The 72,089-nt window shown below is 43.6% G+C and overlaps 2 pseudogenes; one reads left to right on the top strand and one right to left on the bottom strand.

Annotated features, from left to right (window-relative positions):
* Positions 1 to 2,283, bottom strand: part of LOC118981865 (28S ribosomal protein S35, mitochondrial-like) — a 2,414-nt pseudogene extending 131 nt beyond the window's left edge.
* Positions 2,284 to 12,090: 9,807 nt separating this feature from the next.
* LOC118981864 (S100P-binding protein-like) lies at positions 12,091 to 41,688 on the top strand (annotated as a pseudogene).
* The last annotated feature ends 30,401 nt before the right edge of the window (positions 41,689 to 72,089 follow it).

Here is a 72,089-nt window from a genome sequence, read left to right as displayed (position 1 = left end):
TTGATTTACCTCCAGGTTTTTCTCCGCATCTTTAATTTGGAGAAATGTTTCCAGGATGTTTTTTTGAGGAGCTACTTCTCCCTATATTCTCTTCTGTGTCTGCTTCAGTCTTATTTTTCTCCCATTCCTCAGTTTTCTAAGACTCATGGTATAAAACTGTTAGCAGATACATTTTATAATCAAAATTCTATCTTTTCAAAGGGTGCCTATCTGTTTTGATGGTATGCACATCTGTGGTCTTGCAGTATCACTCCTACAAATTCAAGAACTTTCCTCTTTGCAGGATTGTCTCACTTCAAACTGGAAAGTTTAACCCATAAGGTAACTGCTTGGGGTTTGAAACAGTTGGTCTCGATACAACAGAATCAGCTGTGCCAGTTTCAGTTAGAAAAACACTTCTGGCATTTTTCATCGCTGTCCTGTGCGGCTGGCCACTCTGTGTAGGGATCTTTAAGGGCTCCACCATGCTTTTCTTTCCGTTTTATCTTGTATTAGGTTTAGCTGTACAGCACAGTGGCTAGACAATCATATGTATTTTACACCCCGTTCCCCTGGTATTTCCAGAACTCCACCTGGCACTGCACATAGTTATTGCAGTAATATTGACTATATTCTCTATGCATTACTTACATCCCCGTGACCGTTCTGTAACTACCAGTTTATACCTCTTTCACCCAGTCCCTCAACTCCCCTTTGTCAAGTGCAGAAAATCGGGCCTCTTTGCAGTTTCTCGATTTCCCTCCTTGGCCTTGGGTGCCCCCTTTCAGCTGGGCAACCCCTTGAGAGGTGGGACAGCTGCAGAGGGCTTAAATGTTGCTGCGGCCGGGCCAACTCCAGGCCAGTCCTGGTCGGTGGCATTTTCTCTGTCCTGGGAGGTAGTGCTTTTCTTCTTGGTGGCCTTTCAGATTTGGATGTTCTTTCTGTTGTATGTGAACTCTGTCTCTGGGCAAGAATGATGTCACCGCTGTTGTGGAGGAGGAGAAGGCCCTTCAGGGCCCAGGCCCCCTGCTTCACGGCCAACGAGTGTGAGCATGGTCACCTCCATGGCTGTGGAGATGACAAACCACTATTGCCACACTGCAATCTCACATTCAGTGTGTGGAATCCTCCAGTGCTTGGCCTTTTACGACTTGCCCTTAGAGTCATGTCTTCGAGGTTCAATCAGGTTGCAGTGTGTGTTGAAATGGCCTTCGTTGAGAAGGCCATTGTGATAACACATTGCAGGTATTGGAGCAGAGAAGCACAGAGTCAGAAGTCCCTGGAGCCAAGTCACAGGAATGCCACACACAGAGAAACTCTCAGGCATTCCCGCTGCCTGCACTCCTGGGGTGCGTCTTCCCTTCACTTTGGCTCCTTCATTTTTATTTTGGTTCTAGAGTTATTCAGTGTTTCCCAATAAGATTTCCTTTCCCCTCTAAAACGTTAACCAGAATCATTAAGCTCTTGCCATAGAAGAGCTTAACAACTTTGGCTGGAGTGTGTTTCTTCTAGGGACCGTCACCAGGACTGACCATGGCTGAGAGTGGGCTGCTCTCTGGGTTCACATGGGTGACTTGTCCTTGAAACGGCTCTTCAAACTGAACCCACAGCTTAACCAACTGGGGCTTTAAGTGAGTGAGGGAGAGTGTGCTGCGCTGGGAAACTCATCCTGAGATATGAAGTCTTCCTTTTCCTAAGATGAGTGAACACTAAAAATTCAGCAATGATGTAAAAACATTTGGCTCTCTAAAGTTGTGATCTTTTTTTTAGAGACTTCTTTCTCTTCTAAATAATTTTGGGAATCAGAAAAATTGAGCAAAGGGATTTCTGAAAAGACAGAATTGGAGAAGCAAAACTCAGGATGGAAAGACACTGGACTCTTCTGGGTGCAGCGAGTTCACTGACAGGCTGAATGTGTGGGGTTCCAACAGGAGACAGCCTCCCCTCCAAAACTGCTCTGTGATCGGCTTCCTGATCTTTGACAGTATCTCCTACAGAACTGTGGCATTGAGGTTGTTTTCAGTAGTAAGAACTAGTCTCATTTTGAAAGTTACAACCTATAGTCACAGTGAGAATGGCCAGTCCCACGTCCTATACTCACTTCAGCTCCCCGCTCCCTTTCTTCCGGGCTGGCCTGCAGCGTGGGGACTGGATGAGTTGGCTCGGGCTGTCATACCAAGTACTGCACACTGGGCGGCTGAAGCAACAGACATGCATTTTCTCAAAATTCAGGAGGCTGAGAGTCTGAGACCAAGGGGTTCTGGTGCCTCCTGAGGCCCCTTTCCTTGGCTTGCGGACTGCCATCTTCTCCCTTGCTCTCACATGACCTTTGCTCTGTGTCCTCATCTCTTCTTACAGGACACCAGTCAGATCGGATTGAGCCCCACCCCAAGGACCTCGTGCTACCTGAAAGATATCTTTAGAGGTTTTGTCTTCAAGAGTCTCATTCTAAGGTCTTGAGGGTTAGAATTTCAACATGTGAGTTTTGGGGATATAATTAAGCCCACAAAAGGACCCATAGCAGAGGAAGAGGCATGGCCACTTCCTTCTTTATCTCTCCTTTTCCTCCTCCACTTCCTTTTGTGTCTATTATTTGTAGGACCATGAAGTGGGGGGTAGGGGGGAGGAAAGTTAGAGAAGAGGATCAAAATCTATTTTCAAATCCAATTGCTCTAGTTTGCTCGTGGCTAACACTGGCTTACAATAGTGTCAGGCTTTCTCTGGGCAGGCATGCAAATTCTGGCTCTTCTGTGGGGCTCAGGTGGGGCTTCTTTAGTGACTGCACTAGCATGAGGAATACACTGCCTGGCTGGCATCTGGCCCTCCCCCCGCCCTTTTCTTCCGGAGGGCACCCTACAGTCTCTGGGTCTGCATCTCCTCATGCCAGCTGTCTCCTCCTGGACCAGGGACCTGCAAGACAGCCTTAGTCTGGCTACCTTCTGCAGCGTCCGCTGGGCCATAGGAAACTTGCTCACCCTGTGCCCTGCCGCTGTCTACAGCATCCTGCAGCTGGAGACGGCTTAGCCAGCCCCCCACATTGGAGGATCTAGGTGGAAAGCAGGCACCACTCGTGTCCGAAATGCATGTGTTTCATACACCTAGAGGGACACGGGTCGGGTCATCCTGGGAATTCTCTCGCTGGGTGCTGGGGCAGCAGTCAGCAAGCAGATGTAAGAACGGCAAGTGCCCAGGCATGGGCGGGGCAGGCTCTCCCTCCAGGGCTGTGGTCTCGATCTACATGAAGTGGAGGGAAGGGGCATCGTGGGGAAGGAAGGAGATTCACGAGTACCCGCTCCTGGCCAACAGCTCCGGACTCTTGGGAACCCCCACTGTAAGGAGTTGGACTTAGAGCTCTGGCTCTCGTAGGTGTTTGAGGGAGGAGCTGAAACATCCTGGGCTTCCTGTGGACTGGCCCCTCCTGCCCTCGTGTCACACGTCTCTGTTTCTGCCTCTCTCTGCTTGCGCCCACCAGTATTTTCAATGACCTCCCCTCCCCCCGCCGCATGCTGTGGTCAGTAGGTGGCTCAGGCTTGCTCTGACAGAGCCCTGACGTTCATGGCCAGACAGCTTGAGTCCCTTCGGGGCAAGGCGCTGACTCTTGGGACCTGCAGCCTTGCAGTGAGAGCAAGCTGTCCATGTGGCCTTCCATGCTTCCAGGAGTTTAAGCGTGGACGCACAGTCCAGCACTCCTGATGCTTTCAGGTTTGCTGTGCTCTGTCCCTGAGCCTCCCTGCTCTCTCTTCATGAAGACTTTCAAGAAAACAGTTTCTGCAGCTACTTCTGACTTTGCTCTCAGGTCCATCCATGGGACTCGGGGGGGGGGGGGAGCAGAGGCAGTGCTGTGTCCTCCTTTGTCCACAGTTCTCCCCAGGGTGCCCATTCACAGCAACGTCTTCCCTAGTCCTCCCGACTGTTAGAACAGGAAGACCATGACGTGCCTGTCTGAGGCTGTCTGCTGGTGCTCAGCATTGCTGCTGCCCTATGTTGCTCCTCTGTCATGCTGGGGGTTAGAAGTCCCTAACCCGAGTCTCCCAGACTCTCCTGCCAGCCACCTTGCAGGGAGGCCTGGGAGGAGGAGGAGGTGCTGGTGGGGAGGCAGGAGGCCTGAGACTGAGCAGCCTCTCACTGTGGCTCTGGCTCAGGAAGCAGCAGCAGCAGGGGGCCACCTTAGCAACAGTAGCATTGGTCGTGACCGTTCCAGGGACCACAACAGGACCCATTTCCCCAAAGGAGACACACAAAATGGTCAGAGGCACATGAAAGAGTGCCTGATGTCGTGAGTTATTAGGGAAATACACATCAAACCACAATGAGACATCACTTCACACTCACTAGGATGTCTATGGACAAAAGGACAAGGCCAAGTCTTGCTCAGGATGTGGAAAAACTGGAGCCCACTGCTGGTAGGAGTGTAAAACAGTGTGATTACTAAGCAAACAGTGCCCCTCAAACATAAAGGTACCATGTGACAGAGAAATTTTGCTGCTAGGTAAATTGAAAACATATGTCCACAGAAAAACTTGTGAACATGATTCATTCCTAACAGTCCCAAAGTGGAAACAACCCCATTGCTCATCAGCTGATGAGTGGATAAGCAAAATGTGGTATGCTCACACAGTGGAATATTGTTCAGACTCAGAAAGGGTAAGGTTCTGATGATGTGCCACGGCACGGATGAACTCTGAGAATATCGCGCTCCGTGAAAGAGCTAGACACAACAGCCAGCTACGGTAGGGTTCCATCTGTACGAAATGTTCAGGAGAGGCAAATTCACAGGAACAGAGAGTAGTACCCCTCCTTCTGGGATGGGGGAGGGGAGGGCGGGGGTGATGCTCATGGGCACAGAGTTTCTTTTGGGGCTGTTAAAATATTCTGGAACCAGTGGTGGTAGTTGCCCAACTTTGTGAATGTACCCAAACCCACCCAATGGATGTGCACCTCAAATGGATGAATTTTATAATATGTGAGTTATAGCTCAATAAAAAAATATATGAGAAAAAAGGTGAAGTATCAGGGCAGGGGCTAGAATTTTACGAGCACGGGGGTAGCTTGAACCAGTGCTGGGGTCACTTCTCTGAGGAAGAAGGAAAGGCGAGAGCCCAAAGCCTGGGACTGGCCGGTTTGGGGAGGTGTAGGCGCGGGGCTCCATCCCAGCCTAAGAGTCATTTCTGTCTTGAATGGTTACAGTCCCTTTTAGTCTTGACTGGTTGTTAATTTGTAAGTAAAGCTCCCTGACAAGCAGTTGGCTTTTTATCTATTTGATTTAAGAATGCCGTATGTCCCAATAGCCTTACTCATGTACTTTTTATTATTTACTTTTATTATTTGTGTCAGTTTCTGAAGTAGGGATTTTGGTCACTATGGGACTAATCTAAGCAGCATCTTGGCTAATAAAAGGCTTCTGGAGAAGGCAACTTCAAATCAGACATCTGACTTCTCAGCGCCTTTTAAGATCAAAGATTCACATTTATTTAGTGCTAGGCTCTGTTCTAAGCCCTTTGCATGTATTTTCCCATTTAACAATCACAACTATCATAGCAATCACAATAAATAAGAAAATTAAGCATTTTATAGAGTAGAAAACTGAAAGATGAAAAGTTTAAATCATTTGCCTAAGTTTATACCAGCAATTTTCAACCTTTTTCATCTTGTGGCACACACAAACTAAGTACTAAAATTCTGCAACACATCCAAAAATGCATATATTTTGGCTGATCTGACAAAAAGGGTATAATTTTGACTGCTCTACCAAAAAAGTAATAATAATAGTTACCTATCCTTTCAGCTCCAAGTGATTCTTTTAAAAAAACAACAGGTGCCTATACGGGTATAGATAAGGGTTTCTCATACCAAGGATTAATCAATCAGACACAATCTTACTATGGGACATGACCAATAAGATGCATCTTTAGCTCTGGCTGGGTGGTTCACTTAGTTGGAGCATTGTCCCACACACCGAAAGGTGTGGCTTCAGTCCCTGGTCAGTGCACATGTCTAGGTTGTGGGTTCAATCCCAGGTTGGTGCACCTCGGGGAGGCGACTAATAGCTGTTTTTCTCTCACACTGATATTTCTTTCTTTCTCTCTCTCTCTCTCCCTTCCTCTCTTTCTAAAATTAATCAACATATTCTCAGGTGAGAATTAAAAGAGATGCAGGGATCTGCTCATGTGCTGACACGCCTGTGTAGGATTTGGGGAAAGCAGCCAGGAGTTCTGGCCATGATAGAGACGTACGTAGACACACCTCATTTCCTTACAAAAGCTAAAGAAGGACAACAACAAATTTAAAAATAAGATACAACCAGAACTTCCAGATACTCAAACTTCATGGAAGTCTGACAACCAAGAGGTTAAAGAAACATTCATCCAGACTGGTAGGAGGGGTGGAGATGGGCAGCCAGGCAGAGAGAATGCACAGCCAAGGAGGTGCCTGGTGGACCAGTTAGTCTCACATTCTTGGGCCAATAAGCTGGGAGGAACCACTGGGAAGCGAGACAGACCGTGGAACCCAGGGTTTCAGTGTGGGAAACCAAAGACTCAAAACCTCTGGGTGTAAAAATCTGTGGGAGTTGTGGCAGTGGGAGAAACTCTCAGGGTCTCGGGAGAGTCCATGGGGAGGCCCACAGGGTCCTAGAGCATGCACAAACCCACCCATCTGCGAATCAGCATCTGAAAAGCCACAGTCTGCTTGTGGGAAGTGAGGGGAGTGACAGAAAGTAGGGCTAGAGCAGAGCCAGCAATTGGCATGGTTCCCTCTCTGACCCCTCCCCCCCAGACAGTGCTCCAACACAGCAAAGGGGGTTGCCCCGCCCTGGTGAATTTTTAAGGCTTTGCCCCTTACAACATAGCAGGTGTGCCAAGACAAAGAAATATGGCCCAAATGAAAGAATAGATCAAAACTGCAGAAAAAGAACTAAGTGACGAGGAGATAGCTAATTGATCAGATGCAGAGTTCAAAACACTGGTAATCAGGATGCTCACAGAATTGATTGAGCTCAGTCTCAAAATGAAGGAAGAAATGAAGGCTAACAAACTGAAATAAAGGAAAATATATAGGGAACCAAAAGTGAAGAGAAGGAAACCGGGACTCAAGGATTTGAAACAAAATGAAGAAATAAACATCTGACCAGGACTCAATGAAGAAACAAGAATTCAAAAAAATGAGGAGAGGTTGAGAAACATCTGGGACAACTTTAAACACTCCAACATCCAAATAATAGGGGTGCCAGAAGGAGAAGAGGAAGAGCAAGGAAGGGAAAACTTTTTTGAAAAAATAATCAAGGAAAACTTCCCTAATCTGATGAAGGAAATAGACTTCCAGGAAATCCAGGAAGCCCAGAGAGTCCCCCCAAAATTGGACTCAAGCAGGAACACACCAAGACACATCGTAATTAAGTTACCCAGGATTAAAGATAAGGAGAGAATCTTAAAAGCAGCAAGAGAAAACGAGAGAGTTATCTACAAAGAAGTTCCCGTAAGGCTATCAGCTGATTTCTCAAAAGAAACCTTACAGGTAAGAAGGGGCTGGAAAGAAGTATTCTAAGTCATGAAAGATAACCTACATTCAAGATTGCTCTATCCATCAAAGCTATCATTTAGGATGAAAGGGCAGATAAAGTGCTTTCCAGATAAGGTCAAGTTAAAGGAGTTTATCACCAAGACCTTATTACACGAAATGTTAAAGGCACTTATCTAATAAATAGAAGATGATCAAAACTATGAACAGTAAAATGACAACAAAGTCACAACTATCAACAACTGAAACTAAAAAACAAAAACAAAAATTAAGGAAACAACTAGAATAGGAATATAATCACAGAAATGGAGATCACATGGAGGATTATCAGTGGGGAGGAGGAGGGGAGAATGTGGGGAAAAGGAACAGAAAATAAGAAGCACGATAGGCACAAAATGACAGGGAAAGATTAAGAATAGTATAGGAAACAGAGAAGCCAAAGAACTTATATATACAAGCAATGGACACAAACTAAGTGGCAGTGGGGTATGTTGGAGGGTGGAAGGGTGCAGGGAGGGGGAAGGATAAAGGGGATAACAAAACTGGGACAAAAAATATGCAACTCTATCATATGACCTATGTATTTATGGTTCAAGATAGGGCATTCACACCAATGGCTATTCTTGTGTTTGGCTATTCTTGTGTTTTGTCATTTTTTAAATTGGACAATCTATGGCAGGGGTGTTAAACTCATTTTCACTGGGGGCCACATGAGCCTCGTGGTTGCCTTCAAAGAGCCAAAATAATTTTAGGACTGTATAAATGTAACTACTCCTTCACTGTTAAGGAGTTGAAATTACATTCAAATCTTTGAAGGCAACCATGAGGCTGATGTGGCCTCATGTGCAAATGAGTTTGACACACCTGATCTAAGGGAAAAGAAGTTGGTGCAAGTTTTAAAAATTATTGTGACGTGCCTGTTGAAAATTGCTGGTTTATACAGCTGAATAGTGGCTTTGCAAGTAGTCGAACCCAGGCTGTCTTTAAATCCTGCATCCTAGCCGTGTTGTTTCTTCAATAACATTAAATATATTTACCAATCAATTTTGGAAGATAAGACAACACGCTTGACTTTATTAAAGTTATCAAATGGGTTTAATACAAATGTTTTAGCAGTTTTGCAAACACCAACAGGCAGCACTCTCTTTGTCCACCAGAGGGCGCATCCAGCACAATCCCCAAGTTCATGGTTGTCAGCCTGTGGTTCTAACAGACCGGCTCTTAGCAATTACCCACTGACAGCAGTCATCATTCTGACACCGTTGTCCACCTTTGACAGAATTCAAAGGCGTTCAAAGCACACACAAAGGAATTGCCACTTCCAAACAGTTTACAGATCCGAGAGGCACTAAAACTGCAGGAGTTTGGCTCACTTGCAGCATTGTTTGTGGCTTTTCTCCAGGAGAGAGGACCACACAGAGAAGGGTGTGGAAGTCTGGGTCTTGGTGCTGACTCTGTGTCCTGTTAGTGGGACCCCAGAAGAAGAGCCTAAGTCTGATGCCCAGTAGGCACACCCCAGGACAGAGTGACGGGGTGCGGGTGGCCTGGCAGGGGTCTCCCTGCAGGAGGAAGAACATATTGGGACATGTTTGGGGCTGAGATCCTCAGATGCTAAATGACAAAATCACCTGTAACACCCATGCAGGGCCTCAGGTAGGCAAGCAGTTTCCTGTGACAAGCCAAAAAAGGGAGAGGTTTGTTAGGGCTGCCCTACTCTGTTGCTTGTAGTCGAGGAAGTCACAGATGAACTGTTTTGCTGATTGTTCCCTTGTGTGTATGTGTACATGAAAAACTCACTCCATAAATATTAGAGAAACATGAAGGCACACACACACACACACACACACACACACACGGGAGGGTAGCTCAATAAGAACACTCTTTCTGACCATGTTTTATGGCATTGAATATCACTTTCTAGGTTTGAGTTCATATTATTCAGAGAAAATGAATATTCAGGCAGTTTGGAAAAATTTCAAACCTCAGTGAAGCTTTCAAAAGCTCTTGGGTTTGAAAAAGAGCTGAAAAGACGTGCGCTCCAACCACTTTTGGGTGCTTGAGTCATCTCTGTGACTAGGCCCTCCTAGGGCATTTTGGCCCATGCTTGCCTGTCTTCATGGTGGCACAGTTAGAAAATGATGTTGTCTACTAGTCTCGGGTTTTTAATGATCCCCACTGGTATTTATCAAACATTGGGTAAGATGGTTAGTTCTCGTATTTAACCTCTCAAGTGTCTCTGGGAGTGTACTAGTTACCTCGGGCTGCCGCAACAAAAAATATCACATACTGGGTGGCTTGAAAACAGTAGTTCATTTTCTCACACTTCTGGAGGCTGGAAGTCAAGATCAAAGGCCAGCTGGTTTGGTTTCTGGTGTGAGTTCTCTTCCCAGCGTTTAGAAGCTGTCTTCTTGCTGTGACTTCATGTGGTCTTTCCTCAGTGTGTGTGCCTGGGTGGGATGGGGGGAGGGGCGGGGGGAGAGAGAGAGAGAGAGAGAGAGAGAGAGAGATGTCTCTGGTGCCTCCTCTGACAAGAACATGAATCCTATTGGATCAGGGCCTTACCTTTTGGAGCTCTTTTACCCTAATTACTTGCTTAGTGGCCCCATCTCCAAATACAGAGTCACTGGAAGTTATGACTTGACTATATGGATTTGGGGGAGACACAAACACTCAGTCCATTAACAATGGAGTAAAGAACAGTATCTTTATTTTACAGAGAAAGAATCTATAAAGAATCAATTTGCTTTCTCATGCAATGTTGGTATTGAAACCCTCCTGACTCCAAAGCTGGTGCTCTCTCCACTGTGCCACATCCCTTATTCCTGGAAAAGAGAGCCAGTCCACCTTGGAGGTGGACAGCCTGACGATCAGTCCCTGCAGCTCATTGTCCAGCCCAGGCCTCCAGAGTGGGAGACTTGGCAGTGGGAGCCTCAGCCCTATCTAGTAACCAGACATGCTTTTTTTGGGAGTGGAGTCAAAGCGGGGGCACGGTGGGCACGGGAATCCCAGATGCAGTGTCTGAGTTTGCCAGGACTGCCCCAGAAAATCCTGCAGGTTGAGTGGCTTAGACAATAGACGTTTATTTTTTCCCAGCTCTGGAGAGTGAATACCTGATATTGAGATGCCAAGGTTTCTTCTGAGGCCTCTCTCCTTGGCCTGTCTATCTTTTCCCTGTGTCTTTCCCTGTGTGTGCTTGTGTGTGTGTGTGTGTGTGTGTGTGCGTGTGTGTGTGAGAAAGTGACCCCTAATCTCCTCTTCTTACGAGGGACCCAGTCAGATTGGATTAGGGCTCCTTCCTATAATCTTAATTACCTCTTTAAAGGCCGTATCTACAAATATTATCTGAGGTACTGGGTTAGGTGCGGGGGACACAATTCACCCATAGCCTGCTTGTGGGGTCGGTTCATCCTCAGAGTTCTGACCAACAGAGGGCGCTAACACTTCCCGTTCTGCCTGGGAAGGGTCAGGCCTTCAGCAGCAGCCCCCAAACCCCAAGAGAATGCTCTGGAGTTCTTTCTCCTGGGAGTAGCCCAGGTTACGCATGTCCCCCATCCACTTCCAAATGGCAGGGGAGGATAAGGACAAATGAAACTCTGAATGTAACAAAATGCTGTCTTCTCTTTGAATGCTGGGATTGCTTTTGTTATCAGAAACCATTTTTTCCTTCATTAGATAGTATCTCTTCCAGTATTCTATTTGCTTTTCCTCCTAGCAGCTGCCTTCTGTCCCCTCCCATCTGGCAATTACGAGTGAGTGATGCAAATTGATCTCCTTACCTATAATCACATCGAGACGTAGCTTGCTCTGGAATACAGGGTACACGCTGTCCTCTGAACAGGGCTTGGAGTTAGGAAACCGGTCCTCCCCAGGACTTTGGAACTATTTGGAAGCAGATGCAGCAGTATCCATGCACTCACCACACTGAAGCAGCCATTGCACCTTGCGTGTGGCTTGTGGGTTTTTAGCTGCGTGTTTATATTTTGCTCAAGATTTATGAGAATCCAGGTGGGAAAACAGAAACTGTATTAGTTGGTTTTTAAAAAAGATTTTATCTATCGATCTATCTATCTAACATTTTTTCGAGAGGGGAAGGGAGGGAGAAAGAGAGGGAGAGAAACATCAATGTGTAGTTGCCTCTCACATGCCCCCTCCTGGGGACCTGGCCCTGAAACCCAGGCATGTGCCCTTGACTGGGAATTGAACTGATGACCTTTGGGTTTGCAGGCTGGCACTCAATTCACTGAGCCACACCAGCCAGGGCTATACTAGTTGTTTTAACAGAGGCAATTTAATATAGAGAATTAGTGAAACAGGAGTTGGAGAACTGACAAAGCAAAAAGGGGAAACTGAAGTAATGACAAGAGCAGCTACCATGGCGAGGGCTCAGCAAAGATGGGCGGGGGGTGAGACAATCAGAAGACAGGTGCTTGGAAGGGGAGTCTCTTCAGATCTGAGACTCAGATCTCTGAGGGGTGGGTGCCACCCACCGAGCCCCTGAGGCAGCGCTGGAGCTGGTGCTGGAAGTCTGGGAAGAGGCAGGAATCAAGGCATGGCCCTCCCCCTCTGGCCTCCTGGTGTCCCGCCGCTGCCCGCCGAATGGCAGACCCTCACGGGAAGCCCGACGAAATGGAGTTTGCGAAAGCCCAGTGGTGACCTCACAGAGCAGAACCCAGAAAGAAGTGTGGAACTGGAGAGATAAGAGCATGCTAAGGTTTTCCTCTTGCGTGCTCAGGACCGACCACATACACAACCTTGTCACACATGGAACTCCTGAATGATAACACTAGCAGCGACGCGCTCCTGCCTGATCAGATGCAGCCATCTTCACATGAATAAAGTTGCCATGACTTTCTGTTAAGGGAGACACGGAGCCTCAAGAGCAGCCCCTGTGAAAGTCGGCCATGGCACCTGTCTCTGTGCGATGTTTACCACTCCCCCACTTAGTTACAGTCCCCCTGGAACTTTAACCTAAATGATAAATGGACAGTAGGATCAGCTGCCACCAGGCACCAAAAGGCGCAGCGCTGGTCTCTACAGTTGGCAGGTTGTCAGCGGAAGCCACGAGGTGAGCCTTGCTGGAGAGATGCACCGCCCCCCCTCCCCCTTGTGGGTTCCCGTGTTGCCCCTGTTATGGACTGAATGTCTGCGTTCCCCGTTCCAATTGCTAGGTTTACGTCTAATCTGCAACGTGGTGGTGTGGGAGGTGGCCTTTGGCAGATGATTAGGTCCCAAGGCTGGCACTGCCACTGGTGGGATCAGAGCTCGGAGAAGCAAAGGCTGTCTGTCTACCACACAGTAAGGAGGTGACCACCTGCAACTTTAAAGAGGGCGCTTGCCAGACATCGAACATGCTGGCGCTTATGTGTTGGACTTCTGGCCTCCCTACGGTGAGAAATAACTGTCTGTTGTTGACGCCACCTGGCCTATGGTCTCATGTGGCAGCGGCCGGGACTGACTGAGACGGCCTCATATCCAACAGCAGAGATTCTTGCACGTGGAGCAGAGAAAGAGCTAGGGGCTGGGAAGGAGACCACCCCTTCTCACATTAGTAAGAGCCTCCACCACAGCGATGCCCTATAGTTAGCATTCACGTGGAACACATATATCTCCACGTCCCATGCTTATTCTCAGACACCCACCCACCTGCCTCTTTGTCACCAGACTGCCTCGTCACCAACCCTCTAATCTTGTTTTAAGTCCCTGACCAACTCAAGCCATCGGCCCCATTCCATGGCTACCTCTCCAAAGAGGACACCACATGTTCTGATTGGAGCGCCTCCCTCCTTCCTCCAAGGACTCTCCTGAGTGGACTAGAGTGCATGGCGGTCCATGTCAGGCCCACACACTGTGCAAACCCACGGGAAACCGTGGTGGAGCCTTTTCCCTCCTCCGTCAGCGAGTCTTAGGCCAACTCCCATGAGGTCATCTGTGTGGCCTGAATGTGGGCCAATATCAGGGGAGTCTGAGATACTAGCTCATGCAAGTTACCTGTGTCCTCCGAGCCTGCCTGAGCCTCATTCATCACCCCATTTCTACCTGGAAATGTGCATCTGGGACGTTATGACTCAGTGTATCAGATAGCATTGGCTCATGTTGGGGCGCTCAGTTGGGGAGGCAATGCCTTCACTGCTGTCGGGGGCTCCTACTAGACTTCATTTGCTCCCTGGAAATGGACTTGGAAGGTGGAAATGGTGCTTTTTATAGTTGAGACTGAGGGAAGCAGAGTTTGCCACTCCAAATATGCCTTTTGGAGATACTGATTATTTTAAGTTGGTTATTTAAAAATTATTTTTGAATTATAGCTTGCATTGAACACTTTCAGGTGTACAGCCCAGTGAATAGACATTGATAAAGGTTACAAAGTATTTCCTCTGACAAGTCAAGTGCCCGCCTGGCACCACAGACAGCACAATATTGTTGGTTATATTCCCGATGCTTTGTCTCACATCCCCGTGCCTATTTCTAACTACCAACTAGCCTTTCTTCATCCCATCATCTTTTTCGACTTTGTCTCCCAACACCCGTTCCCTCCAGCCTCCATCAGTTTGCTTTCTATGTCTAGGAGTCTGTTTGCTAGAAGGCATTATGTTAAGTGACACAAGTCAGACAGAGAAAGACAAATACCAGATGATATCACTCATATGTGCAATCTAAATAACAAAATAAATGAACAAATAAAATTAAGCTGGTTATTTTTAAGAAACAAGAGACTCAGAAGAAAGCTTTGACTGCCTAAAAGGGTCTGGATGCAGGGGCCTGCTCCAGGACGGGGACTGACATCACGGACGACGACAGTTTACCACGAACCGAGTGGGGCAGACAGGGAGGACCTTGGCCAGGCCCCTCTCATGTCTCATCTTTTTCTGGGTGACCCGGCGAGTGTTTGTTTACCAAGTGTCTGCTCCTTCCCATGCACCTGTGCATTGCCGGTGTCTCCTTTGAAATCCAAACTACCACCTGCATTTCTCCTTAGCTCAGGTGCCATGTAAGCCTCATCTGCCTGACAGGTGCCCTGGCCTCATGTTCTAACAGAGTGCCCATATGCATGTATATAATTAAATTTAGTTATTTTCTCCTGTGGATCTGTCTTATGTCGATGTGACTGTTAGACCAGCAAGAAGAACTAAGAGGGAAAAAGAGAAGGTGAAGTTCTCCCCACCCCCACAGGACAGAATAATTTCATGAAATTCCTGTGTTTGTATCTGTCCCTCCTCGACAGTCTGCTCCCTGGCCCTTTCCAATTCCCCATAATGTTTGTTTCTCATACCACCCTGTTCATACCTTTTATGGAACATCACAATTTATAGTGATATCTATTTTACGAATGCCAGTGATTCCGTTTGTCCAGAGTGGGAACTAGTAGAGGTTCTTGAAAAAGTGAAGCCCCTGGATGAGAGAAACAACTGAGCTTTGCCCTGGTAACGACGCTGCAGTGTCTCATCCTCTGCCTGTTAGGCTGATGACCGGCTAGGAAGCAGGCCAGTATAGTCGTCTCCTGTCCCAAACATGTTTGCCTTTGCTAATGCAATTTCCAGGGAAGCAGCCTTCCGGGAAGGTGCTGGGCCAATGCCCCGGGGGTTCCCGAGACCAGAGCAATCAGCTTCTTCCACCTGTGCCCTCTACCTCACAGTGACCACAGTGTCTACAGGCTTCTTCGAAGGATCACCATTGTTAGGACTGTTGGGCAAAAAATATATCAATGTCTTCATTTGAGCAGTTACAAAACTTTGAAAACAATTTTTTTTGGAAGAAGACTTAACCTGGTGTGCCCTTCAAACTCGGCAGATGTTACAGAGCTTTGAAGCTGGCTCCAAACTACCCAGGCCAACCCGCGGACCTCTTTTTGAATGCTGGTTAGTGTCTTCCTTGTACCTGCAATGAGGCTAAAATAAAAACAAAAAATACCCTCTCACTCACGGAAAGCAAAATGGCAGGAATCAAGTAGGGCCGATCCTTTGACGTTTAAGGGTCTAACAATCACACGGTGGTGCCAAACTTTTAGTCCTAGGGACAGTAAGTAATGTTTGCATATTCTTGTCTACACTTGGTAAAGCCCTATTGCAGTCCGTTTTATCTTGCTGACGGCTCACAGCCCAGAGTGCTGCTACCAGTGTGTTAGCAGTGAATGAACTCACCATGGGCGACCGTGGGAATCTTTACAGTTGCGGAGAGAGGGGCTGCTGTGCTGCCACAGCACTGCTTGTAGTTTGAAACCTTGGAGCTCCTGTTGCAAACCTCAGTTTGCTTAGAAGAATCAAAACTTTAGTGAGTATCTGATCTCCATTTCTTGGAGATTCAGGGAAAAGCAAGTCATACAAGCTCAAGTGCTTAGTTCACACCCTAGGCAATTAAAGCAAAATTTCTAAGCATCTGTCAGAAAGCAAAACAGTTTAGAAAATGCAGTTACACATTCGGTTAACGCCGTATCACCCAATAAGTCATATTATTAGCACAGGTGTGTGTATAGGAAACACAGAGAATGTTGGTCTGGATTGAATGCAGTCTCAAGTAGACATTTTTGATGCTGCATAGGCTTACTTATCATTTTCCCTGTTAGAATACTCATAGTCCTGTGACTAATTTCACAGAAGGATATAATACAAGGAACTGTTGTTGGTGTGGATTCCGTGACATTTCAGGAAGGATCACACAGGACCCAGAGTTTTGATTCTAGTCTTTGATAATATGAACTTATTAAGAAGCTTCTCTGAGGACTCCTCATAGCCAAGTTTTAAGTGCAATGAATTAGTGTGCTATTGTTTTAGTGTTTAAAAGGTCAAACAGCTAGTGAGGACTATTTACTCCTGTAGATCTCTAGAGCTTACAAATGAACTTAAATTCCAGTTCTAGACATTCAGATCAACGCTGGGAACTTCTGTGAGTACTTAACACAAGTCAGGGGCTGGGTCAAGTTGGAGTGTGAGAAGGAGCCCCTCCTTCCCATCAGCCATGACCCCTGGCCTTACTCATAGGAAGAATATTCTCACAGGGTCCCCAGAACAGATTCCTTACAACTTAAGTTAGATCCAAGAAGTCAATGTCTGGAAATTCCTCTCCTTGGTGGCTGTGGTAGTGGCTGAAGTGCCATACAACATTATGCTAACTGCTTTATGGGCAGCACTTATTTGGTAAGAACAGGGGTTGGGGGGTCATTGCCAGGCACTACTATTCAGGAAGGGTCTCTCTGTGTCCTCTCCAACTGCCAGAGGAACGATCGGATCAAGGCTATGGACCGAGTCACTTTGGCTCTTTGGCAGATTCATCAGGTATTGAAGGAGCATCTAGTATGAACCTCATGATCTTTCCATGAGAACCAGCTGAAAGCACAAGAGATCCTGGTTCTAGACAGTGAGAACAATGTCAGCAACATCCTCTGTCAATGTTATCTGGCCTGGGTTGAAATTCTGCCAAGCTTTATGCTCACCATGCGTGTCACTACTCATTTCGATTTCCTTTCCTATTTTCAGCAGTTGCGAGGAGTGAGTGCCACACGAACTGCGTTCAGTCCTGGTCTTAGGCAGCATGCGGTGGCGCTTCTGCTTCCTTGAATTAGAATCAAGGCACCGGAGGCTGAGTCATTCAGTTCTTCTCTCAAGAATTGATTCTAATCGCTGCAAGATCACTTCCTGCAAGTCTGCTTCTGGTGAACAAAGGAGTGACCTGGTCAGGAAGTTTGCACCAGCTTCAATGAAGTACTTGTCATCCCAGGGAAAGCAAGTGAACATCGGTCACGTCCAGTGCTCACAGAAACCCCCACAGCTGCAATGGCTCTAAGACTTCATGGAATCTATTACTAAAGGACGCAAAGATGAGCTTTTGGCTGCTCTCTTCAAAACGTCAACAAAGCTACTTGCTAGCTACTTGCTACACCAGCTATTTGCTCTAGGTTTCATTTTTGAGAGCAAAATAGAATAACACCATAAATCCCTGAACTCAGGGAAAAAGACGAATCGAGAGAGTCAGTAGAAGAACATTTCCTGGCTTTCCCCCCAAATAATGGCCTTTGCTCAGAGCATCCATCGTTTCCAATGCCTGGGACACAAATTTAAGCACAGGAGTGGGGTGGGTCAGTTCTCCTTGAAACTTGAGGGAATCCTCGCCAGCATCTCACTCCTTGTGTGTTTGCTGTGATTGGTGTGGTAGCAGCACAGGAGCCTTAGGGAAGGGACATGAAGGTTTGTCATGCCATACACAGTCAGTCCCAGCGAGAGCCAGCGTCAGCACAGGGACCGCACATGTTTCCACTGGCCTCTCAAGAAGAGTATTTCTTTCTCTTCCAAATACCATAGCACGGACTGCAGCTACTCGGTGGGAGCCCAGTTCTTGCCAACGTTGTGGGAGGGGCCACCCTAACGTTACTGTGTGTGAAGTTAAGGGTTGAGGTATGTAGTAAACTAAGTGGACTATTGTTGCAGGAGTCACAGATATTAGTAGAAATCTCTAGTTGGCTAACTCTGTTTGCCACCAGACTCTACATATTAAGACTGACTGAGCTTGTATGACTTCAGCTTTCTGTATCTTTATAGAAGCAACACCAGCTATTCACTGGGAATTTGAAAACAAACTTGCATTTGTGCTTATAGTTCGTGGCAAGTGAAATAAAAGAGGAATCCAGTCTCACATAATCTTGGGACTAGTATACTTACCTTGGTCTGTCTCTATTTTTCATGGTGTAAATTTTCCTCAAAGTTTTGAGAGCTTGGATTGCTGGTTCATATAGAAATATGAGGCGATAGCCCTGACCAGTGTGGCTCACTGGGTTGGGCATTGTACTGCAAAGTAAGAGGTTACCAGTTTGATTCCCAGTCAGGGCACATGCCTGGATTGCAGGCTCAGTCCCCAGTTGGTGGTGTGCAAGAAGCAACCAATTGATGTTTCTCTCACATACTGATGTTTTTCTCACCCATCGATGTTTTTCTCCCTCCCTTACAGGAGTATAATCACATCTAAAAATAAATAAATAAAATCTTAAAAAAAAAAGAAATATGAGGCAATAAAAAGACTGACGAGTAGGTGATCTGCTTCCCAGGCGGAGGCAGGGGTGAGTCATTTCGTTAAGTGCCCTTCAAATAGTATCATTATACTTACTTGGCTGATGGCAAGACAGCTGGCTCATTTTGAACAAGAGCATCCCTAATTTATGTTTTGTTTTTCCTCCTGTCTTTTCTGGTAATATGTTGGGAGAAGACTGCAGACACTTACTTTCTCTGCTTACTTTGTGGTGGTTGCAGGAATGGGTGAACTTTTACATTCAGAGACCTTCCATTGAGGACCTATGTCCAGCCCTTTCCTGTCGGCTGGGTAGGCAGAGTTTAAAGCCATGACCACCCAGCTCTGCTTCTTTGGCTACCTGCCTCCACGTACCGCATATCTTTCAGAGGTTAGGCTTAGGTTTACGGTTAGTGTTAGGGTTAAAGGGGTATAGAGATCTCTTATCTACTAGTGAACTTCCTCCCATTCTCTTCCTAAAATGTTAAGGATTTGATGGTAAGCCTGCTAGTAGCAGGATGGTGAACTTCAAAAGAAAGTAGAATGGAAGTTTATCATTCTGCTGCATGCTGGGTAATGATTCTAAGACTCCAAGGAACCCAGGCCAGCTACTCAGAGCAAACCCAGTTCATTCAAATCAATCAGCACAAGCCCACCATGGCACGGGTGAGTGGAAAGTTCGGTGGGTAGAAGTAGTCTTTTTGTTTGGGGCATTTCCTTTGTTTCTATTGTCTTTCTCTAAATTGATTCTACTAGATGTGCTGTGAAACAAAATCTTATTTAAAAATTTCCAACTAATACTGAGATGCTTAATAGGTGCTATGCTTCTTTAAAAATCAGTAGTCACTAACAAGAATCGGAAATGATAAATCTACAAATCTTTGAAGAAATTGAATTAGTCATCTGCTTCTTTTACCTAAAAGCATTTAGAAGTATAGTGGTTTTTTTCCTTGTAAATAAAACTCTGTCTCTAGCCAACATTTCCTTTAATATGTTAATTAATTTAAAAATAGCTTTCAGTAAAATCATAAGGAATTCTAGATGGCCAAGAACATAAAATGTAAATTAAAACTAATAATAATGAAGTATCTTTTTGTCTATGGAATTAGCATTGATTTACATAATGATGATATTCAGTGTTGATGAGGGAACAGATTGATGGGAGTAGAAACTGGGAAGTTTCCGGAGAGAAATTTTGCAATAAATATGGAAAGCCTTAACTATGCATATGACTTTATCAACAATTCTTCTCTGAAGAGCTTAACCTCACCAAAGAATCACCTATGTTTGAATGGATGTAATTGAAAGTATGCTGTCATGGTGCTATGTATTTACCAGTTGTTGAGACCAATCTAAATATCTAAAATAAAAAATTGACATTGCCACCTATTGTTTATACAAATGGGTACCAATGAGAAAAAATAATATTGTGGAATATTTAGTACCTTGGAAATATCCTCATAATATACAGTTACCAAAAAGAAAAGATAAAGTCTAAGGGAGATTATTAATAATATAATCTCATTCTTGTCCATTTTACTTTTATGCCAGAAAAAATCTGGAAGGGTATGCAGGCAAAATGCTAGAAAAAACAGAGACTTTGTAAAATGGGCGGACTATTTTGTAGAGAAGTTTTAGTTTCTGGACGAGTGAGCAGGAAGCATAGAGAACTCCCACAGGCTGACGCACCCCACTGCCCAGTGCCCCGGTTATTGTTATTAACATTTGCTTTGGTGTGTGGTGCGTTTGTTAAAACGAATGAGCCAGTTTTAATACATTATTATTGAAGTCCATAGTTTATACTGGGATTTACTCTTTGTGTTTATATTCTACTAGCTTTGAAGAGTGGATAGTGACCTACTCCCACCAGTACAGTTTCATACAGAATAGTTTCATTGCACCCCAATCCTCTGTGCTCAGCTTACTTCTTCCTTCCTCCCTCTCCCCAGCCTTTGCCAACCACTGATATTTTCACTGTCTTCATAAACTTTGCCTTTTCCAGAATGCCACATAGTTGACATCATACAGTGTGCAGGCTTTTTTAAGCTGGCTTCTTTCATGTAGTGACATGCTTTTAATGTTTCTCCAGATTTTTTCAGAATTGATTGCTCATTTTTTTTTAGTGTGAAATAATGTTCCATTGTCTGGATGCACCAGTTGATCTGCCCATTCACTAACTGAAGGACACCTTGGTTGTTTCCAAGTTTTAGCAATTCTGAATAAAGCTGCTATAAACATTCATGTACATATTTTTGTGTGAACATAAACTTTCAGTTCCTTTGGGTAAATATCAAGGAGTGTGATTACTGACTGAATCATATGGTGAAAGTATTTTAGTTTTGTAACAAACAGCCAAAGTGTCTTCCAGAGTGGCTGTACTATTTTGATTCTCACAAGCAATGAATGAAATGTCCTGTTACTGTACATCTTTGCTGCTGTTTGGTATTTTAGTGTCTTGGATTTTGGCCATTCTAATAGGTGTGCTAGTGCTACCTCATTGTTTTAGCTTGAATTTCCCTGATGACATATGATGCTATCATACTTTTCATTTTAAATTTCAGTAGTTCATTTCTGATAAGAAATTATTTCTAATACATTACAAGCATACAGGAAGTGGGACCAGACAGCTCTTCTCTCTCCTATCAAGTAAAAATATTTTCTGGCAGTTTAGTTAAGAACGTGTGTCAAAGTTTTATTTTAATCTTGATGCAAAGAAAAAAAGACTTTAATATATTCTAAAAATTTCACATTTGGAAGACAGATTTAAAGAAAAAATTAGATAATTGTTACACTGTACACAAAATGTTATACTACATAAAAAATAAAGGAACACTCATCCAAGGAATTCACCATCCCACTGGCACCTGTCCGAGAGGTCAGGGGAGCCCGGCAGCCATGGTATTGCAGCGCGCCTGGGGCTCTGCTCTGCACCCAGGACTGTGTGACTGGTGGACCGACTGTCCAAGCAGAGCCAGGTTTCCCAGAACAAGTCTTAATCCCATTAAAGCTTATTAGAAAATTGCTCAAGCATTTGATTGGAAGTGCTAATTTCTTTTCAAAATGAATTGTGAATTACATCATACCTACAGTTCTGTCCCAGGCTAGACTTTGGACGATTTTTTTTTCATCCCTTTTTAGTCCATATGGAGGTGGGTAGCTTGGCACATACCCTTCCCTTTCTGGTTGCACTTCCTCTTCTCTCCCTCATGTTTCCCTCTGTCTTCCTGATCTCTTCCTTGAGTTTCGGCTCTGGGCTATTGGTTTTCCATCTGAGAAGTCTGAAGTAGAAACAGAAATAATAGCAGCAGCCAAATCTTACACTGATTACTGTATAATAGATGTTGTTCTAAACACTATGCATATATTTACCAATTTGATCCCTACAAGCCCTTGGATGTAGATATTGCACATGTCCTATTTCAGCTGAGGCAACTGAGGCACAGAGAGGTTAAGTAGCTTGCTTAATGTCACACAGCTAACAAGTGGTAGATTTGAACACAAATCTACTTTTAACCACTGCTTCTAACCACTCTGATATAGAGACGAACATCTATCAGACAAACCTTTCTCTCTTTATATTTATTTTCACCTGGGCAAAATGAAAAAGAAAGACAGGAGTGAGAGAGATGGAAAACCATTGGCCCACAATAAAAAAGTTTACCTGTCTTAGTCTGTTCAGATGCTATAAGAAAACACCACAGACTGGGTGGCTTAAACAACAGACATTTCTTTCTCACACTTTGAAGGCTGGAAGTCCAAGATCAAGGTGCAGCTGATTTGGTTCCAGGTGAGTCCTGCCTCCTAGTTTGTAGTCAGCTGTCTTCTTGTGGGACTCTCTCACCACCGATTTTTGTGTGCATGGACGAATGGAAGAAAGTTCTAGTCTCTTCCTCTTCTTATGAGGACCCTAATTGCTTTATAGGGAATCCATCCTCTTGACTTCATCTAACTTAATTTTATCCCAAAGGAGCCACCTCCTAATACTGTCACATGGAGAATTAAAGCTTTAAGGTATGAATTTGAGGGTGGGGGCAGGAGGGAGTGGGTGGTAAGACACAAGCATTCAGTCCACAACAACACTTTAACCTATAATGTGTTGGAAATACCTGTGAACAAGTCAGCAGTGGTATCTCTGTGTAGTGGGAAAAGAGGGAATGTACTTCTGCATATTTATAATTTGATTTTCAGAAGAAATTTGATTTTTAAATAGGGGAACACATGCTATTAAAACATCTTACTATTGAATAATGACCTCCAAAGGTGTTTTTCCACCAGTTTTGCATGGAGGTGGGAAATGTTCTCTGTGAATTCCAGGGCAAAGAATTCACAGCACACACCTTTCCTTAAAATAGGTGAAGTGGCACCGTGGCACTAAGGCCATCCTGAGTGTGGGCTCTAGCCTTTGGGGAAATTACAGACCCACTGAACTAAGGTTCCTGCCCAAGCAGGGGAAGCTTCCTTCCACTCACAGAGCCTCCTGGCTGGCTGCTCAATCCACCCCACCTCTGGTGTCTCTCACGTGGAGCTCGCGGCAGGGGGTGTGGGGGTAGGGGTGGGTAGGCACAGATGGTCCCCTTCCTGTTGGACAGTGAGCAGAAAAGACCCCTTGGAATGGGCAATTTAGTGCAGCATAAAGCAAGCTGGAAAACTGCCCACCATTTCAACCATTTGTTCAGACACTTTCCCATCTCCCATTTTCTCTGCCTTTTCTTAATTTCACTTCTTTTTCTTAACATAGGATTCAATTATGGAAGAGTGCTTTATTTTTCTTTTATAAACATAGTAAACTAAAATTAAAAAAACTATAGAATGAAGGAAGCTGCATTAGGGGTTCGTGTACATCTAGAGGAAAAAGAAAAGCAATGGCGGGGGGCTTTTTTAGAGGACACTGGGCACAGAGAGGACTGAACAGGTTGTGGGCAACCTGTTCCCCAAATGTTGGCTCTGTCTCCACCATGTCACTGGCATGATCGTAAAGGTTAACTTTTTCTAGACATTTAATGCTTGAACTCAGAGCACAAAAAATGGAAGTTTAATTTATTACTGGTTAAGTCTACATAATGTCAAAATAACCACTTAAGTAATTAAAGAATATTACTCTGTGGACAAAACTCCATCTCACCAATTTTAGGGTCTTAACCTTTTGTATCCTGTGTCCAATAATTCAATGTAAGAACTTGGGTCCCATGCTTATGTGCTGGAAACCAGAGGCCATTTTTCTGAGAGGATCATTCCTGTGTTTGAAAGTCACCTGTTACTGCTTTGGTTATAATTATGTTTTTCCCTGGCCAAAAACCAAAGTAAAAGAGGAAACCTTAGGGTCGCAATACTGTGACCAGTAGCCTGGGAACTGCATTAACATAGAAATCAGGTTGCCTGTCACATGGAGAACTGGAGTTGGCAGGTTCCCCTTCCTGAAAGTGGGGTCTTTGTGCAAAGTAAAAAAATAAGAAACTAATCATTGGTTCTTGTTTCCTACAGAATCAGGCCCTCTCTCCCCTCTTAGTTTCATTTATGTGACCAACTTTGCTCCACTTCTTAGTTCCTATGTTCTGTCCATTCCTCCAGACACCCCCATTGTACTGTCAGCCTTGCATGCTGAACTCTGCCTTTGAAAGTTCTCTGTGCTAGGAAGAGAATGTCCTAGGCTTTCCCACCTACACTCTACTATTGTTCAGAATCCAGCATGAGACCCAGCTTTTACATAACATGTTTGATCATTCTGGTCCAGCTATTTTCAACTGGTGTACCGCAAGAATTTTTAAAACATGCAATATCTCACTATTTAGTCAGGAGTACTGCCTCTTTTCCCTTAGATTGTCAAATTAAAAAAAAAATGACAACAGCCAACACAACAACAGACGTTGGATGTGAATGCCCTGTCTTGAACCTTAAATATATAGGCCACATAACAGAGTTGCATCTTATTGGGCAAGGTTGCATAATAAGCTTGCTTCTGATTGGTTAATTCTTGGCACCAGAAAGCCTTTGTACAAAGGCATCTGATTTTTAAAAAAGTCAGTTTGAAGCAAAAAGGGTAGGGAATTGCCCTGGCTGGGGGGCTCGGGTGGTAGGTGTACCAAAAGGTTGCAGATTTAATCTCTGGTTGGGGGGCATCCGGGAGGCAATGGGCTGGTATTTCTCTCTCACACTGATGTTTCTGTACCCATGGATGAGGATAAAAAAGCATAGGTAATTACTATTATTATTTTTGTAAATCAATCAAAATTATACCTATTTTTGTCATATTGACAAGAAATATATATTTTGGTGTGCTGTAGAATTTTAGTAATTAATTTATGTGTGTCATGAGATGAAAAAGGTTGAAAAATGACTGTTCTAGTCTACACCATTCCCTTCTGCTTCAGAACCATGACAAATAATATTTGGGGGGCATTATTGAGAAAAGTGCTATTTACTTATTAATGAACTGACTCATGAGTACATCTAAAAATCTTTATTGAGTTCCTACTGTATGCTGTTCCTACTGTACCTAAGTGAAAAAAATGAGATGTAAATCTTTTCTTTACAGTGCTTAGAGTCTAACTGAAGAGACATGGAAAGGTATAAAGAAGTATACATAAAGTATTGTGGGGTTCACAAGAAGGAGACTTGAATTTTTCAGAGAATGGGAGGAGTCAAAGATAAATTACTGTAAAGAATATAATTTAAATGACTTTGGATATTTTATCATGACTTCCCAACTATCTAGCTACAAGGCGTGTCATGTGATGCTAGACACAATTTTTTTTATTTGTGAGCTTCTCAATGTTCGTTAGAAAGTAATACTTTTGCAAACCCTTTTTAAGACTATTTATTTATTTATTTTTATAAAGAGGGGAAGGGAGGGAGAAAAAGAAGGACAGAAACATCAGCATGTGGTTGCCTCTTAGGCATCCCCTACTGGGGACCTGGCCCAGGACTGCCCACAACCCAGGCATGTGTCTTGACTGGGAATTGAACCTGTTACCCTTTGGTTCACAGGACAGCACTCAATCCACTGTGCCACACCAGCCAGGGTCATAACCCTTTTTTAAGTTGTAAAATATAATATATGTATAGCAGAGTACATAAAACATAAATATACAGCTTAATGGATTATTGAGGAGTGAACATCTTCATCACTACCAACCAGGACAAGAAATAGAATATTTCTAGCAACCCAAAGGCCATTCTAGATTGTATAACCGTTCTCCAGAGAAGCAGAATCAATAGGACATATGAATACAAATATACATATATGGAGACAGAGAGACAGACAGATGCAGCAGGGGGTGGGAGAGGAAGAGAAGGAGAGAGAAAGAGAGAGAGAAGGAGGGAGAGGGAGATAGTTAGGATTTGGTCATGAAGTTGTGGGTGCTGGCAAGAAACTTGCAGGACAAGCCCCAGGTTGGAGACCCAGGGACCCACTATATTGCAGCTTGAGTTTGAAGGCTGTCTTCAGGCAGAATTTTTTCTTCCTTGGGGGACCTCAGTGTTTTTCTCTTAAGGCCTTCCACTGACTGGATAACCCACCTTCTGGAGCATAATCTGCTTTTCTCAGGGTCTACTAATTAAAGGTTAATCTCATTTAAGAAAGGCTTTCACAGCAATAGGTAGACCTGTGTCTGACTGTATGTCTTAGTACCACAGTCTAACAAGGTTAACACGTAAGATTAACCATTACATGGGCCAAATCTTTTTCCTTCCTTCTTTGTTTCCCTTTATGATTTTACTACCTATAAAATCCATGGATTTTATACCCATGGGACATGGATATAAAATCATCATCCATGGATATAAGTCCTGAGACTTATTTAGTTTTTCCTGATTTTTTGAACTTTACAAATTGGATTGTACAGAATGAATATTTTTGTTTCTGGCTTGTTTTGTTTAACATGTTTTTAAGATTTGTCCACGTCATCATTGCAGTATGTAGCAGTAGTACCTTCATTTTCATTGCCGTACAGTGTTTTATTGGATGATCATACCCCAACTTAACTATTCTTCCTTCATGGGCATTTTGTTCCCAGTTTGAGGTCACTACCAACTATAATGCTACTATAATCACATTCTGGAGCACATGAGCACGCATTTCTGTAGAGCAATTACTTATGAGTGGAATTTTGGGGTTGTAGAGTGTATGCACCTTAAACTTTATTAGGTAAGGACAAGATTACTCTCGAAAGTGAATAAGTCAATTTCTTCTCTCACCAGCAGTACCTGAGAATCCCTTCCTCTCCCACTTCTTCCTCCTCTCATCTTCTTCCTCCTTCCTCTCCTGTTTGCTGTCATGGCTGCCATGAGTCTGACACTGTATTCTCTTCCTCTTTTCATCTAGTTGAACCCTGATATTTCACAGTAGATACTCAGTAAACACATGCACAGCTGATCAAGAGACTGAATCAGTGAGTGAAGCATTTCTCATGCCATTGTGCCCTTATCTAGTCTTGTTGAGAACATGCACTTCTTTGGGTAGATTTCATTCTGCTTGAGAGCTGTTATGTGTGAGAGCTTGCGTGAGTGTATGTTCAGGTCTTGTCAAATGTTTACATTTTTTTCTCATCGAATTGGTGTAAAATGGCATCTCATAATCAAGATTTATATTTCCCTGAACAAGATGATGCTGACCATCTCCACGTGTTTCTTGGCCATGTGTGTTTTATCTTATGTAAAATATCTCTTTACTCCCATTTGACTGGTAAGAAAACTTAGGCTCAAAAGTTTACGTATCTTGCCCATATTTATGTATCATGTGGGAAGTCTGGGCTTCAAACTCAGGTCTGTCTGAACACAAAGCATTTGTTTTTTCTACCACCTGGGACTATTTATTTAAACAATGGTGCTGGTTTTAAATAACTATATCAGAAGTCATTCACTCAAATAACTCATTTCTTTCAAAGGACTCACTTGAGAAGTCTGTCCCTTTATTCCAACATGAGTCCATTGCTTGAACAACTTGTAGATTTCTTCCCACAATTGTTACCAACCGAAACTGCCTGTGTATAAGCCTGTAGGAAAAATAGACCTACTAACATGAAAATTTTCTCACTTTTTTGGAATCCAAATGACATTCCCCACATTTTCATCCATCCAGTGTAGGAGCCAGCTCCATTTGGAATGTCTATCGGTTATTTCAAAAATGAAAAGTAGCATTGCAGCCCTGGATGGTGTGGCTTGGTGGATTTAGTGCCAACCTGCATACCAAAGGGTCGTTGGCACAATTCCTAGTCAGGGCACGTGCCTAGGTTGCAGGCCAGGCTTCCAGTAGGGGGCATGAGAGAGACAACAACACATTGATGTTTCTCTCCATTTCTTTCTCCCTCCCTTCCTTTCTCTCTCTCAAAATAAATAAATAAAATCTTTTTAATAATGTATTTTATTTTATTTATTTTTAAAAGATTTTATTTATTTATTTATCTTTAGAGGGGAAGGAGAGAGGGAGAGAAACATCAATGTATGGCTGCCTTTTGTGCGTCCCCTGCTGGGAGTTGGCCTGCAGGGAACTGGCCTGCAACCCAGGCATGTGCCCTGACTGGGAATTGAACTGTGATCCTCTGGTTCCCAGGCCTGTACTCAAGCCACTGAGCCACACCAGCCAGGGAAATAATGTATTTTATTGATTATGCCATTACAGTTGTCCCACTCCCCTCTTTCATTCCCCTCCAACCTGCACACCCCCTCCCACCCACATTCCCCTCCCTTTAGTTCATGTCCATGTGTCATAAGTTCTTTAGCTTCTACATTTCCCACACTACTCTTGCCCTCCCCCTGTCTATTTTCTCCTCACCATCTATGCTACTTATTCTCTGTAACTTCTCCCCTCTTCTCCTGCTCCCACTCCCCTGTTGCTAACCCTCCATGTGATCTCCATTTCTGTGGCTCTACTCCTGATCTAGCTGTCCACTTAGTTTGCTTTTGTTTTAGGTGTGGTTGTTAATAACTGTGAGTTTGCTGTCCTTTCACTGTCCGTATTTTTTATCTTCTGTTTCTTAGATAAGTCCCTTTAGCATTTTATATAATAAGGGTTTGGTGATGATGAACTCCTTTGACTTGACCTTATCTGCCCTTCCATTCTAAATGAAAGCTTTGCTGGATAGAGCAATCTTGGATGTAGGTCCTTGCAGTTAATGGACTTGGAATACTTCTTTCCAACCCCTTCTTGCCTGTAAGGTCTCTCTTGAGAAATCAGCTGACAGTCAGATGGGAACTGCTTTGTAGATGACTGTCATCCCCTTATCTCTTGCTGCTTCTAGAATTCTCTCCTTCATTTTAATCTTGGTGAATGTAATCATGATGTGCCTTGGTGTGTTCCTCCTTCGGTCCAACTTCTTTGGGACTCTCTGAGCTTCCTGGACTTCCTGGAAATCTATTTCCTTTGCCAGACTGGGGAAGTTCTCCTTTATTATTTGTTCAAATAAATTTTCTACTTGTTGCTCTTCCTCTTCCTCTTCTGGTAGCCCTATACTTTGGATGTTGGGACATTTAAAGATTTCCCAGAGGCTCCTAAGCTTCTCCTCATATTTCTGAATTCTTGTTTCTTCCTTCTTTTCTGTTTGGTTGTTTCTTTCTTCCTTCTGGTCCACTCCACTGATTTGAGCCCCAGTTTCCTTTCCATCACTATTGGTTCCCTGTGCATTCTCCTTCATTTCACTTCGTGTAGCCTTCGTTTGTTCATCTAATTTGCAACCAAAATCAACCAGTTCTGTGAACATCCTGATCACCAGTATTTTGAACTGTGCATCTGATAGGTTGGCTATCTCTTGGTCACTTAAAAGTGTTGGTTCTGGGGCTTTGATTTGTTCTTATTTGAGCCATAATATTTTGGTCAGGTTGCGCTTGTTATGTTTGAGGGGCAGAGCCTTAGGTGTTCACCAGGGTTGGGAAACTCAGTTGCTAGGTTGTGATCCTGTATGTGGGGGCGGGGTCAGAGAGGGAGCAATGGTACTTGCTTTGCTCTCTCAGATTTCAGTTCCCTCTGCCATTTCCCACAAGCAAATTAGGCCCTTCTGATGCTGGTTCCTGGGTAGGTGGGCTTGTGTACGTTCAAATTAGGCCCTTCTGATGCTGGTTCCTAGGTAGGTGGGCTTGTGTACATTCTGGGACCCTGTGGGTCTCTCCAATGAACTCTCCAGTGAGGCTAGGAGTCTCTTGAGGCACTTTTCAATTGGTACTTTTAGGCTTTATTTCCTGGTGCTGGAGCCCTGGGTTGTGCGGTCTGTCTCGCTGCCCGTTTTTGCCTAGTTTATCTGAGTACAAATGTGTGACTGAGGTCAGCCCCGTGCTGCCTGAGCTCCTGGGTTTGGCAGCTACCACCTTTTCCTGCCTTCACCCCTCTCTGCCAGCCACCGACTCTGCCCCTCTTACTGGTCTGGATGAATGGTTGTTGGACTTCTGTACAGTTCAGTTTTCTGTCTGTTCTGGTTGTGTTTTTGTTTCTAAATCTTTGTTGTTCTTAATTTTGGTTGTGCAAGGAGGCACAGTGTTTCTACCTATGCCTCCATCTTGGCCGGAAGTCAATAAAATCTTTTTTTAAAAAGTAGCAGTACAATATTTGAAAATGTGCCTCTTGGACTCATTTCGGTGTTTTTCCAGCTGTGTATATTGATGTTCTGTGGACATACCTGAGGACCCCTGGTGGTGGCAGAAGGAAGCTGAGTGAACATTTTAACTGGACTTTTATGTTTTCTCTATTGAGATTCTATTTAATTTATTTTGGAAAAGAAAACCTGGTAAAAATCCATTTACAAAATGCCTTTTCTACATTTGTAGGCTCCTTCACTACTTTCCCCTTTTTTGCCCCGCTAATTCTGGGCATAACACTGACATACATGATACAGTCTTTGGCTGGACATCAACTCTGTACCAGCTACAATGTAACCTCCATGAGGGCAGAACTTTGCTCTGCTGTTGCACCCTCACTATCTACAAGAGTGTCTAAATCAGAGTGGATATTTACTAACTATCTAGTGAGAGAAAGAGTAAAAATGTTACAACGAGTGGCTACTTATTGCTGGGCACACTCAGCCCACCTGCTGTTCCACGTCCACTCACCGACTACATAAAGAAGGGGGAAGGAGATAGCAAGGGTGCAATTGCCTCATGGGAAGCTCAATACCCCCTTACTTGCTCCCCACAGTTAAGCATTCTGTGGGGGAGTCAGAGGATAAAAGAACTCCGTAGTAGTTCATTTTGGTGATTATAGTTTTATACATGCTTCATCTGTTCACAGTACCAGAGAGTCAGGTACAGGGTATAAAATTTAATTACATTTTTGCTTAACAGAATCACATTAGATGAAAGCTTCCTAGATGTGAAAATTGATTCAGAAGCTGTGTATATATCAATTCCTTTCCAGCTGCATATTTGAGAACTAAATTCAGTCAGAGTTCAGGGCCAAGGACAGTCCACACACCTTGGATTTTAGTAAACATTGAGTCCAAGTAGATAACTTCTCTTTAATGAGTAAGTCAACAGGAAACATTTTGTCATGGGGCTTATGAAATCTTCCGGCATAAGAAAGGAAAGGGAACATTTTTCTGAACATTCTAATGGAAAGTGAAGTCTGAAACAACTTCCTGTGGAAGCAGAGGAGCATTTTAGGGAATCGTTTGCATAATAGGATGCAGAAAGCCAAGGCTTCCCTGAGAAAGGCATAGAAATTTATACCTGGAGAACACACAGCTATGGATATAGAAGAGGATGAGACGAGAAGGGAGTTGGGCAAATTCAGGAACCATTGCAAAGCAATTAAAAATGCAACAGCTGAATTACTATCTGCATCGAAGGCAATAAACTGCGGGGTGGACAGAAAACCGCAGGACCACTGAGGTGGGGAACAAATGCTCTGTTCCCTTCTGGAGCACAGAGGAAAAGTGGGAGGGCTTTTAACCAAGAGGGCATGGGACTGGATAATGGCTACTGAAGGCAACAGAGAGCAAACCCCAGAGTTTCGGATACTTCCAGGGAGGAAACTGAACCCCTGAAATGGAAGCAATAATCAAACATCTGCTTGAACCAACATTCCTGAGTTTGTCCACAGGGGGCGCACTCACTATGATCTAGGCCAGTGATTTGCAACCTTTCTCATCTCCTGTCACACATAAAGTAATTACTAAAATTCCGCAGCATGCACAAAAATATATTTTTTGCCAATCTGACAAAAAAATAAGTATAATTTGGATTGATTTACAAAAATAATAATAGTAATTACCTACTCTTTTTGTTCCAAAATGACTTTTAAAAAAATCAGGTGCCTATACTTGCTTATGAGGATTTCTGGTACCAAGATTTAACCAATCAGATACAACCATACTGTGTAATTGTGACTAGTAAGATGCAGTGTTGTTATATGACCTATGACCTATATATTTATGGTTCAAGATGGACATTTACACCAGAGGGCTGTTGTCATTTTTTAAATTTGACCATCTAAGGGAAAAGAGGTCAGTGCCCCTGACTAAATGGACAGGTATTGTGTGTTTTAAGAAATCTTGTGGCACAAGGGATTCAAAATTGCTGCTGCAGGTAAGAGAGGGAAAGGTCTCTCTACTTTTCCCTTCTGCTCTTAACTTTGGAGTGGTGATCTGTAAGGCTGTATGAGGAAGTGAGGTCCATATTTCAAGGGTCTGGGGTGGTGTCTAGGAACAAAAGTGCATACTAGGGTGTGTAAGTCTTCTGTAGTATTTCTAGAAAGACCCACATCAGTACCTACTTGTTCCCTTTAATCTGGTGCTGCTTACTTTTAACCTGGGCAGCAGCTGTGAACTTGATGGGATGAGTAGCAGTCCAAATTCTCCACAGAAGCAGAACAAGTGAAATGTGATGTATACTTATGTATACAGATACATAGACATACCCACAGCAGACCCCCATCTTATTCAGGGGTGCGCTTTTTGTAGTTTCAGAACACAAAGCATTTATTCCAAAGATACTGAATGGAAATTTATTCCTCAGAAATAAACACTTAATAGGTCTTAACTTGAGCACCATTCTGAGCGTGTGATGAAATCTCATGAGGCCCCACTGTGGTCCTTCCTGGACACGCGCCCCTACCCTTTAGTCACTCAGTTTCCTCTCAGTTATCACAGTGACTTCTATGGTGTTGCAGTGCCTGTGCTCGAGTGATGCTGGTTTTACTTCATGATGGCCCCACAGTGCCAGAGCAGCGGTGCTGGTGGCTCTGACAAGCCACAGAGAAGACCTGAGTGCTTCCTGTAGGTGGAAAGGCGAGTACACTGCATTTAGATATTTTGAGAGGGAGATTGTATTTATATACCTGTTATTACAGTATGATGTTATGGTTGTTCTATTTCATTATTACTTGTTGTTAATCCTTCCTGTGCCTAATTTATAAATTAAACTTTATCATATATATATATGAAAAAACAGTATATGTGGAATTTGATACTATCTGTGGTTTCAGGCATCCACAGACAGTCTTGGAACATACCCCCCCACAGATAAGGAGGGACTACTGTATACACACATATGTACATATGTATACAGGCATTAATATACATCTATCTACCTATCTTTCATCTATGCAATTGGCTCATGCAATTGTGGAGGCTGATGGGTTCCAAGATCTGCAGAGTGAGCCAGCAGGATAGCTGATGGGTAATTCTGGCCCAAGTCCAAAGATCTGAGAACCAAAAGAGCTGATGGTCTAGATATAGTCCAACAGGACAACAGGCTGGCAGGCTCCAGATCCAGGAAAAGCTCAGGTTTCCATTGCAGTCTGAAGAGGGAAAAAGCTGATGTCCCAATTTGAAGACAGCAGGCAGGACAAAGTCTCTCTTACTTGTGTTAGGGGTCCTGTCTTTGTGTTTTATTCAGACCTTCATCTCATTGGATGAGACCCAAATGCATTAAGGAAGGAAACCTGCTTTACTCAGTCTATTGATTTAAATGTTAATTTCTGACATATTTCATAGATATAGGACAATATTTCAAGAAATTTTCTGGAACCATAAATGATCCCAAATAGCTGAAGCAATTTTGAGAAAGAAGATCAAAGTAGGAGGGATCACAATACCTGATATCAAACTATATTACAAGTCCCCAATAATCAAAACAGTCTGGTACTGGCATAAAAACAGATACAAAGATCAATGAAACAGAAGAGAAAGCCAGAAATAAACTCAAGTCTATGTGGTCAATTAATATTCAACAATGGAGTAAATAAAAATAGCCTCTTCAACAAATGGTGTTGGGAGATCTGGACAGCTACATGAAAGAAAAAAAAGAAAGAAACCCAATCACCAACTTACACCATATACAAAAATAAATTCCAGGTGGATAAAAGACTTAAATATAAGTTGTGACACCATAAAAGTCCTAGAGGAGAACATACACAGGAAAATTTCGGATATGCCATGCACCAATATATCCCCTGGAGCAAGGGACATAAAGGAAAGAATAATATGGGATAAATGGGACTTAAGATAAATGGGACTTTATCAAAATAAAAAGCTCTGCATGGCTAAAGAAAGCATCAGCAAAATGAAAATGGAAGCAATCATATGGAAACATATATCTGCATGTGATATCTCAGACAAGGTTCTGATCTCCAAAATGTATAAAGAACTCACATGGCTCCATTCCAAGAAGACAAACAACCCAATTAAGAAATGGGCAAAGGACCTGAACAGACACCTCTCTAAGGAGGACATACAGAGAGCCCAGAGGCATATGAAAAGATGCTCAGCATCACTAGCATCAGAGAGATGCAAATTAAAAGCACAATGAGATACCACTTCACACCAGTCAGAATGGCCACAATAACCAAATCAACAAACAAGTGCTGGTGAGGTTGTGGAGAAAAGAGAACCCTAGTACACTGTTGATGGGAATGCAGACTAGTGCAGCCACTAGTGGAAAACAGTATGAAATATCCTCAGAAAACTAAAAATGGAACTGCCTTTTGACCTGGCAATTCCACTGCTGTGACTATACCCTAAGCATCCTGAAACACCAATTCAAAAGAACCTATGCACCCTGATGTTTATAGCAATTTACAATAGCCAAGTCCTGGAAGCAACCTAAGTGTCCATCAGTAAATGAGTGGATCAAAATATACCGTACATTTACACAATGAAATTCTATGCAGCAGAAAGAAAGAAGGAGTTCCTACCTTTGTGAAAGCATGGATGGAACTGGAAAGCATTATGCTGAGTGAAATAAGCCAGGCAATGAAAGACAAGTACCAAATGATCTCACCTGTAAGTAGAAACTAATCAACAACAATTTTTTTAAAAAGCAAGAAAAATAAAGCCAGAGACATTGAAATAAAGAACAAACTGACAGTAATCAGAGGGGAGAGGGGAGGGATAATGGGGCAGGGAAACAGGAAGAGTTGTCAAGGAGCATGTATAAAGGACACACGGACAAAGCCAAAGGGGGATAGATCAAGGGTGGGAGGTGGGGGTTGGTGGGGCAGAGGGAGTGGTGGGGAGAAAATGGAGACAACTGTACTTGAACAGCAATAAAAAAAAAGATAACATTAAAAAATGTTAATTTCATTCCAAAACCCCATTCACAGAAACACCTAGAATAATATTTGGTCATCTGTGTCCCAGTCAAGTTGCCATCACATCTAATCAACCATTGCAGATCTCTTGCTGGCCTCCAATCATATATTTCAAGTTCATTGTCTGTGCCTAGGGGAGCCTGGAACAAGAAACGGAGGACCCCTGGCTTAGCTATGTCTACAAGGACTGCTTCTGGGCACTGGGCAGGGATCTCAGAGACAGAAACCTCACTGTTTATAAAGAAAAACATCTCTTTGGGAATTGAATCACAAAAACCTACTTCCCCCCAAGCCTGTGGCAGGTGGGTGTGGGCTGCTAGCAAAGCAACGACTTCCCTGGTCAGATACATGAGTCACACAGATCTGTGCTTCTTAACCTTAACTGCATCCTGGAAAACCCTGGGGGAGGACTTAAAAATATGGATGTCTGAATCCCATGCAGAAATTCTGAATTAATTAGTCTGGAAATAGCCTGGTCATTGGGATTTAAAATAAAATATATATAGTAGTATTCACCTTTTGGGATGTAAAGATCTATGAGTTTTTTAAAATTTTCACCTGAGGACATGCTTATTGACCCTAGAGAAAGGGTAATGGAGAGATAAAGAAGGGGAGAAACATCACTCAGCTGCCTCCTGTAGGTGCCTCAACTGGGGACCGAACTGTAACAGGGCGCAGCCAAAAGGGGGGCGCCCAGAAAAGGGATTTGGAATGGAGTCCAGAACTCAAGGTGTCCAGGAAATATTAGAAAGATTTTTAAGTTGTCTTCACCCCTTACCCACCTCCCCACAGGTGTCAGTTGGGGAAAGGGAAAAATGGAACAGGGCCATTGAGAGTTGTTTTGCATAGCAATGATTTTGCAGATAACCTCTAGAATGGTCATTTAACATATCTATACCCTTTAACTGGTTTCATAGATATGTTAAATAGCTGTGGCCATGCTTTGAGCCAGGGAGAAGGGAGTAACTTCCATACAGGATATAATTGGGAGGCAACACCCCCTGGTTACATTGCCTGTGTGAGAGCTTGGAGATGACTGGCTCCATGCCATGGGGTTGTGCCTGCCCAGACTCACTATGGCAGAGCAGTAAAGCTGGGAGGATATGGGAGTCCTGGCAGGTGTAGCCAATTGTGGGAGGAGTCGGAAATGGGGCTGCAAAGGAGGACTGGCACAGGGATTTAAATGTAGACGCAGCAGCCATTGGGAGAAAACCATGCAGCTGTGGCAAGTTGAGAGGGGAGAGCCACGAAGTTTTGGTAGAGCGAGGACCTCCTGTTGGCCATGTAAGGGAGAACCATGTGGTTTCTGCCAGAGTGGCGATCCTACCCTCTCTGCAGTTCTGGTGGAGAAAAGAACCACGTGGTTTTGGCCAGAGTTCAGACCGCCGCAGCTCTGGTAGAAGAGGACCACATGGCTTTGGGGTGCTCCCTTTGGCCGAATGGCCTGGGAAGCAGGAGAGACTTTGCCTGGAAGAAGGGCAAAAGAACTCTTTGCCATTAAGCCATGAGAAGGTGCCACATGGCTTTGGAGTAATTAGAGATCCTGCCTGGATGGCGACACAGCTGACAGTGCCAGCGGCCTGAAACACGGATGTGTGCTTCTTTTCCTGAGATACGGTACCCCAAATTAGGGCAGGGGGGAAGGAAGCACTGTGGGCGTCTGTGGTTATCCTAAAGGACTTTGATATATTAATGGGGACATTGGGTCATTACTATAAGTCTGTATAGCTTTATTTTTTTTAAGATTTTATTTATTTATCTTTAGAGGGGAAGGGAAGGAGAGAAGGAGAGAAATATCAATGTATGGTTGCCTCTCGTGGGTCCCCCGCTGGGAGCTGGCCTACAACCCAGGCATGCGCCCTGACTGGGAATCGAACCGTGATTCACTGTTTCGCAGGCCCATACTCAATCCGCCAAGCCACACCAGCCAGGGCTGTATAGCTTTAAATAAACCTTTCCTTTCCTTTTCACGAATTTCCAACATTGAGAGACGTCTTTCCTCTGGTGGCAGACAGATAGCCCAGTAGGTATTAGTATACCGTCCTTGGGAGGGGCCCCTGTTGTTCTGTAACAGTCTTTGGCATTCTTGGGAAGGCCAAATATTACCCACCCTTGGACCTCTGTTCTGTAACAGAACCTGCAACCTAGGCATGTGCCCTGACAAGGAATTGAACCTATGGCCTTTTGGTGTATGGTTTGACACTCCAATTAACTGAACCACACTAGTCAGGGACAACTCTATGAGTTTTAACACAGACTCATGTAACACCCACCACAATCAGGATACAGAACAATCTAACAGTTTCCAAGTGTCTGTGATTTGCCCTTTGAATTTTCCTCATTTTCTTTCTTTTTATCCTCAGCCAAGAACATTCTTATTAATTTTAGAGAGAGGAGAAAGAAGGGAGAGAGGGAGAGAAATTTTGATGTGAGGGACAAACATTGATTAGTTGTCTCTCATACTCAACCTGACTGGGGACAGAACCCACAACCTAGGCAGGTACCCTGACCAAAAATTGAACCCACAACCTTTTGGTGTACGGGACCAACTGAGCTACACTGGCCAGGGCAATATTCCTTCATTTTCTGCTTCCCTCTTAACTGAATGAGCAGGAACATTGGAGACTCAGCAACATTCCAACAAGAGATTCAGAAAGGTGACCCAATGTGGAAAGAAGGTCAATCCTCCTTAAAGGAAAACAGGTGATACCAATTACCAAAAACCTAGTCCAAATAAAAAAAAATATCCTAAAATGGGATTGTTCTAAAAGCTTAAAAATAGGGAATGAGACTTTCTTGGCAAAGATCGGCATTGGATGGCATGTGAGAGTTCACTTCCTCTAATGGCCAGGCATGCGGGTTTGCACAGAGGGGTGGAAATAGGACGCCGTCTACTCAGTCCAAATGAGTAAATTGTAACTGCTGCCAGATGTTCCTCGGCAGAAACAGAATTTCAAGCAAATGATGAAATCCGTCTCTTTCTATGGCACATCTTTGTAAGATCATTACTGAGCTTGGGTGATTACAGCAGCAAGATTCTAATTCAGGCATCATCTACCATGGAGCCAAGTCATCACTGGGAAATCTCAGGAGCTTTGGGGACAAAATTGTGCATCTTTACTGCATTTCTCTGTGTCCAGGCCTTATGGAGGAGTCACCATGGAGACAACAGGGCTCATTGCCTCCTGTACAAGCTGGCTGTGAAGGAAGTACTGCTGGCCTCCCTCAGACCACATCCTCTCCCCTCCATCCCATCAGTGGACTTTCCCCTTTGGGCATCAAACCCTGTCCTCAGGCAGCCAGAAGAGCACTGGAATTCAGATACAAGTGGGGTATAATTTTGAAGGAGCCCCTAGTGTCCACAGAGACATATGCAAATATATTTAGGGCCAGATTCAGCATCGAATATTCTCTAATGAAAGAAGCCACACAAGGTAATGTGAGAAGGCTAGGGACAAGAAAATTAAGGTTCATAATTTAATTTCACTGCCTCTTTTGGTTTTGTGAAAGCATCAAGGGAGTTGGTGATGTTACACTTTTGGGTTCACCTAAAAATAGACAGACCGCAGATCTGAGACTGTGGGGGGAGTTCTTCCAGCAACAGGAATACTAGTGTTTCAGTAATAAGCATAAGCTGTGCATGCTGTTGCATTGAAAATATGGGATACTGACTGGTTTTTACCATGAGGTTGCAGGTTGGACCCTTACTCTCTCTGTAAAGGTCCTGACTTCTTATCCCAAGCCTCTACAGTGGAGGTCAAAGGGCTGTTAGTGTATTATTGCTGCTGCATTAGGAAATAAAATTTCTTCTTTTCTCTGTGTGAGTCATTGAGCAGAAATGCAGGCTAAATGATTTTTAATTCTTTACTTTCAATCATAATGGGCAAGTGCTGTGGGGGCAACTTTGCCCACAAAGTCCCCTGGTCCGCTACGGATGAAAGCAAAACTACCAAGACATGATCTGCTGGAGAGGAATGGTGGCTGATTTCTCAAAGGGGAAGGGCCAAGAGCTCCTTCCTCAAGGGGCTTTTATTGGGTTTGTTTGCACAAGAATACAGGTAAGGATCAAACAATAGACAGCATTCAAAGAACTATGAGGGGTTATTCTCAGTCAGGGTCAGATAGTGAAAGAGCCATAAAACTTTGAGGAACAAACTTCTTGCTTGGACCCTAATCATTTAAATGAGAACATTCTAAACAAAGCAGCTTTCACAGGATTTTTGCATATTCTTTCTTAGGCCTGATCACCCGGGGAACCCACCCTTTCCTGCAGAGAACTGCACTGCCTTCTCCGTGATACGTTTTTAGGCTTAAGTGGATTAGAGCCAGGAAGCACTTCTCCCAGATGGAACTGGGGACTCAGGCTGTTATAATAGCTGGGGGGCGAGGGTTCATCGCTCCTGCTTGTCACAGCCCCCCCTCCTCAAGTCCTTCCATGATGGCCTCCCAAGTGATCGTGTCTCGCTTTGGTTGCCCCTCCTCTGAGGGGTAGTACTCATCATAGACTAACTGACCACACATTGGGAGCAGGGGACAAGCTTTGTCTCTTGTGGCTCGAATTCTGAAGGTCCCTCATTCAGCCTTATCCATGGGGGGGCGGTTACAATTCCTGAAACCAGGCAGAGCAGTCCCCAACAGTGCTGGGCAATAAATCAATAACTAAAATGGTTGCATCCATTGGATTGCTTTAACCAGAGCCAACCTCATGCCACAGGGGCCAGAAATTTTCCCGGCTACTTAGCTGTCACATTGTGAGTGGTGGTTTGGGCAGATACACATTCAGATCAACAACTGGATCACTGGTGCTTTCCTGTTCTCTGAAATCTGTGTACTTGTGAATCAAGAAACACGTGATGGTACAGCCCTGTACATCCATGGCTAATAATGGTAAAGGGCTGAAAAAAAATTCCAGAGCAGAAGAAAATGGATCTGATGTTCTAAAACAAATCTGGAGTTTCTTAGGACAGACACTTTTGTACAGAACTCTCCCACTCGATTGCAAAATATTAGCATACCCACTCATGGAATGCCAGTAGAAGCACCCATCCAGTCGTTTTGACAGCTCAAACCAAACAATCATACAACCAACCAACCAAGTAACCAACCATGCAAATCCTGCTCCCATACACTCCCAAAACTCCTGGGTTAAGAAGTACTGGAGAGAGGAGGATTTCTGGGAAGGAGGGCTTATAGGGAATAGCCTGTATTCGAAGAGTTTTGCAACCATATCTTCTTTTTAAAATGTTAAATATCTTTATTTATTATGAAAATATGCTCTTTACAACAATGTAAGCACTACAGGAGTGCATTGATTGCATTTCTATGGAGAGAGAAAGAAAGAACCCTATTATGAAGAACTGTCTCTTGGATTTTGGAGGCAGAGAAATCCCATGATTGGCCACCTCCAAGCTGGAGACTCAGGAGAGCCAGTGATGAGCTTCAGCCTGAGATTGGAGGCCTGAGAACCCAGTCTGAGCCCAAGAGACCAATTTTCCAGTTCATATAGTGTCAGAAGGAGCCAGTTTGCCCTTCCTCCACATCTTGACTTAGGCCCTCAGTGGATAGAATGAGATGTCACTGGCGAGGGCATCTGCCCATGCTGCCTCCGGGTGTGGGAAGTTGGTGAGAAGGCAATGAAATGGTGCAGGGGGTACAGAGAGGATTTAGCCCTGCTTCCAGAGATGAAATGATGTAATGCTTGAAATTTGCTTCAAAATAATCTAGTAAGGGGGAAGGTGGAGGGGGGAGGTGGGAGCCAATCATTTTGAAAGTTTTCCTGAAAGGAACAGCTAGGAGGAGCTGAACTCTTTCCATTTGGTCTTGGGACAAAAGCAGGTACCACACCAGCAGCTCCACACAATATGATGTGCTCACGAAGGAACCCAGTAGGGGTTCCTTGGATGAGTAGTGTTGGATGACTCCTTGCTGAACCTCAGGGAAGAAGTGATGGCCTTACTAGTTTCACAGAGGAAGAGGAGGAGGAGTTATTGCAGCCAGAAGAGGATGAGGAAAGTTTATTGGACAGCTGTGGACCAGTCGCTAAGACTTCTGTCCTCTCCAAATTGTCTCAACTCAGTACATCAGTTGGTCAGGAACCAACTCCTATGAAACCATTAAACGTACCCTTTTCACTAGAAAAGAATCTTGTAAAATTAACAGTTGTCCCACATTTAATCCAATAGTTTGTGATGCTGTGCTTGATAAGGAGAAGACCAATACCTCCAAGATGTTGAAAAACCTCCCTTGGAGAAGAGATGAGAAAAGATGGTCTTAGCCTAAAACGTTGCTCTGATTCTGAAGGGATCATTCCCAGTGATTCTGCCTGAGATGGGCCCTTGCTTCCTTGTCCTTCAAATAGTTACTTTCACCAAACTGTCCCTGATAGAAGTATGCTTGGTAGTAAGAAATCTGCACCTGTCTGCTCTCAGGTCTTAGGCCGTTCAGACACCCCTCAGGCAGGGTCACCCTAGAGAAATGGATCACGTGAATCAAGTCATGAAATGAGGTTTCCAGTAGTCTCCAGTTCATCAAACAAAGATGTTTTTGATAAGGATTCTGGGAGCCTGAAAGTCCCTGAGAGAGCAGACCAAGTCCTTCCTGTTCTGCAAGCCAAAACAAGGACTAGTGGGTCTACCAGTTCAAATGCTAAATTCTTCCAGGAAATAATAGTTAGCCAAATATCTGGGCACCTTTAGTCCAGTTAAGTTGACACATAAAATTAACCATCATAAGACCTACTGCCTCACAAACCCAGAAAGTCTGAGCCCCATCCCATATGGGGAGAGGGCTGCAAACAAAATGGCTCAAGGAGGACTTCCACCAAGATGGAGGCATAGGTGGAAACACTGTGCCTTCTCCCACAGCCAAGTTTGAATACAACAAAGGTTTGGAGAACAAGGACACACCCAAAGACCAGAAAATTGAATTATACGGAAGTCCGACAACTACGAACCGTTCAACAGGGATGGTAAGAGAGGCAGAGCCAGCAGCGGAGCTGGGTCGGGCAGGACAGATCCCCCAACCTAGGCGTGCAGGCAGCCCGGAACCAGTTGGGGTGTGGGGCAGACTGACCGCGGTCGCACATTTGCGCACAGTGAGACGGACCATGCAGGCCCCAGGGGGCGAAGGCTGACGGCAGTGGCACACTCGTGTGCAGTGGGACGAAACGTGTAGGCCTGGTGATGGTGGTGGCTGCAGCGCCGGTGGGAGCTGCGGCGACAGGTGGCAGATGGGACACAATTGTTCCTCTTTGACCCCGCCCCCACATACAACGTCACAACCCAGTGACTTAGTTGCCCTGCTCTAGTGAACACTTTAGGGCTCCAATCCTGCTACATAACAGGCACAAACAGCCCAAAAAATGGCGCAAGAAGAACTCAAAGTCCCAGAGCCGATAACTCTCAGTGACTGAGAAATTGCCAGCCTCTCAGAAGAACAATTCAAGACACTATTTATCAGGATGCTCACAGAACTGGTTGATTATAGTCACAAATTAGAGGAACATATGAAGGCTAAACTAATGGAAATGAAGGGAGATGCACAGGAAACCAATAGTGATGGAAAGGAAACTGGGACTCAAATCCATGGAATGGACCAGAAGGAAGAACAAAACATCCCACCAGAAAGGAATGAAGAAATGAGAATTCAAAAAAATGAGGAGAGGCTTAGGATCCTCCAGGACATCTTTAAACGTTCCAACATCCGGATTATAGGGGTACCAGAAGGGGGAAAGAAACAGCCACGAGTGGAAAACTCATTTGAACAAATAATAAAGGAGAACTTCCCCAAGCTGGCAAAGGAAATAGACTTCCAGGAAATCCAGGAAGCTCAGAGAGTCCCAAAGAAGTTGGACCCAAGAAGGAACACACCAAGGCACATCATAATTACATTAGCCAAGAGGAAAATGAAGGAGAGAATCCTAGAAGCAGCAAGAGATAAAGGGACAGTCACCTACAAAGGAGTACCCATCAGACTGTCAGCGGATTTCTCAAAAGAGACCTTACAGGCAAGAAGGGGCTGGAAAGAAGTATTCCAAGTCATGAAATCCAAAGACCTACAGCCAAGATTGCTTTATCCAGCAAAACTTTCATTTAGAATGGAAGGACAGATAAAGTGCTTCTCAGATAAGGTCAAGTTCAAGGAGTTCATCATCACCAAGCCCTTATTATATGAAATGCTAAAGGGACTTATCTAAGAAAAAGAAGATGAAAAATATGAACAGTGAAAGGACAGCAAACACACAGTTATTAACAACCACACCTAAAACAAAAGCAAACCAAGAGGATAGCTAGATCAGGAGGGAACCATAGAAATGAAGAACACATGGAGGGTTAGAAACAGGGGGGTGGGAGGGGGAGAAGGGAGGAGAAGGCACAGAAAATAGCATAGATGGTAGGTAGAAAATAGATAGGGGGGAGGGTGAGAATAGTGGGGGAAATATAGAATCTAAAGAACTCGAGACACGTGGTTATAAACTAAGGGGGGAGAATGGTGGGGGAGGGAGTGTGTGGGTGGAGGGGAATGAAAGGGGGGAATAGAACAACTGTAATGGTATAATCAATAAAATACATTTTTAAAAAAATGGTCAAGGAAATTGCTGGGCTAAATGGCCCAGCACTGCTCCACGCTTGCTCTTGTCTCTGGTTGTGAGCTCCAACAACCCCATTCCCAGCCCTCGTTTCATAGGATTGGTGTCTGAGGTGTTTCTCTTGAGCTATGATGACCTGTTCCAAATTCCCCCTCTGACTTAACTGGACTAAAGTCCTTGGCCAGAGGTCTGCTTTGCATGTTTGCCTGATTTCTGTTTCCCTGGAGCCTTCGAGGAGAGACCCACCCCAGCATGCAGCTGAGTGTAGTCTCAGGAGCACAGGCTTAGGTGTAAGACATGGCTGAATCTAAGTCTCAGCCATCTCTTTAGCAGGTGTGGGACCTTGTGCAAGTTATTTCATATCTTTAAGGTTCAGTTGTCTCAGCTTTAAAATGAGAATAGTAATATGATTTCATAGCACTGTTGTAAGGATCAAATTATTAAATAATATAAATAAGTGTTAAATGCATAGTACAGTGTTTCATATACCTTTCTAGTCTCACCATCTTGAGCCTATGAAATTATATAAACTTAAAAAAAGATTTTATTTATTTATTTTTAGACAGAGGGGAGGGAGAAAGAGATGGAGAGAAACATCAATCTGTGGTTGCCTCTCATAAGCCCCCTACTGGGGACCTGGCTTGCAACCCAGGCAGATGCCCTGATTGGGAATTGAACTGACAACCCTTTGGTTTGCAGGCCGGCACTCAGTCCACTGAGCTACACCAGCTGGGGCACATATAAACTTTGCATACACTGACTTACTTTCTAGAAACTTTATCCCCTGAAAGTGTCAACCCCCTTCTCTCTGACCTGTTTCTGAGGCACTGACATGGGCACATCTAGAACCAGCGGTGCCTTGGTTTCCCTGCTATTCACTTCCATGCCACTGCCTCCCTGGCCCCACTTTGCTGGGACCTGTTCTCTTTGTGGTCACCAAGAATGCTGGTTTTGAAAGGAAGAATGCTCTTCTTCTTCCCCTTCAGCACATCTGTGGCCAAACTACGCCTTCATGTGTGGTGGTGAAAGGTTCTGGGCTAACAGAAGCACTGAGACTAACTTACAAGAGTAAACAGAATCCCCAACACAGATGACAGAAAACTGTACTTGAACAGTAATTAAATAAAAATTTAAAAAAAATGAATAAGCAAAACAAAAACACACCCATAGATGTAGAGAACAAGCTGAGAATTGCCAAAGGGGAGGGCTGGGAAGATGGAAATTTAAAAATAAATTTAAAAAAATGAAAAAAGGAAGAGTAAACAGAGGGACTGCTCTTGGAAGGAACAGGCCCAGGCCCGCCCCGCCTGATCCCAGCAGGCCTGATCATAGTGAATGTATATTTGAGTCCAAGCTGAGTCACCTCCCCTGGCCAAGCCCTGTAGAGGCCCTAGATTAACTGCTCTCCAGAACGACTGACCCCTGGAGCCCCAGTCCCTCAGGAGCACCCCTTAGCTCTCACCTTCCCCTCCTGGCCCAGATAAGGCAATCACAATAGAGATTTCTTAAACTGAGGGATATTTTCTTCTCAATAATTACCTGTGCACCATAACAACAGTCTAGTTCAGTATGCTTTGCACCAATTTTCATTCAGGCCTTTTCATCATCTTTCCTCCAAAAACACCAAGTTCCCATTCCTCCCATTGCCTTCAGGGTCTCAAATTCCAGGACAAAATGCCACACACCTGTTCCTTAAGGGCAAATGATAATTTTCAAGGATTGAAAAGTCAAGATAAACTTAAGGCAAACCTTTTTTGGGCTTCACAGGTGCAAGCCTGGTTGTGCTCCAAAATTACCAAGCGACCTTGCTGAGTACTAAGCTTGTGGGCCTGAAGCGCCTGCTATGAGCAAACATCCTCCAGAGCTCAGAGCAGCTACAGAACTATGTCACAAAGTTGACTTGTCCAGAAAAAGAGGAGCTCTGTCTTGAAGAAAATTTCGTTCCTTTACTGCAAAATGCAGAAATTACTTACAACATTCCAAGGGCCAGCTCGGGGCTTTAATAATTTAGAGGGCCATTGTGGGGACCCTGTGTTGGCCTGTGTTGGCCAAGTTCTGGCTGCATCAGGGGCAGGGAGACTCAGACACTGAGTGATGTGAACTACTCTTTGCTGCCTGACCTTCATATTAATCCTGAGAGATGGAGGTCAGGAGTTAGCCATGTTTTGCAGGTGACCAGCCTGAGGTTCAGGGAAATTAAGTGAAGACTGCACAGCCATCTTTGAAGTTGAGCTCCCACCAGATTCCAGATGTTTTGGGGTCTGATTTCAAATCCACCTCCTAAATTCTCTGATCCAAGTTGTCCTTCTATTCTTCCTGCATTAATACATTGTCCTCCAACATGCTGTTTCCGGGTTCAGTAGATGTCACCTCCTTTGGCCTGAGTTCTGGGTCAGATAAGAGACGGGACCAGGAAAAAGGTTTGGGCTTGAGAACCAAATAGGTTGGCTCCTAGGTCAGTCCTGAATGAGCCAGACAGTCACAAGTAACAGTGACAATAGCAGGTCTCCTTGTAGGAACCTATCTTTGTGAAACTTAGGGCGTGGAGGGGCCAAGAACACCAAGAGAAGGCTAGAGAAAGGGGCAGAGCCTCAGATGCTCATCTTCTGGATCCAAATGAACTGAGTGCTTGCTCCTGCAGCTGGGGCAGGGTGGAGGCGGGGGTGGGAGTGGGAGAGGGGTGGAGGGAGGCCAGAGTATTACTTTCATGGGTATCTTCACGTAAACTTAGGCAAGAAGTCTGCATCCTCATGACATAGACTTTAATGTCAGTGTTTTCTTTGTCCTACCGACTCTGCCCATTAATGACAAATAAATCTTCTTGAAGCATCATCATTTTGAGTGTAAGGTTCTCTGAGACTGCCTCCCTGGCCCTCTGACCTACGTACCCATGATTTCCAAGGGAAGCTCTCTGCTCCAGCCAGGCCATGTGTTCCACTGTCCCCACAGGGGCCCCACTCGTCCACGTTCACATTTTTGCTTGTTTCCTTTACCCCACTCGAAGTGCCTTCTTCCCGCCTTCTCTTCTGTCTGGCAGTCTTCCTCTCTCTCTAACCCTGGATAATGCCTGAGCTCCGCCGTGGGACGTCCCTGGCTGCCCTGCTCACACTGATCTCTCCCTTTTCGTATAGTTCTTTCAGTCTTGCTACCTCTTTCTCTAGGGGTAAGATCACAATCAATCCATTTTGTTTTGTTTTGTTATGGACGCTAAAGCAATTTAACTACTTTAGAGCAGGATCCACATCATACTTTTGGTATCCTCCTAAGTGACCAACTTTCATATTTTTCTACCCAGTAATTGAATAATTCTTTTCTTATTATGGGGAAAACCAAATTTCATGTGGCTCTTGGTGGAGGACAAGCTGCTTCCAATGGAAGCCAAGGGGGCCAGGAGCTTGTCAGTCCCCCTCCCATGCCAGGCAGGTAGATGCAGATGCATGACTGGATTTTAGCTACCCGGAGCTTTGAATTTTCAGAGCACTATAAAGATTGCCAGTAAAGAAAGAAGCTGACCAATTGTGCCAGGTGACCGTGGTCACATCAGCAGGCCAGCACAGGGGAGTCACCCACTGAAAACTGCTCTTGGGGGTTGCAGAGAGCCAGGACTGGGGTCCTTATCTGATGAGTTCTGGGCTGTGACCCAGTTCCTGCTGGGACTCTCTGGATGGAGGTTACTCACTTTCCTACCTGGTTCTTCAGCCTCCTGCCAGTTCTCTGAGCTTTGTGATGAACTTTTCACGAATTTCAAATTTGTCAGAATTGACTTCTGTTGCTTGTAGTTAGGACTTCTGTCTGCTATACTCAATATGGTCCAACCCATGCTGAGCTGACTGTACTGGGCCCTGTGTCAAATGCCCCAGCCTTCTGTTGAAAGGTTGAGGTCAGGCTGCAGGGGCACCAACATCAGACTAAAGAGTCAGAGAACTAAGGTGGTTTGGAGCTCAGAATAGCAATCACTGGGAAAATGGAAGCCTCAACCAACTAATTCACTAGAGTTTTCAATTCGTGTGAAGTAGGTTTCTTCTGGAGTTGATGGCATGTCGGGGATGTCACTGTGCCACGGGCTTTCTCACCAGAGTCCCCTCCACAAGAGAACTGGGTCACTGAGATGGGAGGGTGCTGACTGTTTAGCACCAGAAATTTAGGTTGCATGTGTGAATATGGGGATCAGACTTGCAGATCTGGAGGGCTTGCATGTGGGGGCTGCTCACAGTCGGGTCTGAGACTTGATTTTATCCTCCTCTCAAGTTAAGAAATTGGTCTGTTTCTTTTTCATGGAATCTGGCAGAAGACACAAGTCTCCTGAGTCAGACGGAGGACTCCATTTGTCCCGGCACACACTTAGACCAAAGAGTTGTATGTTGTTTATCTGAAACCAAAATTTAACTGGGCATCCTGTACTTTTATTTGCTAACTCGGACAAATCCAGGCACATAGGAGTATTTATTATTTGGCAGTCAAAGCCGCGTATCCTCCGCATCCCTGGCGAGGCTCACAGAGACCTGAGAAACACGTGGGGACAGCGGCACAGGCTTGGCAGGGGACTGAGGGACTGCAGGCATCTGTGGGCCCCGGCAGTGGAGGAGCATTTCAGCTGTCGCTGTGGGTAGGTGGGCTCCTGGTGACTGAGCCAGCAGCGTGGTCCCTCAGCAGCCCTGGCCACGCCTCCAGCTGCTCAGCACCTGTTGTGGGTGTGGGTTTTCCAGGCCAGGTCTCTGACATTTGGGTGACAATTTTTTTCTTTTGTTCTCCTAGCTTCCCTTTTCACACCCATATTTTTTTTTGTCATTTCAGCCAGTATAACACATTTCAAACTAATTTCTTGCCTTATATTGTTCTTTGGGTTATTTAGAGGAATGCTAAGTTCCTGGCTGGACCAGAACAGATACAGCTGTGGGGCATCTTCTGCATGAACAGGCTCATGAGGATGCCCAGTGCTCAGCATGGAAGGAATGAGTAAGAAATGCTTACTTAACATGAATTCAGTTACTGCTGGAGAATCATTGACACAGACATAAGACAGTATTATTCTAAAATGAATGGGGGTCAAAGGCACTGGGGCTTGTTACAGGAGAATGTTTTCAAGCTGAGTATAAAAAAGGTGATGTTAGGTAGGACATTATGTGTAGCTCAGAAGTGGAGTCAGGGGAGATGGATTATTGGATAGAAAGAGCTTATTTTATTTTCATTCATAGAATAATCACAGTATCAAAGTGTCATTCTTTTCTAGAAATCTCCCCAAATGATGAAATGAAATACAACCCTGCATTTGTTTTAGCAGTGTAAGCATAAAAGTAAAAAGGGATATTTAGCAGTCACAGACTCAACAATACTTATTCCGTGCGAGACACAAACTGCAGAGTCTTATGCATGTTTTACTAGAGTTAAGGTGACCCTTCAGATACAGCACATCAGCGTCAGTGTAATGATTCTCCAAGGGGTCTTAAAACATTTCTCTTGGAACCCATGAGCTGGCTCTGTTGGTCTCTCTCAAGCAGAAATGCTCAGAGCTAACTGCATGTGAGCTATGGGTTGGGAACACAAGGGGCCAATTGTCATTTGGTTTGCTAATCAATATTGCTTTATTCCATTGCTTCTGTTTCAAGTGCCTCTAGACAAAGAGGACCTGCCTCCCTCGACAAAGGGGAGCTTCCATAAAAACATTTCCCTTAAACCGTAGCTAGGGACAGGCTGCAGGTAGATGTAGTGGTTTCAAGTTGCCAAGTCTTTGATGTTAGGGTCCTGTGGTGCATTATTCATTAGTAAAGTTGGGGCCAATTGCTAGCCCTACATATTTCTCTGTGATGATGAACTTTGTGTGTCAACCTTACTGGGTCATGGGGTGTCCAGGTATTTGGTCAAACATGATCTAGGTGTGTCTGTGAGGATGTTTCTGGATGGGATCAATATTTGAGTAGGTAGACTGAGTAAAGCAGGGGACTCAGTCAATGTGGGTGGGCCTCATCCAATTAGTTGAAGGCATGAATAGACCAAAAACGCTGAGTAAGAGGGAACTCCTCCTGACTATGTGTCTGGGTTCAGACTTTGGTCTTTTCCGGCCTTTGGACTCAGACTGATATATCAGCTTTCTTGGGTCCCCAGCTTTCCCACTGAAGATCTTGGAACTTCTTAGCCTCTATAATCACATGAGCTAATTCCTTATAATAATTTCTTTCATATCTATCTATTTATCTCCTGGTTCAGTTTCCTTAAAGAACCCTGGCTGATACATCCTCCAAACCAAAGTACAAAAAGGTTCTTGTGGTAGAGGAATACAAGGAATTTAAGTAAAGATTGTCTTATCTCAAAGAATTTGAAATATGGGGAGGCAAAACAGAAACAAAAAACAGTTAAGTAACAATATAATTTAAATAAATGCTCAAACACTAACACAAAACGTGTCAAAAGGTGGTACAAGAATCCCTCAGGTGGAAAGTGCTGACAATAAATACTTCTGCTTCATGCAGACATCATCACCCAAGCCTTTTTGAAGAAGTTGGAATTTAAGATGTATCACAAAGGATGAGAAAAACAAGAAAAGGCTTTCTAAGTGTGGAGGCAGAAAGGACGCTGTAGCTTGCCAGTGAGGAGAAAATTCTGGCAGAAGTGCTTACTCAAAAAAGAGAAGAGATAAGGAAAAGAGAGAGAGAGGAGGTTGAGATGCAGGCTGAGTAAAGATTGTGGAGGGGACCAAAAAGCAGGCTAAAGAGTCTCAATGAATTTTATGGCCTGTGTGTTGCTAATAAAGATTTGTTTTCCAAGTGACGCTGCAGAAATATTACTTTGGTGGCTATAGTAGGTTGCATAGTTTAGGATCTTGAGATCATCTTGGATTAAGTTGAACCCTTAATGCAATGACAAATGTCCTCCTAAGAGACAGGAAAGGAGAAGATGCACAGACACACAGAGGCTGTGTGACCATGGAGGTGGGGGCCGGAGTGATGCAGCTGGAAACCAGGCAGCACTGAGCAGTTCCAGCAAGGCCAAGAATCTAGGAAGGAGCCATAGAGGAGAATCTTTCTTGGGGCCTCTAGAAGGGGTTAACCCTGCCTACCTCTTGATTTCGGACTTCTGGCCTTCACAACTGTGAGGGAAAAAAGCCCCATTGTTCTCATTCACCCAGGTGGTGGTTGTTGGTGACAGCAACCCTACGAAACAAACACAGTGGGGTGTGTAGGCAGATTATATACAACAGGTCTAGAGACAGAGCAGCTAGCTGGTAGTGGGATATTTTGAAAATCCAAGTTATTTCTACAAGCTCTACTTTATCAAGAACCATACTTTGCCATGTGTTGATTTCTCATAAACTTTTGTCTACAAGACCTAAATACTACTGATTAAAAAATAAAAAAGAATAGTCAGAATTTTAGGTTTTCATAAAATCTAAATCCCAACTGAAAACTTCAAAACTACAGCTTAAGGTTTGCAGTTGTTGTTGCGATGATTAATTTTATGTGTCAACTTGAGTGGGACATGGGTGCCCAGAAGTCTGTTCATAGATTGTTTCTGGGGGTGTCTATGAAGGTATTTCTGGAAGAGATTAGCATTTGCCTTGGTGAACTGAGTAAAGCACAAGGTCCTTCCGATGTAGGTAAGACTCATCTGATCTGGTGAGTGCCCAAGTAGAAGGAAAAGATGGAGGCAGGATGAATGCACTCTCTCTGCCTGACTGCTTGGTCTGGGATATTGATCCTCTGTGTTTTGCTTTCCTGATTCTGGGCTGCAATCTACAAACTACAGTCTCTGGCTCTCAGGCCTCAGAACTACACCCAGCCTTCCTGAGTCTCTCACTTGCAGACAGCGCATTGTAGGACTTCTCAGACTCCATACTTGTGCAAGTGAATACCTCATAACAAATCCCTTTATAGTAAATAGAGCAAATCTTTTATATATGTCCTGGCTGGTGTAGCTCAGTGGATTGAGCACGGGTCTGTGAAGCAGGGGGTCTCTAGTTCGATTTTCAGTCAGGGCACAAGCCTGGGTTGCAGGCCAGGTCCCCAGTGGGGGACACATGAGGGGCAACCATAATTTGATGTTTCTCTTCCACTCTTTCTCCTTCCCTTCTCCTCTCTCTAAAAATAAATAAATAAATAATTTTATATGTGTATGTCATGTTGGTCTTTTCATCTGGAGAACCCTAATTAATACAGTTGTGTCTAATTAAATGTAGTGAGGTAATTTCTGTGGATGGATAAATCCTTAAGGACCAGCTTCTACAAACTGGCCTTTTTTGTTCCCTCCTCCCTTTCAGTCATTCTGGAAGCATCTACTAAGGCCCCTGTAGGAGTTAGAAGGGAGGCATTGTGCCCTGGGATGAGGGGATCCAACCCCATAAATGAAGATGGCCCAGGACAGTGGTATTGATGACATTTGCAGTAACTACCTTTCTGAGGACCAGGGACTGTTCTAAACACTCACAAACACCATTTCATTTTATTCCCCCAGTGACCTTGTGAAGGGTATTATTTACTCTCCTCTTATTACAGGAGGAGACTCCCAGGCTTTGAGAGATTTAGGGACCAGACAGGGTCACACTGCTGGTGCATGACTGCCGGAATTACAATCTGAATTTGTTCAACACCAAAGGCTTATCTAACTGCTAACCAGTTCCTCTGTGAGTGATAATCTAATTGTGGAATTGCAGAGGTCAATGTTGGAGATGCTGTTGGAGATTGTCCAGTCTGTGGGTGAGGTCTGCTCACACACCATGACCTCAGAGTGGTTCCATCTGATCTAAGCCCAGGATCCAGGGCTCACTGGGAAACATGTATTCTGTACACTTTAGTTTGCAAAGGCAAAGATAGCATTTCATGGGAGGATTTAATGACATTCATTTTTCTTTTCAGAGCAAAGAGCTTTCTAGGAAAAATAGCAGTCATTCAAAGGTCAAGGCTGATGCCTTGTGGGACAAGCAGGACAGATTGATTTATGGGGCAAGGAACAGAAAATGTGGCTTAAGAATGACAATGCGGAATTAAATAATATGGTTGGATGACTGGATTTCAGTGCCTGCTTGTGCAAGTCTGGGAAGGGAGGCCTTAAGAGAATGTTCATGCCATCCAGGGAGGTTGAGACTGCCATTTTCAAGAGGTATTTAAAGCCAGATGGAAAACAGTTAGGAACACTTTAGTTAGTATTGCAACTAGAACCCCATTTAATTTATTCACCCAGTCTACAGACATTTCTGAGCATTGCTACCTGCCAGGCGCTCTGATAGACACAGAGCTGCCCCAGGGACTCTGACACGTGCATTTCCCAGTCTGCATGGGGCTCACCGCCTATGAATTACAAATCAGATATGTCATTAGGATTTACTAAGTGCTACCAAGAAGCACAGGCTGCATACAAAGAGGATCTGATCTCATCTGGTGGGGGGGGGGGGGGTGCGGGCAGCTAATTACCCTGAAGCTGAGAGCTGGTGGATGAGAAGAAAGAGGCTGCATGGATGAGGGAGAGCTTCTTAATAAGGGCCAGAGGGAGCAGGCAAGGTCAATCAGTGAGACAGAGGAACTGGAGAGTGGAGCAGAAAGGCGAGAGGCTGGCTCTGCTAGGCCCTCATTCAGGATTTCGGATCTTATCCTAGGGGCCAGAAGAAGTCATCGCAGGGTTTTCAGCGGGGCAGAAATGACTGAATTGGCAGGAGACCACAGAAGGATTTGGGCCAAATACTCACTAGTAGCAATTAGTTGTCACTTGCCTGGCCTTGTCCTTTTTGCCTAAGTGGCTTAAAAGCCCAGCAGGAATAGCTGTGGACAAAATAGGGTGCTGGGTTTTTGGAGCCTGATGACTTCCTCATCAGAATCGAAGCCTTCCTCTAGTCTGCTGGGCCCAGGGAGCTGCAATACGCTCAGTGCTCTTCTTCCAGGTCCTGTCAGTGTGGGATCAGTGTGGGGTGCTCTTGACTTTGACAAACTCCTGTGTTGTGAGGGCAGGCACTTGTGATCAGGGATGTTCTCAAAGGGATGAGGAACGTTACTGGAGACAAGTCATCAGTTACAGAGCCAGGAAGAGTCAACCTGCACGATCACTTCTTGTGGAACGTTTCCTTTAGGAAGCAGGTGAGACCTGGCCCTGGGCAAACAGTAATGCAGTTTGAAAGCCAGAACGACACAGCTCAGCTAGATCTCCTGGTGCAGGCTTCGAGGCTGGCCACGGCTGGGAATTCACCTCCCTTATCACTTTATTCCTTTTTATCTCACCCCTTAAGCAGGCTGACAGTTCCTCTGACTGGCACTCCAGGAAGAAAAAGTTTAGCTGGGTATTATCGTATAGTGTGGAAACTTTAAAGAAAATAGATATATATTTTTTTCTAATAAGGTAGTGATGTCTATTTGAACTCAATGCAACATGGCTTTGTAGAAAGGCTCAGGATTGGTGGCCCCTGAGACAGAAGAGGACAGAAGCAGCATAGAGACTAGATAGTATTGGGGTTGGTCATTTATGTGGAAACTGACCTAGACTGGCAGCCCACACTCGTCCAATGCTTCTTGTGCATCAGGTCACCTATGATTCTGAGCCCTTCCCATGGATTATCTCACTTAATTCCCACAAGAACCCTGCTAACTTGGTGCTATTATTATCAAACCCACTTTACAGATGAGGAAACTAAGGTATAGAGTGGACATTTCATGGCTGGTAAGAGGCAGAGCTGGGATTTGAACACAGGCAGTCTAACACCAAAGGCCAGAAGGGCAACCACCCTACCACATGCCTCTCTGGAATGAGGGGCAAAGATAGAGCTGTAGCTGTCTGTTTTGTAGAGCTCTTTTTATGAATGGTAGGCACTTTATACCTTAGTTGACTTGGGCTGCTGTAACAAGATACTGCAGACTGGGTGGCTTATAAGCAGCAGAAATTCGTTTCTCATGGTTCTGAAGGCTGCAAATCCAAAATCAAGGTGCCAGCATGGTTGGGGTCTGGGGAGGGCTGTCTTCCCAGCCATCGCCCATTGACTTGTTGCTGTGCCCTCATATGCCGGAAGGGGGAGGGAGCTCTCTGGAGTCTGTTTCCTAAGGGCACTAATCCCACTGGGGGGGCACTCCACCCTCATAGCCTAACCATGCCCTGAAGGCCCACCTCCTAATACCACCACCCTGGGTGTTGTTAAGCTTTCAACTCGAGAACTGGGGGCATACAACAGTCAGAGTGGAGACTGTGTCATTGGAGTGAGCATTCACGGAAGTTGGCTTAGAGCTGCCAGGGACCAAAAGGAGTATGGAGAGAATTTCTGAAATACTGAAAATAAAGTTTGACTGGAATGACACTGAAGGGAATAAGGGGTGCTGAGAAATGGCTCAGGAAGGAGAAAGGCCACAGTTCATGTCACTAAACATGCATTCACAGCTATTTCTTTTTTTGTAATGGGTGGAATGCTAAAATGCCTGGGATTTTTCTCTCTTTTTATTTTTTTTATTTAATTCTTGTTCAAGTACAGTTTTCCATCCCCCACTCCCATCCCAGCCCATCCCCTCCCCCATGCTCCCCACCTCCCTCCCATTTCCACCCCCCTTAGTTGTTCTCCATGTGTCCTTTATACTAGTTTCCATTCACAGCTATTTCTAATGCTCCTTTATGATTGAGGAGTTAGTTTCTCTTCCTTCCCCTGACCAAAAACCAACCAACCAAACAAACTAACAAACAAATCCAAAACCCTGAGTACAAATTAACCCTTTATTGGACAATAGCTCCCAAGTGAGTTTCAGTTCCTACACTTTTAAATTTGCAGAAAGCCTGGAAAAAGAGAAGCTGTGAATTCTTCCCTTTTTCCTCTCTCTGTTTTCTGTCTATTTCTTTCTCTGAGAAATGCCACGTGCAGGTTATGATCCATGACCTATACTAGAAATGCGCAGTCTCGAGCCCCACATATGTGTGTGGTAGACAACCAGCTAAAGGAAGGTGTGCTTGTTTTGGAAGCTGCTTCAAGGAGTCACATCTGGTTCTCAGATTGCTTCTGTTTTTCTAATTCCACGGCTAAAAGTAAACTTAGAGCTTTGGAAAAGTGTGAGTCATGGGTGGCCAGGTTTGGTCCACCCAGTGTTGCGGCTTTTGCAGGGCAGCCTGGCCTGGGACCCCGGGAGAGCAGAAGAAGATGGGAACAGGCCTGTTCTGGCTCTTGACTACTGACTCACACTGGAAGCATATAGGAAGATTCATTTTGTAGGGCCACAGTTTCTCTGTGGGAATAGGGCATGGAACTGAAAGAAAAGTAAGCTTAGAATGCTTACTTTTTACATACAATTTTGATACATACAATTGCATACAATGCATACAATTTTTATGTGGCAGTAAGAGATTTTAAATATCTGGAGCACAATGAAACAGCTTGTTAATTGACTTTGGGTGATGAGACGATGGAGTATAATTGGATATGGAAAATAAATGAAGTGGCTTCTTGATGCATATTTATTGTGACATTGGGATCAATCAAGTTAAAAGATTTGTGGGTGGAACAGGAGAGACACAGCTGCCACGGTTCTGAGGTGCTGCGTGATTACCCCCTGTATCCCACCTGTGTTTAAGGAATGGCAAGAACTGCAATCTGCCCCTGCAGTGTGTTGGAATAATTAGGTAACTATCAGCAACACATACGTTCAGAACCTGACCTTACATCTAAAACCAAAACAAATTACAAATGGCAAGAGTTACATATAATTCACAAATACTTAAAAGAATGAGAAGAAAATGAAGTTAAAAATCATGTGGTGGCAAAGGCCTCTCTGAATATAACTAAAACAAAAATTGTACAGGAAAATATAAACAGATTTGACTGCCTAAAGTTTGAAAAAGTGAAGCAACTAGAAGCCCAATACACAAAAACAGTACATAAACAAGGTTTAAAGGCAAGTAAAACATAGAAAATATTTGCAGTAGATGTAACAAAGAGATTAATTTCTTAGTATGAAAAGCATTCTGAAAATTTAATAAGAAAAGGCAAACAGTACAGTGGAAAAGGAGACAAAAAAGAAAGATCGTACGGATGGTCAATAAATTTACGGAGTAATTTTTACCTCCCCAGGAATTGAATACCTGTACAGGGTGAAATGTCATCTTGGTCTGCTAGACTGGAAAAGAGGAAGATGGCAGATAATGCTGGGACGAGTGGCATGAGAATGCGGGGAGAGTTGTGCCTGGGACGCTGCTGGCAGCCAGGCAAAACCGACACGCTTTCCTGGAGAGCAACTTGGTCACTTGCGTCAAAATTTAAAAATAAGCTTATGTTTTCAGCCAGAAATTATATTTCCCTTTTACTTGTTAACTTAAGTGAGAGTAGATATGTGCAAAGATTTAGCCGTAAGATTGATTGTGAAGTGTTTTGTAACAGGCAAAATTGGAAATAACCTAAATATCCAACACTGGGCCTAGGTTAACGAACTCATGCTATGAACATATAACGTAAAACTCTGTGGCTGTTAAGAATTAGTTCTGTATCCTATTTACTGACTTCATAATTTATGGGTAGGGTTAAGAGGGCAGGCTCTGGAGTCAGACTACCAAGGGTTGAACCTAAGCTTTATTTCTTGCTTTATGATCTTCAGCAAGTTACTTAACCTGTCTGTGTCTTTATTTCCTAATCCGTATATTGGAGAGATGTAGTAGTGTGTATATATCATAGGTTGGTTGTAAATATTTATTGTACTAAAGCACTTAGAATAATACAAGCGTATAATGCTAGCCCCAGAATGTTAGCTTTTTAATGCTATTGCTAAGTAAATAAAGGAAGGTATTGTTTTGCCTTGACCTGTGTGGCTCAGTGGATTAAGTAACATCCTGCAAAGCAAAAACGCTGCTGATTTTAATTCTGGTCCTGAGTTGCAGGCTGGTCCTCTAATGTGCTGTGTGCAAGAGGCAATCGAGTGATGTTTCTCTCTTTCTCCCTCCCCTTCCCTCTCTAAGAATAAATAAATGAAGTGATTTATTCAGGAGTCTATTCATTGGACAAATTTAAAAATGTCATTGTTCTAACAGTGTTTTTACATGTTCATCATGTAAAGAAATCGCATTCTTACAGAGCATGGAGAAGAAGCATCTGGTGGGTGTGTGACTGGCTGTTCGACGTGCTACCTGGGTTCAGGGAAAGGCCCAGTTCACAGTTGTTCTTGGAGGTCACACACACACACACACACACACACACACACACACAATGGGGGCCCATTACCTGTTGAAATCACTGCACTGTTTTTGTGATAGGATATCTAGAGTCCAAATATATAAATTTGGAATAGTTGGGTTTGGGGTAATTGACCTTTTATTAATGCATAATATATAAAGAATAATATATAAATCCTTATATACAAGTACTGTGAGATATATAGTAATATATAGTACAGTATATAGTATATATGGAACATGTAATATATATTATATGTAAATTATATAGAGAGTATATATAGTTATATATAGTAAGGAAATATACAGGGCATACATCTAAATATTAGCAGTGATTGCTCATGGTGATTTTTGCAACAGCATGGATGAAACTTGAGGGCAGTAGGCAGGTGAAATAAGTGAGGAGAGAAAGACAAATACTGTATGATCTCACATATATGTGGAATCTAAAAATTTTTTAAATTCTCAATAAGCATATGTTCACTTATTTGAGAGAGAGAGAGGAATCAATGTGAGAGAAACACTGACTAACCATCCATTTCCTCTCACTGGGAATTGGACCCGCAACCTTTTGGTGAATGGAACAGCACTCCCATCAAGTGAGCCCCTGCCAGGTCTATGAGAGCCAGTCTCACAGAAACGGAGGGCAAAATGATGGTTGGCGAGGCTGGGGAGTTGGGGAAATGGGGAGACATTGGTCCACATGTATAAACTTGCAGTTATAAGATGAATGCATTCTGGGCCTCTAACGTACAGCATAGTGGATGATACTCTTTTCTCTCTTCTTTTTCCTTATATCTGTATGTGATATCAGCTAGACTTACTGTTGTAATAATTTTGTAATACATGTAAGTCAAGTCATTAGGCTGTACAACATAAACTTATATGGTTCCATATGTCATTATATCTCAATAAAACTGAAAAAAAACCCCACTGTATGTATGTTTGAAATTTGCTAAGAGGTTAGATCTTAATGCCAAAAAGTGGTAACTATGTGAGGTGATGTAAAATCAATTTTACAACAAATTTGTACATCAAATAATCACATTTTACACCTGAAATGTATAGAGTTATCTGTCAATTAAACAGCAAGAAAGCTGGTAAAGGGAAAAAAACCCAGGAACATTCCTGTGTTTGGCTGGTTGTTCTAGGGGCTGAAGGATGCTGTTAATACCTTTAACATCTATCCCTCACTCCCTTTCTGGCTCCACCCGCTGCGGGAGAAGTGCTGCTGCAGGTTGTGGGCTGTGTGCCTCTAGGATGGGGTGGAGGTGGCTGAGTGCACTCATGTGTGTGTGCCTAGGGACCATAAAGAAAGCTGAGCTGGACTGAGAGCTTTGCTGGCTCTGGTCCCTGTGTCAGGTGTGTGAGCTGCTCTTCTCTCCCTCGGTGAAGCTGGTGTGGTCCAGCATTTGGAAGGATGTTCCCTACCTATCAAATTCCTTCAGAAAGAGATGCGCACACCTTTGCCCAGCCTTGCTCCCACACCAGCTTGGGCTGGGATTAGGGGCCCCCCTTCCAAGGTGGAAAGGCCCATCATAGAGATACAAATTCCCCTAAATTAATTTATGAGTTTAATGCAATTTTAATAAAAATCCCTCTGATTTTTTTCTTGGAACATGGCAAACAAATTTTATGTTGCTAAAATTTATCTGGTGGGTTTTGATTAGTTAAGTCCAGTCAAAAGCTTTTGGAAAAGGAAAGGAAGATAACATGAGGAACTTTTACTAGCAAGTCATAAAACACACTATGAATTTCCAGCAATTTCCTTGCTTATAAAATGGGGAACAAAATGCTTTCCAGCAGAATGTTTTCATAAAACCAACAGGGCATGACTTGTGAAGTTCCTGGCAATCAATAAATGGCAGTTAATATTATTTTACTCCTGATGTAGCTTATATGCATTTGCAGGGTTGAAGATACAAAGAAGTGTCTTTAGCCTCTGCTGTGAGGACTAAAGGTCCTACACAGAGGTTTAGGACCTCTGTGTAGGAAAAAGACAGGCGGCTGACCTTGGACACAAAGCATGTCAAAGTTTTGAGACGGCAACTGAGGAGAGTGGCTCTAATATGGGACAAGTGTGGTTGAGGGCCTAAATAAAACTGAACTCATCAGTCAACACATATTGTTCTCAGTGCTGATACTCCAGTTGCGTGACCCAAGGCAAGTTACCAAACCTCTTTAAACCTCTGTTTTCTAACACAAAATGGCAATTAAAAGTTACCTTACCTATTATATCATGGCAGTAAGTGCTTATACGGCATGTAGCATATTGCCTGGCACATGTGAGTCCTCCCTAAAAGGCAGCAACGATTAATCTGAGGCAGACAGTTGTCTTTCTGGTCTGTGCAGGGAAGGATGTCTGAGCCATGGAACTGAGGGCCCCTGGGGTCCAGGGTAAGTTGTGTGGCAAGGAAACCAGAGAGACCAAGTGGAGACTGAGAACATGGAGCCATTAGGAAGATTGGTTGATTTTCTGGATGTCCTCAAGCACACTACTTGTCATGCCCTGGCCATTGTTGCCGAAGTCAAGGTCAGGCTGGTCCATGTACTGGAAGCTGCTCACTGTTTACCACATTTGCCCTGGCCCTAGGGGGGCACTCTGTCCTTTCATTGGCCCAAGTTCTGACTCTCACACATCTGTCACATGGTTTTTCTTTGTAGACACATGATTTGAAGATTGAGTGAGTGGATTGGTGTTTTTCTCTGGCAGGGTGCTAGCTGGCATACAACTCTGGAAAAATCTATTTCTTATTTACAGGCCCACCCTTAGCATTTCTGGACCAAGGCTAGGTGTCCCTAGAAGCCCAAATGCCATCACTTTAAACACAGTCATCCTCTTGATTCCCTGATTCTACATTTGCAAATTTGTCTTCTTGCTAAAGTTTATTTGTAACTCCCAGATCAATTCTTGTGGCATTTTCATGATCATCTGTGCATGCCCAGCTGAAGTGGGACAGGGTGTCTCTGCATTCTTATCTTAGCTCTCATCCTGTAAACAAGGGTCCTTTGGGAAGTTCATTTAGTGTCACATTGTTTGTGCTTTTGTGTTTTTCCTTGGGGATTTACCTATTTAAATGATCTCCAGGCACAGCGCTGAAGTGCTGTCCAGCATTCCTCCATGCAAGAGGGCTGTGATGTTCCTTATGAAGAAAATTCCTGTGTTGGAGAAACTTCAGTCAGGCATCAGTTAGAGTGTTGTTAGCCATGAGTTCAATGTTGATGAGTCAACGATTTATATTAAAGTGTCTCCCAACAGAAAGACACATTGAAAAGTGGTGATGGATTGCTCAGTTGACAAGAAGTTGTGACCAGAGTCTCACAGGAATATAACCCTGATTTCTTCTGGAAGTACATCTTCAATAACTGCCAATTCTGTGTTTGCAGCAACTTCATAGAACATAAGGAGAAGGGACGATATGTTCTTCCTCCTATTGTGACAAATGTACACTCAGGATGACCCAGAAGGCAGTTCATATCACTGAACCTGTGCTGGAGAACTTGCCCCTGGGCTGCAGCTCCCTTGCCCTCTCTACCTCTGCTCCATTGTGTGGCTGTGTCCGGACCACTGGCCTGCAGGTCCAGGCTCTGCACAGAATTTGCACACAGTTCCTTTGGGCTGGGCTTGGGTGGACAGACTGGGGGAGAGGTCTGGACAAGCTTGGGAAGCAATTTCAGGACAGCACATTTTGGGTACTCCAGGGGAACTGAAATGTGGTCAAGAAGGTCATTTTGGAGTCACCCTGGCCTCAGGAGTTTCTTGCCATATCCTAAGTGAGGCTGAGACAGGGTATAGAATGAAACAGCTGCCATTAATATAGTTATGGGAACTGTCCACAAGGAGGTAAGGCTACCCCCAACTGGATTTATGGGTTAAAACCAGCAGACACCAGCTTGATCCAGCATGACCACTAATTTCACCCAATGGTAACCCCAGCCTCATTATATGCTCACTGTAATACATCAGCATGCTAAACCCCGGCCACCGTGATCAGAAACGAAAGACACAGACTGGTGGATGAAAATCCTCCAAGAAATCTCCACCCCTTCCCCTGGGAAGAACCTGAATATTACTCCCCCCTTATTGAATGCTCTGCCTCTGGAGTAAATGAACCTCAATAAGGTAAGCAGATTCCACTAGAGGGGGGCTGCTGTGTTTGTGGAGTAGCCCACTCTCTGTCTCACCACTTCACTAACTCACTTTCCTGTGGGAGGCCAAGCTCCCACAGCAGGGGGTAAAGCCCCAGGTCTTGGACACCCAGAATGCCTGCACCAAGGACTCTGAAGGTCAAGGCTGAGGACCCCATTGCCTGCCTAGACAGCTTTTCCCCCTGAGCAAGTGGGAAAATGAGGCTTGTCCATCAGTGTAATTTTTATTTACTCTCTATTGATTGTTTCTCAGGAGATGGTAGTCCAAAGCAGTGCACAGAGACCTTGCCCCTGAGATATTAGAATCTTGTCCTTGTTGCTTTGTTCTAGTATTTTCTCTTCCAGCTTTATGGCTGCAGGCACCATGTGAAGAGGTCCCTTCCAAATTTGGCCATGAATTCTCTGCACACCTCCAATTCCTGAGTGTTCTTGGAGAACTGAGCCTGGAGAAGAAGGCCTCTTGTTCCCCTCACAAAATATTTATCACAGTGTGACAGGAGTGATGGGACCCCTCCGCCCTTCATGTGGGAGGCAGGCAGTGATTAAATCAGCAGCTTCCCCATTATCAGCAAGCGGGGCACAAGGGTGTTAACTCCAGCACCTTCTTAGCAAGTAATAAAAAAGTGTTCCTGAGAGGAATTCCAGGAGGAATTTTTTCTGGAAGCAATATTTACTCTGGAGAATTTCAAGGTGTGAATCTCATAGGAAGCTCCAGCTTCAAGGCTGTGAGGGGACCAACGTATCGCCACCCTGAAGATGCCTTTTGAAATACTGATTTTAAGTTGTTTATTAGAATACAAGTGTCGGGAAGAAACTTTGACCCTCCCCCTTTCCTGCCCAAGACATTAGACGGAAAAACCTGCTCCAGGGAGGATTCCCTAGGATACTGTCTTCACCTACTTTGAGTTAAGTGGAGTAGCACAAGAGAGCTTTGGGCAAGTACCTATGGGCTAGATACCCTGTGTCCCATTACACCTGAGTTACCCAGCAAGGATGTTCCTGGCACATGTGTCCTACTCTTCTTCCATACCCATACATCTCCTGTTCTCATTTCTGAAATCTAAGACCTTGTCCTTCAGCTTTCCTCCTTTGTTCAAGATTGTCTTCTTCTAATATTGTTTTATTGTTGTTCAAGTACAGTTGTCTGCATTTTCCCCCCAACACTCCCCCTGACCCCAGCCATCCCCACATCCCTCCCCTGATTCCACTCCCTCTTGGTTCATGTGTCCTTTATAGTTCCTGAAAACCCTTCTTCCTTTTTCCCCCATTATTCCCTCCCCCATTATTCTGGTTATTGTCAGATTGTTCTTAATTTCAATGTCTCTGATTATATTTTGCTTACTTGTTTGTTTTGTTGATTAGGTTCCACTTACAGGTGAGATCATATGGTATTTGTCTTTCACTGCCTGGTTTATTTCACTTAGCATAATACTCTCCAGTTCCATCCATGTTGTCACAAAGGTAGGAGCTCCTTCTTTCTGCTGCATAGAATTTCATTGTGTAAATGTACGATATTTTTTGATCCACTCATTTACTGATAGGCACTTAGGTTGCTTACAGCACTTGGCTATCATAAATTGTGCATCTGTGAACACTGGGGTGCATGGGTTATTTTGAATTGGTGTTTCAGGGCTCTTAGGATATAATCCCAGCAGTGGAATTGCTGGATCAAAAGGAAGTTCCATTTTCAGTTTTCTGAGGAAATTTCATACTGTTTTCCACAGTGGCTGCACCAGTCTGCATCCTCACCAACAGTGTACTGGGGTTCCCTTTTCTCCACATCCTCTCCAAAACTTGTATGTTAATTTGGTTATGATGGCCATTGTGACCACTGTGAAGCGGTATCTCATTGTGGCTTTAGTTTGCATCTCTCTGATGGCTAGTGATGCTGAGCATCTTTTCATATGTCTCTGGGCCCTTTGAATGTCCTTCTTGGAGAAGTGTCTGTTCAAGTCTTTTGCCCATTTTTTAATTGGGTTGTTTGTTTTCCTTGAGTGGCTTCCTGTGAGTTCTTTATGCATTTTGGAGATCAAACCCTTGTTGGAGGTGTCATTGGCAGATATTTTCCTGTATGGTTGGTTCTCTTTTCATTTTAATGCTGTCTTCTTTAGCTGTGTAAAAGCTTTGTATTTTGATGAGGTACCATTTGTTTATTCTTTTCTTTATGTCCCTTGCTCTAGGGGACATATCAGTGGAGATATTGCTGCATGGAATATCTGAGATTTTCCTGCCTGTGTTTTCCTCTAGGACTTATATGGTGTCACGACTTACATTTAAGTCTTTTTTCCACCTTGAATTTATTTTTGTATATGATGTAAGTTGGTGGTTGTTTCTCTCTTTTTTTTTTTTGCATGTATCTGTCCAGATCTCCCAACACCATTTGTTGAAGAGTCTATTTTTATTCCATTTTATGCTTTTCCCCCCTTTGTCAAATATTAATTGACTATAGAGACTTGGGTTTATTTCTGGGCTCTCTATTCTATTTCATGGTTCTATGTGTCTGTTCTTATGCTAGTACCAGGCTGTTTTGATTACAGTGGACTTGCAATAGAGTTTGATATCAGGTATTGTGATCCCTCCTACTTTGATCTCCTTTCTCAAAATTGCTTTAGCTATTTGGGGTCATTTATGGTTCCATATAAATTTTTGAAATGTTTGTTCTATATCTGTAAAATGTCATTGGTACTTTAATAGGGATTGTGTTGAATCTATAAATTGCTTTGGGTAGTATGGACATTTTGATGATGTTAATTCTTCCAAACCATGAACATGGTACACACTTTCATTTGTTTGTGTTTTCCTTAATTTCTTTCTTCAGTGTTGTGTAATTTAACGAGTACAGGTCCTTTTACTTTTTGGTTAGGTTAATTCCTAGGTACTTTATTTTTCTCGTTGCTATATCAAATGGGATTTTTTTCCTGATTTGTGTTTTTGATATTTCATTGTTGGTGTACAAAAACCCCCTTGATTTCTAAGTATTGACTTTGTATCCTGCTGTTTTGCCAAGTTCACTTATTAGACTAAGTATTTTTTTGGTGCAGTCTGTAGGATTTTCTATGAACACTATCATGTCATCTGCAAACAATGTCAATTGTGCTTCCTCCTTTCCAATTTGGATGCCTTTTATTTCTTTTTCTTGTCTGATTTCTGTGGCTAGGACTTCCAATACTATACTGAATAGGAGTGGGGAAAGCGGGCATCCTTGTCTTGTTCCTGATCTTAGTGGGAAAGCTGTAAGTTTTTGCCAATTGAGAGTGATGTTGGCTGTAGGTCTCTCATATATGGCCTTCATTATGTCAAGGAATGCTCCCTCTATTCCCACTTTGCTGAGCATTTTTATCACACATGGGTGTTGTAACTTATCAAATGTTTTTCATACATCCATTGATATGATCCTGTGATTTTTGTCTTTCCTTTTGTTTATGTGATGTATTATGTTTATTGATTTGCAAATATTGCACCATCCTTGCATCCCTGGGATGAATTCCACTTGATCATGGTGTATGATCTTTTTAATGTGTTGCTGGTTGTAGTTTGCTAATATTTTGTTGACAATTTTAGTGTTTATGTTCATTAGTGCTATTGGGCTGTAGTTTTCTTTCTTTGTTGTGTCTTTATTTGGTTTTGGAATTAGGATGATCTGGTTTCGTAGAAAGAGTCTTTCATCTTCTTGGATCTTTTTATTTTTTATTATTTTTTTAAAAATATATTTTATCAATTATGCTATTACAATTGTCCTATTTTCTCCCTTCACTCCCCTCCACCCTGCATACCCTCTACCACCCACATTCCCCTCTTTAGTTCAAATCCATGTGTCATACTTACAAGTTCTTTAGCTTCTACATTTCCCATACTATTCTTACCCTCCCCTTGTCTATTTTCTACCTACTGTCTATGCTACTTATTCTCTGTACCTTTTCTGTCTCTCCCTCTCCCCCTCCCCCTCCCCTGGTGATAACCCTCCATGTGATCTCCATTTCTGTGGTTCTGTTTCTGTTGTAGTTGTTTCTTTAGTTTGTTTTTATTTTAGGTGTGGTTGTTAGTAATTGTGAGTTTGCTGTCATTTTAGTATAGATTTTTTATCTTCTTTTTCTTAGATAAATCCCTTTAACATTTCATATAATAAGGGCTTGGTGATGATGAACTCCTTGAACTTGACCTTATCTGAGAAGCACTTTATCTGTCCTTCCATTCTAAATAAAAGCTTTGCTGGATAGAGCAATCTTGGCTGTAGGTCTTTGGATTTCATGACTTGGAATACTTCTTTCCAGCCCCTTCTTGCCTGCAAGGTCTCTTTTGAGAAATCCGCTGACAGTCTGATGGGAACTCCTTTGTAGGTGACTGTCCCCTTATCTCTTGCTGCTTCTAGAATTCTCTCCTTCATTTTAATCTTGGCTAATATAATTGTGATGTGCCTTGGTGTGTTCCTTCTTGGGTCCAACTTGTTTGGGACTCTCTGAGCTTCCTGGATTTCCTGGAAGTTTATTTCCTTTGCCAGCTTGGGGAAGTTCTCCTTTATTATTTGTTCAAATAAGTTTTTCACTTGTTGCTCTTCCTCTTCCCCTTCTGGTACCCCTATAATTTGGATGTTGGAACGTTTAAAGATGTCTTGGAGGTTCCTAAGCCTCTCCTCACTTTTTTGAAATCTTGTTTCTTTATTCTTTTCTGTTTGGTCATTTCTTGCTTCCTTCTGGTCCGCTCGATTAATTTTAGTCCCAGTTTCCTTCCCATCACTATTGGTTCCCTGTACATTTTTCTTTATTTCACTTAGCATAGTCTTCATTTGTTCATCTAATTAGCATAGTCTTCATTTGTTCATCCAAATTCAACCAATTTTGTGAGCATCCTAATCACCAGTGTTTTGAACTGTGCATGTGATAGGTTGGCTATCTCTTCATCACTTAGTTGTATTATCTCTGGAGCTTTGATCTGTTCTTTCACTTGGGCCTTTTTGTTGTTTTGTCTTGATGCACCTGTTATATATGAGGGGCAGAGCCTTAGGTGTTCACCTGGGAGAGGCAACCCAGTTGCTGGGTTGTGATGTTGTCTGTGGGGAAGGGGTCTGAGAGGGAACAATGGCTCTTGCTTTGATCTGTGCTGAATTTCAGTCACTTCCCCCACTTCCCTCAAGGTAACTGGCCGTTCTAGTGTTGATTTCTGGATGGGTGACTATGTGTACATTCTAGGAGCCTATGGGTCTCTCCAGTGAACTCTCCTGTGAGGCTGGGAGTTTCTCTTGGCACCTCCACCCCTACCGGTGTTTTTAGGCTTTATTTCTCTGAGTTGGGACCCTGGATTGCAAAGTCTGTCTTGCTCCCCAGTTTCTCCTAGTTTATCTGCGCGTGAATGTGGGTCCACCCACTGTCGCCTTGCACATCTGGAGTCCGCCAGCCACCACATTTTTTTGGTCTGGACCCCTCTCTGCCTGGCTGCCTGACTCCACCCCTTCTACCAGTCTGGATGAATATTTCTACTTTAACTTTTTGGTTGTCGGACTTCCATACGGTTCAATTTTCTGTCAGTTCTGGTTGTTTTTTGTTTTTAAATTGTTGTTGTCCTTATTTTAGTTGTGCAAGTAGGCACAGTGTGTCTACCTATGCCTCCGTCTTGGCTGGAAGTCCCATCTTCCTGGATTTTTTGGAATAGTCTGTGAAAGAGGTTAGCTCTTCCTTCAATGCTTTGTAAAATTCTTCTGTGAAACCATCTGGTCTAGGGCTTTCGTGTGCTTGGAGTTTTTTGATTACTGCTTCAATTTCATCAGTTGTTATTGGCCTGTTCAGGCTTTCTGCTTCTTCTTCATTCAGTTTTGGAAGATTCTATTTTTCTAGAAATTTGTACATTTCATCTAGGTTTTCAAATTTCTTGGCATATAGTTCTTTGTAGAAAAATTTTTATGATCCTTTGTATTTCTGTGGTGTTAGTTGTAATCTCTCCTCTTTCATTTCTTATTGTGTTTATTTGGGTCCTCTCTCTTTTTTTCTTGATAAGTCCACTTAAAGGCTTGTCGATTTTGTTTATCTTTTCAAAGAACCAGCTCCTGGATTTATTGATCCTTAGAATTGTGCTTTTAGACTCTATGTCATTTAATTCTGCTCTGATCTTTTCATTTTCTTCCTTCTACTTGCTGTGGGCTGTCTTTGTTGTTGTTCTTCAAGTTCTTGTAGGCATAGGGTTAGGTTGTTTATTTGAAATGTTTCTATCTTTTGGGGTAGGCCTGTGTTGCTAGGAACTTCCCTCTCAGGACTGCCTTCGCTGTGTCCCATAAGTTTTAAATTGTTATGAGTTCATTTTCACTTGTTTCCAGAAATTTTTTTATCTCTTCCTTGATCTCATTCTTGAGCCATTCATTGTTTAATAGCATGCTATTCAATCTCCATGAATTGAGTGTTTTTGAAGTTTTTCCTTCCGGTTAGTTTCCAGTTTCAGTCCCTTGTGGTCAGAGAAAATGCTTGTTATGATTTCAATTTTCTTGAATTTGTTGAGGCATGTTTTGTGTCCAATCATGTGGTCTATCTTTGAAAATGTTCCATGTGTATTTGAAAAGAATGTGTATTGCTTCTTTGGGATAAATGGCTCTCTCTATATATCAGTTAAGTCTATTTGACCCAGGCCATTGTTCAATGCCACAATATCTCAGTTGATATTTTGCTTGGAGGATCTATCCATTTTTGACAGTGGGGTGTTAAAATCTCCTACTGTAATTTTGTTGCTGTCAATAACTTTCTTGAAGTCCTCCAATTTTTTTTATATATTTGGGTGCTCCTATGTTGAGTGCATATATATTTATAATGTTTATGTCTTCTAGATGGATTCTTTCTTTAAGCATTATGAAATGACCTTCTGGGTGTCTTCTTATGGCCCCTGTTTTGAAGTCTATTTTGTCTGATATAAGTATTGCTACCCCAGCTTTTCTTTCTTGTCCATTTGCTTGAAATATTTTTTTCCACTCCTTCACTTTCAGGCTGTGTACGTCTTTTGTTCTGATGTGGGTCTCTTGTAGGTAGCATATGTGTGGGTCATGCTTTCTTATCCATTCAGCTATTCTATGTCTTTTGATTGGAACATTTAACCCATTTACATTTAAGTTTATTATTGATAGGTACTTATTCATTGCTCTTTTAGTTCCTTCATATCTGTGTTCCCCTCTCTCTCACTCTTTCCCCCCCTTTTCTTATAGCAGACCCTTTAACACCTCTTGCAGGGCTGGTTTGGAGGAGATGTAGTCTTTGAAGCTTCTTTTTTGGGGAAACTGCTTCTTTCACCCTCCTTTTTAATTGAGAGCCTTGCTAGATAGAGTAGTCTTGGTTGCAGGCCTTTGGTTTTCATTACTTGGAGTATTCCTGGCCAATCTCTTCTGGCTTGGAGCATTTCCACTGAGAAGTCAGCTGCTAGTTTTATCAGGGTTCCCTTGTATGTTACTTCCTGTTTTTCCCTTGCTGCCTTTAAGATTTTCTCTTTGTCTTGTAATTTTGCCATTTTAATTATGATGTGTCTTGAAGTGGGCCTCTTTGGGTTCCTCTTGATTGGGACTCTCTGTATTTCCTGGATTTGTGTGACTTTCTCTCTCATCAAATTAGGGAAGTTTTCCTTCATTACTTTTTCAAACAGGTTTTCTATTCCTTGGTCTTCTTCCCCTTCTGGTACCCCTATTTCAGGGATATTATTACATTTCATGTTGTCCTGCATTTCCCTTTACCTCTCTTTATTTTTTCCGAACCTCTTTTCCTGTTCTTGATCTTTCTGGGTGTTTTTTCTGCTTTGCTTTCCAGCTTGCTGATTTTATCATCTGCTTCATCTAGCCTGCTTTTGATTCCTTGTACCACGTTCTTCAATCCAGAAATTGTATTCTTCCTTTCCTCTTGGCCCTTGTTAATAGTTTCTATTTCCTTTTTTATGTTGTTGTAGTTTATAGTGAGTTCATCGTGGTTTCCCTGTAGTTTCTGTAATTCTTAGTGAGCTCATTGAGCTTCCTTATAACCATTGCTTTGAACTCAATATCTGATAGCTGAATTGCCTTTATTTCACTTGGCATTCTTTCTGAGCCTTCCTCCTTTTTTTCTTTTGTGGTTTCTTTGTCTTCACATTGTTTGTGAGGTTCTTCTTGTTAGCCCCTGCTTCTTAAATTTATCTGTCCTGACTCCTTGGCTTTGTGGTGTGAACTTCTATGGTAGAAGACCTGTGAGATTCAGTGGTGCATTCTCCTTGATCTCTTGAACTTAATGCTCTTGGGCTGTCATTTATGTTGGCTCTCTGGCTGTCTTTGGGTTTTGATTATTTTTAGGTCTTTCTTTGGTGGATCTTTCCCTCTAGCTGGTGAACTGAGGGTCACTCCACCCCTCACATCTAGTATGCTGTTGTACAGGTACAGACAGGTTGTGTCTAAGCTGGTTCTTCTGTCTTTCTGAGGTTTCGTGGCTCCTGTTTTAGAATTGTTCAGTTTTTCATAATTTCTGGGTAATTTTTCCACCATTTAGTTGTATTTCCAGATTGGTCCTGGGTGGAGGTTAGTGTTGCTTTCATTCACCCCTCCACCATCTTTCTTTATTGTCTGTTGGTCTTTCCTTTGTTGGTGGGTTCTCTCTACCTGCAGGTATATTGGTGTTCACTGCTCCCACCTACTCTTTTATGTGATTAGTTGGGAGAAAGGCAAAATGAATTAAGACAGTGGGAGTGTATTCTATGGCATTTAAAAGGCCAGGCTGTGGAGAAGAGATAGGAGACCCTTTGGATAAGTGTAGTGTTAGCCATGATATTTCACACAACTAGCCACTTTTTAGAAAGTGTGGAAAATAGATGAGACTCTTGTTAGAGGTGGGGAAGGACTATGATTTGAATCCAGAAAACAGTGAACTTGTGGGAGGTCAGGTTATGACATATAGTGAGAGTAAAAGAAGGAAAATAGGCATGGTGTGCAAGGAAATAGAGTTAACCACAACAGTAATAAAGTTCTGGAAGACAGTGAAATGGGCTAAGATCCAGGAGGGGTGCTGTGTAATATTTACAATCTTTTTGTAAATTATTTACAATAATTTACAAAAATTATTTACAATAATACTGGAACAACAATTAAATGACAGAATCTATGTGATCTGAATAACAAGAATAAGAGGCATACAACCTAGAGTAGTGTGCTATTAGAACACAAGTGAAGTGAAAGAAAGAAAATTAAAAATATACTATGAAAGAGAGAACAAGGAAAACCAGTCAAACAATGACATTAAACAAACAAATAAAATGAAGAAAACTAAACAGAAAGAAGAGAAATAAAAATGCTAATAAAATAAAAGAAGTAAATATAATGAAAATATATACAAATGAACAATAACTTGCAAGTTCTCTGGAGTAGCAAAGTGAAATTTGTCTCAGTTTCTCATTTGTTGGGATTAGCCTTGTGATCCCTCTCTGGGTCTGACTCTTGTCCTTTCAGAGCTCCAGGTCTTATTGTGTCACTTGGGAAAAAATTTAAAAAAATAAAAAGAAACAAAAAATATAGAAAGAAGAGCCTCCTGTTGACTTTAAACTGGCCAAATGAATTCTGCCAGTCTTCGTGACTGCAGCAGGCTGAGGGGGGTTGGGTTTCATTTTTCTCCCTTCCTATGGTTTTGTGAGGGTGAAGGCCAGGTCTGGGCTGCACTCTTCACAGTTGCCCAGCCTCCAGCCCAGTTCCTCAGTTCACTGCTGGGTCCCCAGTGCCCTTCTGTGCCAGGCCAGCACCTTCAACCCACTGGCTGTGCTGTCCTTGAGGTGCACCAATGAGGGGCAAGTCACACACTATCTTCTGGCTCTTTGCTGTCCTAGGTGCTAGGCACTCTCAAAGTCTCTTCAGGGTAGTTCAGCTCCCCCACTGAGTTAAGTCTTTCTGGGGACTGCTAACTCCCTCAGCCCTTCTGCTCTCCTCTGCAGGGGAATGCCTCCTCCTTCTTCTTAGTGAGCCAGTCTGGCTGCATGGGGCAGGAGTATGGCCTCCACTGCTGAGGTGTGGAGGAGGGGAGGGAGGGTTGGGGAGGAGGGGTGGGGGTCAAGGGAGCAGGGTCGGGGGGAACAGGGGAGCAGGGTCAGGGAGGCGCAGCCCAGATTGGGGCTGTAACCACTGTGGGGGTGTGGCTGTGGTGGCGGGGGCAGCCACTGTGGCTGTTGCGGCCTCTGTGGGACAGTTCCCTAAACAGCCACTGAGGGCCTTTTTTGAACAAAATCCCCCTGTTCAAGCCTGCTGCCTTTAACAAGTGCTAGGCCTCTCACACAGCCCAACTTTCC

The sequence above is a fragment of the Sturnira hondurensis genome, unplaced genomic scaffold (genome assembly GCF_014824575.4).
Source record: "Sturnira hondurensis isolate 20B ecotype Veracruz unplaced genomic scaffold, ASM1482457v3 Scaffold0024805, whole genome shotgun sequence".
Classification (NCBI taxonomy): domain Eukaryota; kingdom Metazoa; phylum Chordata; class Mammalia; order Chiroptera; family Phyllostomidae; genus Sturnira; species Sturnira hondurensis.
The sequence above is the reverse complement of the archived record's forward strand: the minus strand, read 5'-3'. Positions and strand labels throughout refer to the sequence as shown.